This window comes from Daphnia magna, linkage group LG1 (assembly GCF_020631705.1).
Source record: "Daphnia magna isolate NIES linkage group LG1, ASM2063170v1.1, whole genome shotgun sequence".
NCBI classification, from domain to species: domain Eukaryota; kingdom Metazoa; phylum Arthropoda; class Branchiopoda; order Diplostraca; family Daphniidae; genus Daphnia; species Daphnia magna.
Window position 1 is genome coordinate 9,368,474 of NC_059182.1, and position 60,948 is coordinate 9,429,421.

General features: G+C 31.6%; 3 protein-coding genes and 1 long non-coding RNA gene across 5 annotated transcripts; 2 read left to right on the forward strand and 2 right to left on the reverse strand.

Annotated features, from left to right (window-relative positions):
- Window positions 1-29,558: 29,558 nt before the first annotated feature.
- On the reverse strand, window positions 29,559-30,169 carry LOC123471485. Of its 2 annotated transcripts, none has more exons than XM_045172870.1 (3): window positions 29,926-30,169; window positions 29,765-29,806; window positions 29,559-29,704 (listed from the first exon to the last, which is right to left on the reverse strand). In XM_045172870.1, the coding sequence occupies exons 1-3, from the start codon at window positions 30,146-30,148 to the stop codon at window positions 29,559-29,561; spliced, it is 411 nt and encodes a 136-aa protein (XP_045028805.1). In that variant the 5' UTR covers window positions 30,149-30,169. The 2 variants fall into 2 exon arrangements, with proteins under 2 accessions (XP_045028805.1, XP_045028802.1); XM_045172867.1 differs by having other exon boundaries at window positions 29,765-29,866.
- LOC123471489 lies at window positions 29,838-30,240 on the forward strand. Its single transcript, XR_006646006.1, has 2 exons — window positions 29,838-29,973; window positions 30,165-30,240. It is a non-coding gene; the product is annotated as an uncharacterized LOC123471489 (long non-coding RNA).
- A 16,943-nt stretch (window positions 30,241-47,183) lies between these two features.
- Window positions 47,184-48,996, reverse strand: LOC123472551. The gene has a single exon (XM_045174273.1). It carries the CDS (start codon window positions 48,854-48,856, stop codon window positions 47,561-47,563), a length of 1,296 nt encoding a protein of 431 aa, XP_045030208.1. The 5' UTR covers window positions 48,857-48,996; the 3' UTR covers window positions 47,184-47,560.
- A 988-nt stretch (window positions 48,997-49,984) lies between these two features.
- Window positions 49,985-50,880, forward strand: LOC123473644. The gene is made up of 2 exons (XM_045174703.1): window positions 49,985-50,132; window positions 50,348-50,880. The coding sequence occupies exons 1-2, from the start codon at window positions 50,018-50,020 to the stop codon at window positions 50,764-50,766; spliced, it is 534 nt and encodes a 177-aa protein (XP_045030638.1). The 5' UTR covers window positions 49,985-50,017; the 3' UTR covers window positions 50,767-50,880.
- Window positions 50,881-60,948: the final 10,068 nt, after the last annotated feature.

Genomic DNA, 60,948 nt, shown 5'->3' on the forward strand with positions numbered 1-60,948 from the left:
TGCATCAAATATACTTGTATTCAATGCGAATACACTGTTATACCATGAGTTTTTACTTCTATATGTAAACAGCATCAAATAAACTTGCATTCAATGTGAATACACTGTTATACCATGATTTTTTAATTCTATATGTAAACAGAACCAAATATAATGTATTCAATGTGAATACACTGTTATACCATGAGTTTTTACTTCTATATGTATACTGCATCAAATATACTTGTATTCAATGTGAATACACTGTTATACCATGAGTTTTAATTTCTTTATGTATTCTGCATCAAATATACTTTTATTCAATATGAATACACTGTTATACCATGAGTTTTTCCTTCTATATGTAAATAGCATCAAATATACTTGAATTCAATGTGAATACACTGTTATACCATGAGTTTTTACTTCTATATGTGATCAGCATCAAATACACTTGTATTCAATGTGAATACACTGTTATACCATGAGTTTTTACTTCTATATGTATACTGCATCAAATATACTTGTATTCAATGTGAATACACTGTTATACCATGAGTTTTTACTTCTATATGTAAACAGGATCAAATATACTTGTATTCAATGTGAATACACTGTTATACCATGAGTTTCTACTTCTATATGTAAACAGGATCAAATATAATGTATTCAATGTGAATACACTGTTATACCATGAGTTTTTACTTCTATATGTAAACAGCATCAAATATACTTGTATTCAATGTGAATACACAGTTATGTCATTGGTTTTTACTTCTATATACAAACAGGATCAAATATACTTGTATTCAATGTGAATACACTGTTATACCATGAGTTTTTACTTCTATATGTATACTGCATCAAATATACTTGTATTCAATGTGAATACACTGTTATACCATGAGTTTTTACTTCTATATGTATACTGCATCAAATATACTTGTATTCAATGTAAATACACTGTTGAACCATGAGTTTTTACTTCTATATGTAAACAGCATTAAATATACTTGTATTTAATGTGAATACACTGTTATACCATGAGTTTATACTTCAATATGTATACTGCATCAAATATACTTGTATTCAATATGAATACACTATTATACCATGAGTTTTTACTTCTATATGTAAACTGCATCAAATATACTTGTATTCAATGTGAATACACTGTTAAACCATGAGTTTTTACTTCTATATGTATTCTGCATCAAATATACTTGTATTCAATGTGAATACACTGTTATACCATGAGTTTTTACATCTATATGTATAGTGCATCAAATATACTTCTATTCAATGTGACTACAGTGTTACACCATGAGTTTTTACTTCTATATGTAAACAGGATCAAATATAATGTATTCAATGTGAATGAACTGTTATACCATTAGTTTTTACTTCTATATGTAAACAGCATCAAATATACTTGTATTCAATGTGAATACACAGTTATACCACGAGTTTTTACTTCTATATGTAAACTGCATGGAATATACTTGTATTCAATGTGAATACACTGTTATACAATGAGTTTTTATTTCTGTATGTATTCTGCATCAAATATACTTCTATTCAATGTGAATACAGTGTTATACCATGAGTTTTTACTTCTATATGTAAAAAGGATCAAATATAATCTATTCAATGTGAATGCACTGTTATACCATGACTTTTTTACTTCTATATGTAAACAGGTTCGAATATACTTGTATTCAATGTGAATACATTGTTATACCATGAGTTTTTACTTCTATATGTAAACAGCATCAAATATGCTTGTATTCAATGTGAATACACTGTTATACAATGAGTTTTTATTTCTGTATGTATTCTGCATCAAATATACTTGTATTTAATGTGAATACACTGTTATACCATGAGTTTTTACTTCTTTATGTATTCTGCATCAAATATACTTGTATTCAATATGAATACACTGTTATACCATGAGTTTTTCCTTCTATATGTAAACAGCATCAAATATACTTGAATTCAATGTGAATACACTGTTATACCATGAGTTTTTACTTCTATATGTGATCAGCATCAAATACACTTGTATTCAATGTGAATACACTGTTATACCATGAGTTTTTACTTCTATATGTATACTGCATCAAATATACTTGTATTCAATATGAATACATTATTATACCACGAGTTTTTACTTCTATATGTAAACAGCATAAAATATACTTGCATTCAATGTGAATGCACTGTTATACCATGAGTTTTTACATCTATATGTATTCTGCATCAAATATACTTATATTCAATGTGACTACAGTGTTACACCATGAGTTTTTACATCTATTTGTAAACAGGATCAAATATAATGTATTCAATGTGAATGCACTGTTATACCATGAGTTTTTACTTCTATATGTAAACAGCATCAAATATACTTGTATTCATTGTGAATACACAGTTATGTCATTTGTTTTTACTTCTATATACAAACAGGATCAAATATACTTGTATTCAATGTGAATACACTGTTATACCATGAGTTTTTACTTCTATATGTAAACAGCATCAAATATACTTGTATTCAATGTGAATACACTGTTATACCATGAGTTTTTACTTCTCTATGTAAACAGCATCAAATATACTTGTATTCAATGTGAATACTCTGTTATACCATGAGTTTTTACTTCTATATGTATTCTGCATCAAATATACTTGTATTCAATGTGAATACACTGTTATACCATGAGTTTTTACTTCTTTATGTAAACAACATCAAATATACTTGAATTCAATGTGAATACACTGTTATACCATGAGTTTTTACTTCTATATGTGATCAGCATCAAATATACTTGTATTCAATGTGAATACACTGTTATACCATGAGTTTTTACTTCTATATGTATACTTCATCAAATATACTTGTATTCAATGTGAATGCACTGTTATACCATGAGTTTTTACTTCTATATGTAAACAACATCAAATAAACTTGTATTCAATGTGAATACACTGTTATACCATGAGTTTTTACTTCTATATGTAAACAGGATCAAATATAATGTATTCAATGTGAATACACTGTTATACCATGAGTTTTTACTTCTATATGTAAACAGCATCAAATATACTTGAATTAAATGTGAATACACTGTTATACCATGAGTTTTTCCTGCTATATGTAAATAGCATCAAATATACTTGAATTCAATGTGAATACACTGTTATACCATGAGTTTTTACTTCTATATGTGATCAGCATCAAATACACTTGTATTCAATGTGAATACACTGTTATACCATGAGTTTTTACTTCTATATGTATTCTGCATCAAATATACTTGTATTCAATGTGAATACAGTGTTATACCATGAGTTTTTACTTCTATATGTATTCTGCATCAAATATACTTGTATTCAATGTGAATACACTGTTATACAATGAGTTTTTACTTCTATATGTAAAAAGCATCAAATATACTTGTATTCAATGTGAATACACTGTTATACCATGAGTTTTTACTTCTATATGTGAACAGCATCAAATATACTTGTATTCAATGTGAATACACTGTTATACCATGTGTTTCTACTTCTATATGTAAACAGGATCAAATATAATGTATTCAATGTGAATACACTGTTATACCATGACTTTTTACTTCTATATGTAAACAGCATCAAATATACTTGTATTCAATGTGAATACACAGTTATGTCATTGGTTTTTACTTCTATATACAAACAGGATCAAATATACTTGTATTCAATGTGAATACACTGTTATACCATGAGTTTTTACTTCTATATGTATACTGCATCAAATATACTTGTATTCAATGTAAATACACTGTTGTACCATGAGTTTTTACTTCTATATGTAAACAGCATTAAATATACTTGTATTTAATGTGAATACACTGTTATACCATGAGTTTATACTTCAATATGTATACTGCATCAAATATACTTCTATTCAATGTGACTACAGTGTTACACCATGAGTTTTTACTTCTATATGTAAACAGCATCAAATATACTTGTATTCAATGTGAATACACAGTTATACCACGAGTTTTTACTTCTATATGTAAACTGCATGGAATATACTTGTATTCAATGTGAATACACTGTTATACAATGAGTTTTTATTTCTGTATGTATTCTGCATCAAATATACTTCTATTCAATGTGAATACAGTGTTATACCATGAGTTTTTACTTCTATATGTAAACAGGATCAAATATAATCTATTCAATGTGAATGCACTGTTATACCATGAGTTTTTACTTCTATATGTAAACAGGTTCGAATATACTTGTATTCAATGTGAATACATTGTTATACCATGAGTTTTTACTTCTATATGTAAACAGCATCAAATATGCTTGTATTCAATGTGAATACACTGTTATACAATGAGTTTTTACTTCTGTATGTATTCTGCATCAAATATACTTGTATTTAATGTGAATACACTGTTATACCATGAGTTTTTACTTCTTTATGTATTCTGCATCAAATATACTTGTATTCAATATGAATACACTGTTATACCATGAGTTTTTTCTTCTATATGTAAACAGCATCAAATATACTTGAATTCAATGTGAATACACTGTTATACCATGAGTTTTTACTTCTATATGTGATCAGTATCAAATACACTTGTATTCAATGTGAATACACTGTTATACCATGAGTTTTTACTTCTATATGTATACTGCATCAAATATACTTGTATTCAATATGAATACATTATTATACCACGAGTTTTTACTTCTATATGTAAACAGCATAAAATATACTTGCATTCAATGTGAATGCACTGTTATACCATGAGTTTTTACATCTATATGTATTCTGCATCAAATATACTTATATTCAATGTGACTACAGTGTTACACCATGAGTTTTTACTTCTATTTGTAAACAGGATCAAATATAATGTATTCAATGTGAATGCACTGTTATACCATGAGTTTTTACTTCTATATGTAAACAGCATCAAATATACTTGTATTCATTGTGAATACACAGTTATGTCATTTGTTTTTACTTCTATATACAAACAGGATCAAATATACTTGTATTCAATGTGAATACACTGTTATACCATGAGTTTTTACTTCTATATGTAAACAGCATCAAATATACTTGTATTCAATGTGAATACTCTGTTATACCATGAGTTTTTACTTCTATATGTATTCTGCATCAAATATACTTGTATTCAATGTGAATACACTGTTATACCATGAGTTTTTACTTCTTTATGTGAACAACATCAAATATACTTGAATTCAATGTGAATACACTGTTATACCATGAGTTTTTACTTCTATATGTGATCAGCATCAAATATACTTGTATTCAATGTGAATACACTGTTATACCATGAGTTTTTACTTCTATATGTATACTTCATCAAATATACTTGTATTCAATGTGAATGCACTGTTATACCATGAGTTTTTACTTCTATATGTAAACAACATCAAATAAACTTGTATTCAATGTGAATACACTGTTATACCATGAGTTTTTACTTCTATATGTAAACAGGATCAAATATAATGTATTCAATGTGAATACACTGTTATACCATGAGTTTTTACTTCTATATGTAAACAGCATCAAATATACTTGTATTCAATGTGAATACACTGTTATACCATGAGTTTTTCCTGCTATATGTAAATAGCATCAAATATACTTGAATTCAATGTGAATACACTGTTATACCATGAGTTTTTACTTCTATATGTGATCAGCATCAAATACACTTGTATTCAATGTGAATACACTGTTATACCATGAGTTTTTACTTCTATATGTATTCTGCATCAAATATACTTGTATTCAATGTGAATACACTGTTATACCATGAGTTTTTACTTCTATGTGTAAACAGCATCAAATATACTTGTATTCAATGTGGATACACTGTTATACCATGAGTTTTTACTTCTATGTGTATACTGCATCCAATATACTTGTATTCAATGTAAATACACTGTTATACCATGAGTTTTTACTTCTATATGTAAACAGCATCAAATATACTTGTATTCAATGTGAATACAGTGTTATACCATGAGTTTTTACTTCTATATGTATTCTGCATCAAATATACTTGTATTCAATGTGAATACACTGTTATACAATGAGTTTTTACTTCTATATGTAAAAAGCATCAAATATACTTGTATTCAATGTGAATACACTGTTATACCATGAGTTTTTACTTCTATATGTATACTGCATCAAATATACTTGTATTCAATGTAAATACACTGTTGTACCATGAGTTTTTACTTCTATATGTAAACAGCATCAAATATACTTGTATTTAATGTGAATACACTGTTATACCATGAGTTTTTACTTCTATATGTAAACAGCATCAAATATGCTTGTATTCAATGTGAATACACTATTATACAATGAGTTTTTACTTCTGTATGTATTCTGCATCAAATATACTTGTATTTAATGTGAATACACTGTTATACCATGAGTTTTTACTTCTTTATGTATTCTGCATCAAATATACTTGTATTCAATATGAATACACTGTTATACCATGAGTTTTTCCTTCTATATGTAAACAGCATCAAATATACTTGAATTCAATGTGAATACACTGTTATACCATGAGTTTTTACTTCTAAATGTGATCAGCATCAAATACACTTGTATTCAATGTGAATACACTGTTATACCATGAGTTTTTACTTCTATATGTATACTGTATCAAATATACTTGTATTCAATATGAATACATTATTATACCACGAGTTTTTACTTCTATATGTAAACAGCATAAAATATACTTGCATTCAATGTGAATACACTGTTATACCATGAGTTTTTACATCTATATGTATTCTGCATCAAATATACTTATATTCAATGTGACTACAGTGTTACACCATGAGTTTTTGCTTCTATTTGTAAACAGGATCAAATATAATGTATTCAATGTGATTGCACTGTTATACCATGAGTTTTTACTTCTATATGTAAACAGCATCAAATATACTTGTATTCATTGTGAATACACAGTTATGTCATTTGTTTTTACTTCTATATACAAACAGGATCAAATATACTTGCATTCAATGTGAATACACTGTTATACCATGAGTTTTTACATCTATATGTATAGTGCATCAAATATACTTGTATTCAATGTGAACACACTGTTACACAATGAGTTTTTACTTCCCTATGTAAACTGCATCAAATATACTTGTATTCAATGTGAATACACTGTTATACCATGAGTTTTAACTTCTATATATAAACAGCATCAAATATACTTGTATTCAATGTGAATACACTATTATACCATGAGTTTTTACTTCTATATGTAAACAGCATCAAATATACTTGTATTCAATGTGAAAACACTGTTATACCACGAATTTTTACTTCGATATGTATACTGCATCAAATATACTTGTATTCAATGTGAATACACTGTTATACCATGAGTTTTTACTTCTATATGTATTCTGCATCAAATATACTTGTATTCAATGTGAATACACTGTTATACCATGAGTTTCTACTTCTATATGTAAACAGGATCAAATATAATGTATTCACTGTGAATACACTGTTATACCATGAGTTTTTACTTCTATATGTAAACAGCATCAAATATACTTGTATTCAATGTGAATACACTTTTATACCATGAGTTTTTACTTCTATATGTATACTGCATCAAATATAATTGTATTCAATGTGAATACACTGTTATACCATGAGTTTTTACTTCTATATGTATTCTTCATCAAATATACTTGTATTCAATGTGAATACACTGTTATACCATGAGTTTCTACTTCTATATGTAAACAGGATCAAATATAATGTATTCAATGTGAATACACTGTTATACCATGAGTTTTTACTTCTATATGTAAACAGCATCAAATATACTTGTATTCAATGTGAATACACTGTTATACAATGAGTTTTTACTTCTATATGTGATCAGCATCAAATATACTTGTATTTAATGTGAATACACTGTTATACCATGAGTTTTTACTTCTATATGTATTCTGCATCAAATATACTTGTATTTAATGTGAATACACTGTTATACCATGAGTTTTTACTTCTATATGTAAACAGCATCAAATATACTTGTATTCAATGTGGATACACTGTTATACCATGAGTTTTTACTTCTATGTGTATACTGCATCCAATATACTTGTATTCAATGTGAATACACTGTTATACCATGAGTTTTTACTTGTATATGTATTCTGCATCAAATATACTTGTATTCAATGTAAATACACTGTTATACCATGAGTTTTTACTTCTATATGTATTCTGCATCAAATATACTTGTATTCAATGTAAATACACTGTTATACCATGAGTTTTTACTTCTATATGTAAACAGCATCAAAAATACTTGTATTCAATGTGAATACAGTGTTATACCATGAGTTTTTACTTCTATATGTATTCTGCATCAAATATACTTGTATTCAATGTGAATACACTGTTATACAATGAGTTTTTACTTCTATATGTAAAAAGCATCAAATATACTTGTATTCAATGTGAATACACTGTTATACAATGAGTTTTTACTTCTATATGTATACTGCATCAAATATAATTGTATTTAATGTGAATACACTGTTATACCACGAGTTTTTACTTCTATATGTATTCTGCATAAATTTACTTGTATTCAATGTGAATACACTGTTATACCATGAGTTTTTACTTCTATATAAAAACAGCATCAAATATACTTGTATTCAATGTGAATACACTGTTATACCATGAGTTTTTACTTATATATGTAAAAATCATCAAATATACTTGTATTCAATGTGAATACACTGTCATACCATGAGTTTTTTTTCTATATGTATTCTTCATCAAATATACTTGTATTTAATGTGAATACACTGTTATACCATGAGTTTTTACTTCTATATGTATACTGCATCAAATATACTTGTATTCAATGTGAATACACTGTTATACCATGAGTTTTTACTTCTATATGTATTTTGCATCAAATATAATTGTATTCAATGTGAATACACTGTTATACCATGAGTTTTTAGTTCTATATGTAAACTGCATCAAATATACTTGTATTCAATGTGAATACACTGTTATACCATGAGTTTATACTTCTATATGTATACTGCATCAAATATACTTGTATTCAATGTGAATACACTGTTATACCAGGAGTTCTTACTTATATATGTATACTGCATCAAATTTACTAGTATTCAATGTGAATACACTGTTATACTATGAGTTTTTACTTCTATATGTAAACAGCATCAAATATACTTGTATTTAATGTAAATACACTGTTATACCATGAGTTTATACTTCAATATGTATACTGCATCAAATATACTTGTATTCAATATGAATACATTATTATACCATGAGTTTTAATTCTATATGTAAACTGCATCAAATATACTTGTATTCAATGAGAATACACTGTTATACCATGAGTTTTTACTTCTATATGTATTCTGCATCAAATATACTTGTATTCAATGTGAATACACTGTTATACCATGAGTTTTTGTTTCTATATGTATAGTGCATCAAATATACTTGTATTCAATATGAACACACTGTTATACAATGAGTTTTTACTTCTATATGTAAACTGCATCAAATATACTTGTATTCAAGGTGAATACATTATTATACCATGAGTTTTAATTCTATATGTAAACTGCATCAAATATACTTGTATTCAATGAGAATACACTGTTATACCATGAGGTTTTACTTCTATATGTATTCTGCATCAAATATACTTGTATTCAATGTGAATACACTGTTATACCATGAGTTTCTACTTCTATATGTAAACAGGATCAAATATAATGTATTCAATATGAATACACTGTTATACCATGAGTTTTTATTTCTATATGTAAACAGCATCAAATATACTTGTATTCAATGTGAATACACTGTTATACAATGAGTTTTTACTTCTGTATGTATTCTGCATCAAATATACTTGTATTCAATGTGAATACATGGTTATACCATGAGTTTTTACTTCTTTATGTATTCTGCTTCAAATATACTTGTATTTAATGTGAATACACTGTAATACCATGAGTTTTTACTTCTATATGTAAACAGCATCAAATATACTTGAATTCAATATGAATACACTGTTATACAATGAGTTTTTACTTCTATATGTGATCAGCATCAAATAACCTTGTACTCAATGTGAATACACTGTTATACCATGAGTTTTTACTTCTATGTGTATACTGCATCCAATATACTTGTATTCAATGTGAATACACTGTTATACCATGAGTTTTTACTTCTATATGTATTCTGCATCAAATATACTTGTATTCAATGTAAATACACTGTTATACCATGAGTTTTTACTTCTATATGTATTCTGCATCAAATATACTTGTATTCAATGTAAATACACTGTTATACCATGAGTTTTTACTTCTATATGTAAATAGCATCAAAAATACTTGTATTCAATGTGAATACAGTGTTATACCATGAGTTTTTACTTCTATATCTATTCTGCATCAAATATACTTGTATTCAATGTGAATACACTGTTATACAATGAGTTTTTACTTCTATATGTAAAAAGCATCAAATATACTTGTATTCAATGTGAATACACTGTTATACCATGAGTTTTTACTTCTATATGTATACTGCATCAAATATACTTGTATTCAATGTGAATACACTGTTATACCAGGAGTTTTTACTTCTATATGTATACTGCATCAAATATACTTGTATTCAATGTGAATACACTGTTATACTATGAGTTTTTACTTCTATATGTAAACAGCATCAAATATGCTTGTATTCAATGTGAATACACTGTTATACCATGAGTTTATACTTCTATATGTATACTGCATCAAATATACTTGTATTCAATGTGAATACACTGTTATACCATGAGTTTTTACTTCTATATGTATACTGCATCAAATATACTTGTATTCAATGTGAATACACTGTTATACCAGGAGTTTTTACTTCTATATGTATACTGCATCAAATATACTTGTATTCAATGTGAATACACTGTTATACTATGAGTTTTTACTTCTATATGTAAACAGCATCAAATATGCTTGTATTCAATGTGAATACACTTTTATACCATGAGTTTATACTTCTATATGTATACTGCATCAAATATACTTGTATTCAATGTAAATACACTGTTGTACCATGAGTTTTAACTTCTATATGTAAACAGCATCAAATATACTTGTATTTAATGTGAATACACTGTTATACCATGAGTTTATACTTCAATATGTATACTGCATCAAATATACTTGTATTCAATATGAATACATTATTATACCATGAGTTTTAATTCTATATGTAAACTGCATCAAATATACTTGTATTCAATGAGAATACACTGTTATACCATGAGTTTTTACTTCTATATGTATTCTGCATCAAATATACTTGTATTCAATGTGAATACACTGTTATACCATGAGTTTCTACTTCTATATGTAAACAGGATCAAATATAATGTATTCAATGTGAATACACTGTTATACCTTGAGTTTTTACTTCTATATGTAAACAGCATCAAATATACTTGTATTCAATGTGAATACACTGTTATACAATGAGTTTTTACTTCTGTATGTATTCTGCATCAAATATACTTGTATTCAATGTGAATACATGGTTATACCATGAGTTTTTACTTCTTTATGAATTCTGCATCAAATATACTTGTATTTAATGTGAATACACTGTAATACCATGAGTTTTTACTTCTATATGTAAACAGCATCAAATATACTTGAATTCAATATGAATACACTGTTATACAATGAGTTTTTACTTCTATATGTAAAAAGCATCAAATATACTTGTATTCAATGTGAATACACTGTTATACCATGAGTTTTGACTTCTATATGTATACTGCATCAAATATAATTGTATTCAATGTGAATACACTGTTATACCACGAGTTTTTACTTCTATATGTATTCTGCATCAAATTTACTTGTATTCAATGTGAATACACTGTTATACCATGAGTTTTTATTTCTATATAAAAACAGCATCAAATATACTTGTATTCAATGTGAATACACTGTTATACCATGAGTTTTTACTTCTATATGTAAAAATCATCAAATATACTTATATTCAATGTGAATACACTGTCATACCATGAGTTTTTTAACTATATGTATTCTTCATCAAATATACTTGTATTTAATGTGAATACACTGTTATACCATGAGTTTTTACTTCTATATGTATTTTTCATCAAATATAATTGTATTCAATGTGAATACACTGTTATACCATGAGTTTTAATTCTATATGTAAACTGCATCAAATATACTTGTATTCAATGAGAATACACTGTTATACCATGAGTTTTAATTCTATATGTATAGTGCATCAAATATACTTGTATTCAATGTGAACACACTGTTATACAATGAGTTTTTACTTCTATATGTAAACTGCATCAAATATACTTGTATTCAATGTGAATACACTGTTATACCATGAGTTTCTACTTCTATATGTAAACAGGTTCAAATATAATGTATTCAATGTGAATGCACTGTTATACCATGAGTTTTTACTTCCATATGTAAACAGCATCAAATATACTTGTATTCAATGTGAATACACTGTTATACCATGAGTTTTTACTTTTTTATGTATTCTGCATCAAATATACTTGTATTCAATGTGAAAACACTGTTATACCATGAGTTTTTACTTCTATATGTATTCTGCACCAAATATACTTGTATTCAATGTGAATACACTGTTATACCATGAGTTTCTACTTCTATATGTAAACAGGATCAAATATAATGTATTCAATGTGAATACACTGTTATACCATGAGTTTTTACTTCTATATGTAAACAGCATCAAATATACTTGTATTCAATGTGAATACACTGTTATACCATGAGTTTTTACTTCTATATGTATACTGCATCAAATATAATTGTATTCAATGTGAATACACTGTTATACCATGAGTTTTTACTTCTATATGTATTCTGCATCAAATTTACTTGTATTCAATGTGAATACACTGTTATACCATGAGTTTTTACTTCTATATGTAAACAGCATCAAATATACTTGTATTCAATGTGAATACACTGTTATACCATGAGTTTTTACTTCTATATGTAAAAATCATCAAATATACTTGTATCCAATGTGAATACACTGTCATACCATGAGTTTTTACTTCTATATGTATTCTTCATCAAATATACTTGTATTCAATGTGAATACACTGTTATACCAGGAGTTTTTACTTCTATATGTATACTGCATCAAATATACTTGTATTCAATGTGAATACACTGTTATACTATGAGTTTTTACTTCTATATGTAAACAGCATCAAATATGCTTGTATTCAATGTGAATACACTGTTATACCATGAGTTTATACTTCTATATGTATACTGCATCAAATATACTTGTATTCAATGTAAATACACTGTTGTACCATGAGTTTTAACTTCTATATGTAAACAGCATCAAATATACTTGTATTTAATGTGAATACACTGTTATACCATGAGTTTATACTTCAATATGTATACTGCATCAAATATACTTGTATTCAATATGAATACATTATTATACCATGAGTTTTAATTCTATATGTAAACTGCATCAAATATACTTGTATTCAATGAGAATACACTGTTATACCATGAGTTTTTACTTCTATATGTATTCTGCATCAAATATACTTGTATTCAATGTGAATACACTGTTATACCATGAGTTTCTACTTCTATATGTAAACAGGATCAAATATAATGTATTCAATGTGAATACACTGTTATACCTTGAGTTTTTACTTCTATATGTAAACAGCATCAAATATACTTGTATTCAATGTGAATACACTGTTATACAATGAGTTTTTACTTCTGTATGTATTCTGCATCAAATATACTTGTATTCAATGTGAATACATGGTTATACCATGAGTTTTTACTTCTTTATGAATTCTGCATCAAATATACTTGTATTTAATGTGAATACACTGTAATACCATGAGTTTTTACTTCTATATGTAAACAGCATCAAATATACTTGAATTCAATATGAATACACTGTTATACAATGAGTTTTTACTTCTATATGTAAAAAGCATCAAATATACTTGTATTCAATGTGAATACACTGTTATACCATGAGTTTTGACTTCTATATGTATACTGCATCAAATATAATTGTATTCAATGTGAATACACTGTTATACCACGAGTTTTTACTTCTATATGTATTCTGCATCAAATTTACTTGTATTCAATGTGAATACACTGTTATACCATGAGTTTTTATTTCTATATAAAAACAGCATCAAATATACTTGTATTCAATGTGAATACACTGTTATACCATGAGTTTTTACTTCTATATGTAAAAATCATCAAATATACTTATATTCAATGTGAATACACTGTCATACCATGAGTTTTTTAACTATATGTATTCTTCATCAAATATACTTGTATTTAATGTGAATACACTGTTATACCATGAGTTTTTACTTCTATATGTATTTTTCATCAAATATAATTGTATTCAATGTGAATACACTGTTATACCATGAGTTTTTAGTTCTATATGTAAACTGCATCAAATATACTTGTATTCAATGTGAATACACTGTTATACCAGGAGTTTTTACTTCTATATGTATACTGCATCAAATATACTTGTATTCAATGTGAATACACTGTTATACTATGAGTTTTTACTTCTATATGTAAACAGCATCAAATATGCTTGTATTCAATGTGAATACACTGTTATACCATGAGTTTATACTTCTATATGTATACTGCATCAAATATACTTGTATTCAATGTAAATACACTGTTGTACAATGAGTTTTCACTTCTTTATGTAAACAGCATCAAATATACTTGTATTTAATGTGAATACACTGTTATACCATGAGTTTATACTTCAATATGTATACTGCATCAAATATACTTGTATTCAATATGAATACATTATTATACCATGAGTTTTAATTCTATATGTAAACTGCATCAAATATACTTGTATTCAATGAGAATACACTGTTATACCATGAGTTTTAATTCTATATGTATAGTGCATCAAATATACTTGTATTCAATGTGAACACACTGTTATACAATGAGTTTTTACTTCTATATGTAAACTGCATCAAATATACTTGTATTCAATGTGAATACACTGTTATACCATGAGTTTCTACTTCTATATGTAAACAGGTTCAAATATAATGTATTCAATGTGAATACACTGTTATACCATGAGTTTTTACTTCCATATGTAAACAGCATCAAATATACTTGTATTCAATGTGAATACACTGTTATACCATGAGTTTTTACTTTTTTATGTATTCTGCATCAAATATACTTGTATTCAATGTGAAAACACTGTTATACCATGAGTTTTTACTTCTATATGTATTCTGCACCAAATATACTTGTATTCAATGTGAATACACTGTTATACCATGAGTTTCTACTTCTATATGTAAACAGGATCAAATATAATGTATTCAATGTGAATACACTGTTATACCATGAGTTTTTACTTCTATATGTAAACAGCATCAAATATACTTGTATTCAATGTGAATACACTGTTATACCATGAGTTTTTACTTCTATATGTATACTGCATCAAATATAATTGTATTCAATGTGAATACACTGTTATACCATGAGTTTTTACTTCTATATGTATTCTGCATCAAATTTACTTGTATTCAATGTGAATACACTGTTATACCATGAGTTTTTACTTCTATATGTAAACAGCATCAAATATACTTGTATTCAATGTGAATACACTGTTATACCATGAGTTTTTACTTCTATATGTAAAAATCATCAAATATACTTGTATCCAATGTGAATACACTGTCATACCATGAGTTTTTACTTCTATATGTATTCTTCATCAAATATACTTGTATTCAATGTGAATACACTGTTATACCATGAATTTTTACTTCTATATGTATTATTCATCAAATATACTTGTATTCAATGTGAATACACTGTTATACCATGAGTTTTTAGTTCTATATGTAAACTGCATCAAATATACTTGTATTCAATGTGAATACACTGATATACCATGATTTTTTACTTCTATATGTAAACAGCATCAAATATACTAGTATTCAATGTGAGTACACTCTTATACCATGAGTTTTTACTTCTATACATAAACAGGATCAAATATACTTTTATTCAATGTGAATACACTGTTATACCATGAGTTTTACTTCTATATGTATTCTGCATCAAATATACTTGTATTCAATGTGAATACACTGTTATACCATGAGTTTTTACTTCTATATGTATTTTGCATCAAATATACTTGTATTCCATGTGAATACACTGTTATTCCATGAGTTTTTACTTTAATATGTAAACTGCATCAAATATACTTGTATTCAATGTGAATACACTGTTATACCATGAGTTTTTTTTCCATATGTATTCTGCATCAAATATACTTGTATTCAATGTGAATACACTGTAATACCATGAGTTTTTACTTTTATATGTAAACAGCATCAAATATACTTGTATTCAATGTGAATACACTGTTATACCATGAGTTTTTTCTTCTATATGTAAACTAATTCAAATATACTTGTATTCAATGTGAATACACTGTTATACCATGAGTTTTTAGTTCTATATGTAAACTGCATCAAATATACTTGTATTCAATGTGAATACACTGTTATACCATGAGTTTTTACTTCTATATATAAACAGGATCAAATATACTGATATTCAATGTGAATACACAGTTATACCATGAGTTTTTACTTCTATATGTATTCTGCATCAAATATACTTGTATTCAATTTGGATACACTGTTATACCATGAGTTTTTACTTCTACATGTAAACTGCATCAAATATACGTGTATTGAAGGTGAATACACTGTTATACCATGAGTTTCTACTTCTCTATGTAAACAGGATCAAATATACTTGTATTCAATGTAAATACACTGTTATACAACGAGTTTTTACTTCTTTATAAAACAGGATCAAATATACTTGTATTCAATGTGAATACACTGTTATTCCATGAGTTTTTACTTCTATATGTAAACAGGATAGAATATACTTGTATTCAATGTGAATACACTGTTATACCATGAGTTTTTACTTCTATATGTAAACTGCATTAAATATACTTGTATTCAATGTGAATACACTGTTATACCATGAGTTTTTACTTCTATATGTGAACAGCATCAAATATACTTGTATTCAATGTGAATACACTGTTACACCATGATTTTTTACTTCTATATGTAAACTGCATGAAATATACTTGTATTCAATGTGAATACACTGTTATACCATGAGTTTTTACTTCTATATGAAAACAGCATCACATATACTTGTATTCAATGTGAATACACTGTTATACCATGAGTTTTTTCTAATATATGTATACTGCATCAAATATACTTGTATTCAATGTGAATACACTGTTATACCATGAATTTCTACTTCTATATGTAAACTGCATCAAATATACTTGTATTCAATGTGAATACACTTTTATACCATGAGTTTTTACTTCTATATGAAAACCGCATCAAATATACTTGTTGTCAAAGTGAATACACTGTTATACCATGAGTTTTTACTTCTATATGTGAACAGCATCAAATATACTTGTATTCAATGTGAATACACTGTTATACCATGAGTTTTCACTTCTATATGTATTCTGCATCAAATATACTTGTATTCAATGTGAATACACTGTTATACCATAAGTTTTTACTTCTATATGTAAACAGCATCTAATATACTTGTATTCAATGTGAATACACTGTTATACCATGAGTTTTTACTTATATATGTATACTGCATCAAATATACTTGTATTCAATGTGAATACACTGTTATACCATGAATTTTTAGTTCTATATGTATTCTGCATCAAATATACTTGTATTCAATGTGAATACACTGTTATACCATGAGTTTATACTTCTGTATGTATAGTGCATCAAATATACTTGTATTCAATGTGAATACACTGTTATACCATGAGTTTTTACTTCTATATAGAAACAGCATCAAATATACTTGTATTCAATGTGAATAAACTGTTATACCATGAGTTTTTAAATCTATATGTAAACAGCATCAAATATACTTGTATTCAATGTGAATACACTGTTATACTATGAGTTTTTACTTCTATATGTATACTGCATCAAATATACTTGTATTCAATGTGAATACACTGTTATACCTTGAGTTTTTACTTCTATATGTATTCTGCATCAAATATACTTGTATTCAAAGTGAAAACACTGTTATACCAAGAGTTTTTACTTCTATATGTAAACAGCATCAAATATACTTGTATTCAATGTGAATACACTGTTATACCATGAGTTTTTACTTCTATATGTATTCTGCATCAAATATACTTGTATTCAATGTGAATACACTGTTATACCATCAGTTTTAACTTCGCTATGTAAACAGGATCAAATATACTTGTATTCAATGTGAATACACTGTTATACCATCAGTTTTAACTTCTATATATTAACAGGATCAAATATACTTGTATTCAATGTGAATACACTGTTATACCATGACTTTTTACTTCTAAATGTAAACTACATCAAATATACTTGTATTCAATGTGAATACACTGTTATACCATGAGTTTTTTCTTCTATATGTATTCTGCATCAAATATACTTGTATTCAATGTGAATACACTCTTATACCATGAGTTTATACTTCTGTATGTATAATGCATCAAATATACTTGTATTCAATGTGAATACAATGTTATACCTATGAGTTTTTACTTCTATATGTATTCTGCATCAAATATACTTGTATTCAAAATGAATACACTGTTATACCATGAGTTTTTACTTCTATATGTAAACAGCATCAAATATATTTTTATTCAATGTGAATACACTGTTATACCATGAGTTTTTCCTTCTATATGTATTCTGCATCAAATATACTTGTATTCAATGTGAATACACTGTTATACTATGAGTTTTTACTTCTATATGTATACTGCATCAAATATACTTGTATTCAATGTGAATACACTGTTATACCTTGAGTTTTTACTTCTATATGTATTCTGCATCAAATATACTTGTATTCAAAGTGAAAACACTGTTATACCAAGAGTTTTTACTTCTATATGTAAACAGCATCAAATATACTTGTATTCAATGTGAATACACTGTTATACCATGAGTTTTTACTTCTATATGTATTCTGCATCAAATATACTTGTATTCAATGTGAATACACTGTTATACCATCAGTTTTAACTTCGCTATGTAAACAGGATCAAATATACTTGTATTCAATGTGAATACACTGTTATACCATCAGTTTTAACTTCTATATATTAACAGGATCAAATATACTTGTATTCAATGTGAATACACTGTTATACCATGACTTTTTACTTCTAAATGTAAACTACATCAAATATACTTGTATTCAATGTGAATACACTGTTATACCATGAGTTTTTTCTTCTATATGTATTCTGCATCAAATATACTTGTATTCAATGTGAATACACTCTTATACCATGAGTTTATACTTCTGTATGTATAATGCATCAAATATACTTGTATTCAATGTGAATACAATGTTATACCTTGAGTTTTTACTTCTATATGTATTCTGCATCAAATATACTTGTATTCAAAATGAATACACTGTTATACCATGAGTTTTTACTTCTATATGTAAACAGCATCAAATATATTTTTATTCAATGTGAATACACTGTTATACCATGAGTTTTTCCTTCTATATGTATTCTGCATCAAATATACTTGTATTCAATGTGAATACACTGTTATACCATGAGTTTTTACTTCTATATATAAACAGCATCAAATATACTTGTATTCAATGTGAATACACTGTAATACCATGAGTTTTTACTTCTATATGTAAACAGCATCAAATATACTTGTATTCAATGTGAATACACTGTTATACCAGGAGTTTTTACTTCTATATGTATTCTGCATCAAATATACTTGTATTCAATGTGAATACACTGTTATACCATGAGTTTTGACTTCTATATGTAAACAGCATCAAATATACTTGTATTCAATGTGAATACACTGTTATACCATGAGTTTTTACTTCTATATGTAAACAGCATCCAATATACTTGTATTCAATGTGAATACACTGTTATACCATGATTTTATACTTCTGTATTTATACTGCATCAAATATACTTGTATTCAATGTGAATACACTGTTATACCATGAGTTTTTACTTCTATATATAAACAGCATCAAATATACATGTATTCAATGTGAATACACTGTTATACCATGAGTTTTTTCTTCTATATGTAAACTAATTCAAATATACTTGTATTCAATGTGAATACACTGTTATACCATGAGTTTTTACTTCTATATGTAAACAGCATCAAATATATTTGTATTCAATGTGAATACACTGTTATACTATGAGTTTTTACTTCTTTATGTATTCTGCATCAAATATACTTGTATTTAATGTGAATAAACTGTAATACCATGAGTTTTTAGTTCTATATGTAAACTGCATCAAATATACTTGAATTCAATGTGAATACACTGTTATACCATGAGTTTTTACTTCTATATATAAACAGGATCAAATATACTGATATTCAATGTGAATACACAGTTATACCATGAGTTTTTACTTCTATATGTATTCTGCATCAAATATACTTGTATTCAATTTGGATACACTGTTATACCATGAGTTTTTACTTCTACATGTAAACTGCATCAAATATACGTGTATTGAAGGTGAATACACTGTTATACCATGAGTTTCTACTTCTCTATGTAAACAGGATCAAATATACTTGTATTCAATGTGAATACACTGTTATACAACAAGTTTTTACTTCTTTATAAAACAGGATCAAATATACTTGTATTCAATGTGAATACACTGTTATTCCATGAGTTTTTACTTCTATATGTAAACAGGATAGAATATACTTGTATTCAATGTGAATACACTGTTATACCATGAGTTTTTACTTCTATATGTAAACTGCATTAAATATACTTGTATTCAATGTGAATACACTGTTATACCATGAGTTTTTACTTCTATATGTGAACAGCATCAAATATACTTGTATTCAATGTGAATACACTGTTACACCATGATTTTTTACTTCTATATGTAAACTGCATGAAATATACTTGTATTCAATGTGAATACACTGTTATACCATGAGTTTTTACTTCTATATGAAAACAGCATCACATATACTTGTATTCAATGTGAATACACTGTTATACCATGAGTTTTTTCTAATATATGTATACTGCATCAAATATACTTGTATTCAATGTGAATACACTGTTATACCATGAATTTCTACTTCTATATGTAAACTGCATCAAATATACTTGTATTCAATGTGAATACATTTTTATACCATGAGTTTTTACTTCTATATGAAAACCGCATCAAATATACTTGTTGTCAAAGTGAATACACTGTTATACCATGAGTTTTTACTTCTATATGTAAACAGCATCAAATATACTTGTATTCAATGTGAATACACTGTTATACCATGAGTTTTCACTTCTATATGTATTCTGCATCAAATATACTTGTATTCAATGTGAATACACTGTTATACCATAAGTTTTTACTTCTATATGTAAACAGCATCTAATATACTTGTATTCAATGTGAATACACTGTTATACCATGAGTTTTTACTTATATATGTATACTGCATCAAATATACTTGTATTCAATGTGAATACACTGTTATACCATGAATTTTTAGTTCTATATGTAAACTGCATCAAATATACTTGTATTCAATGTGAATACACTGTTATACCATGAAATTTTACTTCTATATTAAAACCGCATCAAATATACTTGTATTCAATGTGAATACACTGTTATACCATGAGTTTTTACTTCTATATGTGAACAGCATCAAATATACTTGTATTCAATGTGAATACACTGTTATACCATGAGTTTTTACTTCTATATGTAAACTGCTTCAAATCTACTTTTATTCAATGTGAATACACTGTTATACCATGAGTTTTCACTTCTATATGTATTCTGCATCAAATATACTTGTATTCAATGTGAATACACTGTTATACCATAAGTTTTTACTTCTATATGTAAACAGCATCTAATATACTTGTATTCAATGTGAATACACTGTTATTCCATGAGTTTTTACTTCAATATGTAAACAGGATCAAATTTACTTGTATTCAACGTGAATATACTGTTATACCCAGAGATAAGGAGATGGCTCACTCCACGTAAAGCCCAGCAGTCGACATTTTCCCTCCTCCCCCTCTCTAGCAGACGAATTCGACTGCGCTGCTCCTTTCGGCCAGCTCCGGAATCATGGCTGTACTTGGCGGTAAGGATTTCCCAGTAGCACTCCCCCTTCACGTTTTAAACCATACCGTCCTTACCGCCGAGTACAGCCATGATTCCGGAGCTGGCCGAAAGGAGCAGCGCGGTCGAATTCGTCTGCTAGAGAGGGGGAGGAGGGAAAATGTCGACTGCTGGGCTTTACGTGGAGTGAGCCATCTCCTTATCTCTGGTTATACCATGAGTTTTTCCTTCTATATGTATTCTGCATCAAATATACTTGTATTCAATGTGAAAACACTGTTATACCATGAATTTTTAATTCTATATGTATTCTGCATCAAATATACTTGTATTCAATGTGAATACACTGTTATACCATGAGTTTATACTTCTGTATGTATAGTGCATCAAATATACTTGTATTCAATGTGAATACACTGTTATACCATGAGTTTTTACTTCTATATAGAAACAGCATCAAATATACTTGTATTCAATGTGAATAAACTGTTATACCATGAGTTTTTAAATCTATATGTAAACAGCATCAAATATACTTGTATTCAATGTGAATACACTGTTATACTATGAGTTTTTACTTCTATATGTATACTGCATCAAATATACTTGTATTCAATGTGAATACACTGTTATACCTTGAGTTTTTACTTCTATATGTATTCTGCATCAAATATACTTGTATTCAAAGTGAAAACACTGTTATACCAAGAGTTTTTACTTCTATATGTAAACAGCATCAAATATACTTGTATTCAATGTGAATACACTGTTATACCATGAGTTTTTACTTCTTTATGTATTCTGCATCAAATATACTTGTATTCAATGTGAATACACTGTTATACCATGAGTTTTTACTTCTATATGTAAACTGCATCAAATATACGTGCATTGAATGTGAATACAGTGTTATACCATGAGTTTCTACTTCGCTATGTAAACAGGATCAAATATACTTGTATTCAATGTGAATACACTGTTATACCATCAGTTTTAACTTCTATATATTAACAGGATCAAATATACTTGTATTCAATGTGAATACACTGTTATACCATGACTTTTTACTTCTAAATGTAAACTACATCAAATATACTTGTATTCAATGTGAATACACTGTTATACCATGAGTTTTTTCTTCTATATGTATTCTGCATCAAATATACTTGTATTCAATGTGAATACACTCTTATACCATGAGTTTATACTTCTGTATGTATACTGCATCAAATATACTTATATTCAATGTGAATACACTGTTATACCTTGAGTTTTTACTTCTATATGTATTCTGCATCAAATATACTTGTATTCAAAATGAATACACTGTTATACCATGAGTTTTTACTTCTATATGTAAACAGCATCAAATATATTTGTATTCAATGTGAATACACTGTTATACCATGAGTTTTTCCTTCTATATGTATTCTGCATCAAATATACTTGTATTCAATGTGAATACAATGTTATACCATGAGTTTTTACTTCTATATGTATTCTGCATCAAATATACTTGTATTCAATGTGAATACACTTTTATACCATGAGTTTTTACTTCTTTATGTAAACAGCATCAAATATACTTGTTTTCAATGTGAATACACTGTTATACCATGAGTTTCTACTTCTATATGTAAACAGCATGAAATATACTTGTATTCAATGTGAATACACAGTTTTACCATGAGTTTCTACTTCTATATGTATACTGCATCAAATATACTAGTATTCAATGTGAATAAACTGTTATACCATGAGTTTTTACTTCTTAAGTAAACAGCATCAAATATACTTGTATTCAATGTGAATACACTGTTATACCATGAGTTTTTATTTCTTTATGTAAACAGCATCAAATATACTTGCATTCAATGTGAATACACTGTTATACCATGAGTTTTTACTTCTATATGTATACTGCATCAAATATACTTGTATTCAATGTGAATACACTGTTATACCATGAGTTTTTACTTCTATATGTAAACAGCATCAAATATACTTGTATTCAATGTGAATACACTGTTACACCATGATTTTTTACTTCTATATGTAAACTGCATGAAATATACTTGTATTCAATGTGAATACACTGTTATACCATGAGTTTTTACTTCTATATGAAAACAGCATCACATATACTTGTATTCAATGTGAATACACTGTTATACCATGAGTTTTTTCTAATATATGTATACTGCATCAAATATACTTGTATTCAATGTGAATACACTGTTATACCATGAATTTCTACTTCTATATGTAAACTGCATCAAATATACTTGTATTCAATGTGAATACATTTTTATACCATGAGGTTTTACTTCTATATGTAAACCGCATCAAATATACTTGTTGTCAAAGTGAATACACTGTTATACCATGAGTTTTTACTTCTATATGTAAACAGCATCAAATATACTTGTATTCAATGTGAATACACTGTTATACCATGAGTTTTTACTTCTATATGTAAACTGCATCAAATATACTTGTATTCAATGTGAATACACTGTTATACCATAAGTTTTTACTTCTATATGTAAACAGCATCTAATATACTTGTATTCAATGTGAATACACTGTTATACCATGAGTTTTTACTTATATATGTATACTGCATCAAATATACTTGTATTCAATGTGAATACACTGTTATACCATGAGATTTTTACTTCTATATGTAAACTGCATCAAATATACTTGTATTCAATGTGAATACACTGTTATACCATGAAATTTTACTTCTATATTAAAACTGCATCAAATATACTTGTATTCAATGTGAATACACTGTTATACCATGAGTTTTTACTTCTATATGTGAACAGCATCAAATATACTTGTATTCAATGTGAATACACTGTTATACCATGAGTTTTTACTTCTATATGTAAACTGCTTCAAATCTACTTTTATTCAATGTGAATACACTGTTATACCACGAGTTTTCACTTCTATATGTATTCTGCATCAAATATACTTGTATTCAATGTGAATACACTGTTATACCATAAGTTTTTACTTCTATATGTAAACAGCATCTAATATACTTGTATTCAATGTGAATACACTGTTATTCCATGAGTTTTTACTTCAATATGTAAACAGGATCAAATTTACTTGTATTCAACGTGAATATACTGTTATACCATGAGTTTTTCCTTCTATATGTATTCTGCATCAAATATACTTGTATTCAATGTGAAAACACTGTTATACCATGAATTTTTAATTCTATATGTATTCTGCATCAAATATACTTGTATTCAATGTGAATACACTGTTATACCATGAGTTTATACTTCTGTATGTATACTGCATCAAATATACTTGTATTCAATGTGAATACACTGTTATACCATGAGTTTTTACTTCTATATAGAAACAGCATCAAATATACTTGTATTCAATGTGAATAAACTGTTATACCATGAGTTTTTAAATCTATATGTAAACAGCATCAAATATACTTGTATTCAATGTGAATACACTGTTATACTATGAGTTTTTACTTCTATATGTAAACTGCATCAAATATACTTGTATTCAATGTGAATACACTGTTATACCATGAGTTTTTACTTCTATATGTAAACTGCATCAAATATACTTGTATTCAAAGTGAAAACACTGTTATACCAAGAGTTTTTACTTCTATATGTAAACAGCATCAAATATACTTGTATTCAATGTGAATACACTGTTATACCATGAGTTTTTACTTCTTTATGTAATCTGCATCAAATATACTTGTATTCAATGTGAATACACTGTTATACCATGAGTTTTTACTTCTATATGTAAACTGCATCAAATATACTTGCATTCAATGTGAATACACTGTTATACCATGAGTTTTTACTTCTCTATGTAAACAGCATCAAATATACTTGTATTCAATGTGAATACACTGTTATACCATCAGTTTTTACTTCTATATATTAACAGCATCAAATATACTTGTATTCAATGTGAATACACTGTTATACCATGACTTTTTACTTCTAAATGTAAACTACATCAAATATACTTGTATTCAATGTGAATACACTGTTATACCATGAGTTTTTTCTTCTATATGTAAACTGCATCAAATATACTTGTATTCAATGTGAATACACTGTTATACCATGAGTTTATACTTCTATATGTAAACTGCATCAAATATACTTATATTCAATGTGAATACACTGTTATACCATGAGTTTTTACTTCTATATGTATACTGCATCAAATATACTTGTATTCAAAATGAATACACTGTTATACCATGAGTTTTTACTTCTATATGTAAACAGCATCAAATATATTTGTATTCAATGTGAATACACTGTTATACCATGAGTTTTTCCTTCTATATGTAAACTGCATCAAATATACTTGTATTCAATGTGAATACAATGTTATACCATGAGTTTTTACTTCTATATGTATACTGCATCAAATATACTTGTATTCAATGTGAATACACTTTTATACCATGAGTTTTTACTTCTTTATGTAAACAGCATCAAATATACTTGTTTTCAATGTGAATACACTGTTATACCATGAGTTTCTACTTCTATATGTAAACAGCATGAAATATACTTGTATTCAATGTGAATACACTGTTTTACCATGAGTTTCTACTTCTATATGTAAACTGCATCAAATATACTAGTATTCAATGTGAATACACTGTTATACCATGAGTTTTTACTTCTATAAGTAAACAGCATCAAATATACTTGTATTCAATGTGAATACACTGTTATACCATGAGTTTTTATTTCTTATATGTAAACAGCATCAAATATACTTGTATTCAATGTGAATACACTGTTATACCATGAGTTTTTACTTCTATATGTAAACTGCATCAAATATACTTGTATTCAATGTGAATACACTGTTATACCAAGAGTTTTTACTTCTATATGTAAACAGCATGAAATATACTTGTATTCAATGTGAATACACTGTTATACCATGAGTTTCTACTTCTATATGTAAACAGCATCAAATATACTTGTATTCAATAGGAATACACTGTTATACCATGAGTTTTTACTTCTATATGTAAACTGCATCAAATATACTTGTATTCAATGTGAATACACTGTTATACCATGAGTTTTTACTTCTATATATAAACAGCATCAAATATACTTGTATTAAATGTGAATACACTGTTATACCATGAGTTTTTACTTCTATATGTAATCTGCATCAAATATACTTGTATTCAATGTGAATACACTGTCATACCATGAGTTTTACTTCTATATATAAACAACATCAAATATACTTGTATTCAATGTGAATACACTGTTATACCATGAGTTTTTACTTCTATATATAAACAGCATCAAATATACTTGTATTCAATGTGAATACACTGTTATACCATGAGTTTTTACTTCTATATGTATTCTGCATAAAATATACTTGTATTCAATATGAATACACTGTTATACCATGAGATTTTTTACTTCTATATGTAAACAGCATCAAATATACTTTTATTCAATGTAAATACACTGTTATACCATGAGTTTTTACTTCTATATGTATTCTGCATCAAATATACTTGTATTCAATGTGAATACACTGTTATACCATGAGTTTTTACTTCTATATGTAAACAGCATCAAATATACTTGTATTCAATGTTAATACATTGTTATACCATGAGTTTTTACTTCTATATGCAAACATCATCAACTATACTTGTATTCAATGTGAATACACTGTTATAACATGAGTTTTTACTTCTATATATAAACAGCATCAAATATACTTGTATTCAATGTGAATACACTGTTATACCATGAGTTTTTACTTCTATATGTAAACTGCATCAAATATACTTGTATTCAATGTGAATACACTGTTATACCATGAGTTTTTACTTCTATATATAAACAGAATCAAATATACTTGTATTGAATGTGAATACACTGTTATACCATGAGTTTTTACTTCTATATATAAACAGCATCAAATATACTTTTATTCAATGTGAATACACTACTATACCATGAGTTTTACTTCTATACGTAATCTGCATCAAATATACTTGTATTCAATGTGAATACACTGTTATACCATGAATTTTTTACTTCTATATGTAAACAGCATCAAATATACTTGTATTCAATGTGAATACACTGTTATACCATTAGTTTTTACTTCTATATGTATACTGCATCAAATATACTTGTATTCAATGTGAATACACTGTTATACCATGAGTTTTTACTTCTATATGTAAACTGCATCAAATATACTTGTATTCAATGTGAATACACTGTTATACCATGAGTTTATACTTCTGTATGTAAACTGCATCAAATATACTTTTATTCAATGTGAATACACTGTTATACCATGAGTTTTCCTTCTATATATAAACAGCATCAAATATACTTGTATTCAATGTCAATACACTGTTACACCATGATTTTTTACTTCTATATGTAAACAGCATCGAATATACTTGTATTCAATGTGAATACACTGTTATACCATGAGTTTTTACTTCTATATGTATTCTGCATCAAATATACTTGTATTCAATGTGAATACACTATTATAACAAGAGTTTATACTTCTATATGTAAACAGCATCAAATATACTTGTATTCAATGTGAATACACTGTTCTATCATGAGTTTATACTTCTATATGTAAACAGCATCAAATATACTTGTATTCAATGTGAATACACTGTTATACCATGAGTTTTAACTTGTATATGTAAACAGGATCAAATATACTTGTATTCAATGTGAATACACTGTGATACCACGTGTTTTTACTTCTATATGTAAACAGCATCAAATATACTTGTATTCAATGTGAATAGACCTTTTTAAGATTCCTCGGTGTAAGCAGAGCGAAAAGTCGTGCGGCTAGTCGACTAGTGCGCACCATGGCGGGGGATAGCCGTAACTAGCTGCAGACTTGGCTTGATTCTTCGAATCACCTTGTTGTTCGGCTCTATGTTACTGTAGTCTGCTAGTGTATTAAAAGATAAAAATGTCCGTTTTCAAGTTTCAGTTGTCTCAATTAGTGCTTTCTTTAGTTGAAGAGGACCGTGATTTGTATTATAAAACACTAGAGTTCCTGAAGTGTTTTCCTGTTGTGTTTCACATTCATGTTGCACTGATGCATTAGCATTTACCAAAGAATCATCTATTATAAATAAAATATTGTTACTGTAAAAAAAAATACATAGCAGTAAACGAATAATACCTGTAGGTAGGGACAACAACTGGGTATCTTGTCCAAGGGAGCCTAAATTGATCGTTGGAACCCAATCAATGTCATTCGTTGAATACAAATATGCAGGTTTACCTATTACAAACAATTCAGATGTAAGGGATGAAAACTATGAGAATTACAATAATAACTACCTGAGACAAAGTGATGTGAACACACAAAATAGTTGCAACTTCTTCCATGTAAGTTTTTTTCTACAAGTTGCATCCAAAGTCTTCTTCTTTTTTCAATGAGAACTTTGTCACCATCAGAAAACCTATCACATTTAGTGTACTCTGGTATTTTGTAGAACTTCCGTCCTTTTCCTAATTTAGATTGTTGAGTACAAAAACATATAAGACACTTGGCATTAACCATTTCCTAACTTTTCGAGAAATCAACGCAATAGGTTTGACATACAACACAGAGTGCCAGACTACAGTAACATAGAGCCGAACAACAAGGTGATTCGAAGAATCAAGCCAAGTCTGCAGCTAGTTACGGCTATCCCCCGCCATGGTGCGCACTAGTCGACTAGCCGCACGACTTTTCGCTCTGCTTACACCGAGGAATCTTAAAAAGGTCTATACACTGTTATTTTATGAGTTTATACTTCTACATGTAAACAGAATCAAATACACTTGTATACAATTTGAATACACTGTTGTTTTATAAGTTTCTACTTCTACATGTAAACAGCATGGAATATACTTGTATTCAATGTGAATACACTGTTATACCATGAGTTTTTACTTCTATATGTAAACAGCATCAAATATACTTGTATTCAATGTGAATACACTGTTATACAATGAGTTTTTACTTCTATATGTAAACAAAATCAAATATACTTGTATTCAATGTTAATACACTGTTATACCATGAGTTTTTACTTCTATGTGTAAACAGAATCAAATATACTTGTATTCAATGTAAATACACTGTTATACCATGAGTTTTTACTTCTACATGTAAACAGAATCAAATATACTTGTATTCAATGTGAATACACTGTTATACCATAAGTTTTTACTTCTATATGTTAACAGGATCAAATATACTTGTATTCAATGTGAATACACTGCTATTTCATGAGTTTATACTTCTATATGTAAACAGCATCAAATATACTTGTATTCAATGTAAATACACTGTTATACCATTAGCTTTTACTTCTACATGTAAACAGCATCAAATATTCTTGTATTCAATGTGAATACACTGTTATTTCATGAGTTTCTACTTCTATATGTAAACAGCATCAAATATACTTGAATCCAATGTGAATACACTGTTATACCATGAGTTTTTACTTCTATATGTATACTGCATCAAATATACTTGTATTCAATGTGAATACACTGTTATACCATGAGTTTTTACTTCTATATGTAAACAGCATCAAATATACTTGTATTCAATGTGAATACACTGTTATACCATGAGTTTCTACTTCTATATGTGAACAGCATCAAATATACTTGTATTCAATGTGAATACACTGTTATACCATGAGTTTTTACTTCTTTATGTAAACAGCATAAAATAGACTTGTATTCAATGTGAATACACTGTTATACCATGAGTTTTTACTTCTATATGTATTCTGCATCAAATATACTTGTATTCAATGTGAATACACTGTTATAACATGAGTTTTTACTTCTATATGTAAACAGAATCAAATATACTTGTATTCAATGTGAATAAACTGTTATACCATGAGTTTTTACTTCTTTAAGTAAACAGCATCAAATATACTTGTATTCAATGTGAATACACTGTTATACCATGAGTTTCTACTTCTATATGTAAACAGGATCAAATATACTTGTATTCAATGTGAATACACTGTTATACCATGAGTTTTTACTTCTATATGTAAACTGCATGAAATATACTAGTATTCAATGTGAATAAACTGTTATACCATGAGTTTTTACTTCTATAAGTAAACAGCATCAAATATACTCGGACTCAATGTGAATACACTGTTATACCATGAGTTTTTACTTCTATATGTAAACTGCATCAAATATACTTGTATTCAATGTGAATACACTGTTATACCATGAGTTTTTATTTCTTTATGTAAACAGCATCAAATATACTTGCATTCAATGTGAATACACTGTTATACCATGAGTTTTTACTTCTATATGTAAACTGCATCAAATATACTTGTATTCAATGTGAATACACTGTTATACCAAGAGTTTTTACTTCAATATGTAAACAGCATGAAATATACTTGTATTCAATGTGAATACACTGTTATACCATTAGTTTTTACTTCTATATATAAACAGCATCAAATATACTTGTATTCAATGTGAATACACTGTTATACCATGAGTTTTTACTTCTATATGTAAACTGCATCAAATATACTAGTATTCAATGTGAATAAACTGTTATACCATGAGTTTTTACTTCTATAAGTAAACAGCATCAAATATACTTGTATTCAATGTGAATACACTGTTATACCATGAGTTTTTATTTCTTTATGTAAACAGCATCAAATATACTTGTATTCAATGTGAATACACTGTTATACCATGAATTTTTACTTCTATATGTATACTGCATCAAATATACTTGTATTCAATGTGAATACACTGTTATACCAAGAGTTTTTACTTCTATATGTAAACAGCATGAAATATACTTGTATTAAATGTGAATCCACTGTTATACCATGAGTTTCTACTTCTATATGTAAACAGGATCAAATATACTTGTATTCAATAGGAATACACTGTTATACCATGAGTTTTTACTTCTATATGTATTCTGCATCAAAAATACTTGTATTCAATGTGAATACACTGTTATACCATGAGTTTTTACTTCTATATATAAACAGCATCAAATATACTTGAATTAAATGTGAATACACTGTTATACCATGAGTTTTTACTTCTATATGTATTCTGCATCAAATATACTTGTATTCAATGTGAATACACTGTTATACCATGAGTTATTCTATATATAAACAAAATCAAATATACTTGTATTAATGTGAATACACTGTTATACCATGAGTTTTTACTTCTTTATGTATTCTGCATCAAATATACTTGTATTCAATGTGAATAAACTGTTATACCATGAGTTTTTACTTCTTTATGTAAACAGCATCAAATATTCTTGTATTCAATGTGAATACACTGTTATACCATGAGTTTCTACTTTTATATGTAAACAGGATCAAATATACTTGTATTCAATGTGAATACACTGTTATACCACGAGTTTTTACTTCTATATGTAAACAGGATCAAATATACTTGTATTCAATGTTAATACATTGTTATACCATGAGTTTTTACTTCTATATGCAAACAGCATCAACTATACTTGTATTCAATGTGAATACACTGTTATAACATGAGTTTTTACTTCTATATATAAACAGCATCAAATATACTTGAATTAAATGTGAATACACTGTTATACCATGAGTTTTTACTTCTATATGTATTCTGCATCAAATATACTTGTATTCAATGTGAATACACTGTTATACCATGAGTTATTACTTCTATATATAAACAGAATCAAATATACTTGTATTCAATGTGAATACACTGTTATACCATGAGTTTTTACTTCTATATATAAACAGCATCAAATATACTTTTATTCAATGTGAATACACTACTATACCATGAGTTTTACTTCTATATGTATTCTGCATCAAATATACTTGTATTCAATGTGAATACACTGTTATACCATGAATTTTTACTTCTATATGTAAACAGCATCAAATATACTTGTATTCAATGTGAATACACTGTTATACCATTAGTTTTTACTTCTATATGTATTCTGCATCAAATATACTTGTATTCAATGTGAATACACTGTTATACCATGAGTTTTAATTCTATATGTATTCTGAATCAAATATACTTGTATTCAATGTAAATTCACTATTATACTATGAGTTTTTACTTCTACATGTAAACAGCATCAAATATACTTGTATTCAATGTGAATACACTGTTATACCATGAGTTTTTACTTCTATATGTATACTGCATCAAATATACTTGTATTCAATGTGAATACACTGTTATACCATGAGTTTTTACTTCTATATGTATACTGCATCAAATATACTTGAATTCAATGTGAATACACTGTTATACCATGAGTTTATACTTCTGTATGTATACTGCATCAAATATACTTTTATTCAATGTGAATACACTGTTATACCATGAGTTTTCCCTTCTATATATAAACAGCATCAAATATACTTGTATTCAATGTCAATAAACTGTTACACCATGATTTTTTACTTCTATATGTAAACAGGATCAAATATACTTGAATTCAATGTGAATACACTGTTACACCATGAGTTTTTACTTCTATATGTATTCTGCATCAAATATACTTGTATTCAATGTGAATACACTAGTATAAAAAGAGTTTATACTTCTACATGTAAACAGAATCAAATATACTTGTATTCAATGTGAATACACTGTTCTATTATGAGTTTATACTTCTACATAAAAACAGAATCAAATATACTTGTATTCAATGTGAATACACTGCGATACCATGAGTTTTTACTTCTATATGTAAACAGGATCCAATATACTTGTATTCAATGTGAATACAATGTTATATTATGAATTTATACTTCTACATGTAAACAGAATCAAATATACTTGTATTCAATGTGAATACACTGTGATACCATGAGTTTTAACATGTATATGTAAACAGGATCAAATATACTTGAATTCAATGTGAATAAACTGTGATACCACGTGTTTTTACTTCTATATGTAAACAGGATCAAATATACTTGTATTCAATGTGAATACACTGTTATTTTATGAGTTTATACTTCTACATGTAAACAGAATCAAATACACTTGTATACAATTTGAATACACTGTTGTTTTATAAGTTTCTACTTCTACATGTAAACAGAATCCAATATACTTGTATTCAATGTGAATACACTGTGATACCATGAGTTTTTACTTCTATATGTAAACAGGATCAAATATACTGGTATTCAATGTGAATACACTGTTATAAAATGAGTTTTTACTTCTATATGTAAACAAAATCAAATATACTTGTATTCAATGTTAATACACTGTTATACCGTGAGTTTTTACTTCTATGTGTAAACAGAATCAAATATACTTGTATTCAATGTAAATACACTGTGATACCATGAGTTTATACTTCTACATGTAAACAGAATCAAATATAATTGTATTCAATGTGAATACACTGTTATACCATAAGTTTTTACTTCTATATGTTAACAGGATCAAATATACTTGTATTCAATGTGAATACACTGTTATTTTATGAGTTTATACTTCTATATGTAAACAGGATCAAATATACTTGTATTCAATGTAAATACACTGTTATATGATTAGCTTATACTTCTACATGTAAACAGAATCAAATATTCTTGTATTCAATGTGAATACACTCTTATTTTATGAGTTTCTACTTCTATATGTAAACAGGATCAAATATACTTGAATCCAATGTGAATACACTGTTATACCATGAGTTTTTACTTCTATATGTATTCTGCATCAAATATACTTGTATTCAATGTGAATACACTGTTATACCATGAGTTTTTACTTCTATATGTAAACAGCATCAACTATACTTGTATTCAATGTGAATACACTGTTATACCATGAGTTTCTACTTCTATATGTGAACAGCATCAAATATACTTGTATTCAATGTGAATACACTGTTATACCGTGATTTTTTACTTCTGTATGTAAACAGCATAAAATAGACTTGTATTCAATGTGAATACACTGTTATACCATGAGTTTTTACTTCTATATGTATTCTGCATCAAATATACTTGTATTCAATGTGAATACACTGTTATAACATGAGTTTTTACTTCTATATGTAAACAGAATCAAATATACTTGAATTCAATGTGAATAAACTGTTATACCATGAGTTTTTACTTCTTTAAGTAAACAGCATCAAATATACTTGTATTCAATGTGAATACACTGTTATACCATGAGTTTCTACTTTTATATGTAAACAGGATCAAATATACTTGTATTCAATGTGAATACACTGTTATACCATGAGTTTTTACTTCTATATGTAAACTGCATCAAATATACTAGTATTCAATGTGAATAAACTGTTATACCATGAGTTTTTACTTCTTAAGTAAACAGCATCAAATATACTCGGACTCAATGTGAATACACTGTTATACCATGAGTTTTTACTTCTATATGTATACTGCATCAAATATACTTGTATTCAATGTGAATACACTGTTATACCATGAGTTTTTATTTCTTTATGTAAACAGCATCAAATATACTTGCATTCAATGTGAATACACTGTTATACCATGAGTTTTTACTTCTATATGTATACTGCATCAAATATACTTGTATTCAATGTGAATACACTGTTATACCAAGAGTTTTTACTTCAATATGTAAACAGCATGAAATATACTTGTATTCAATGTGAATACACTGTTATACCATGAGTTTTTACTTCTATATATAAACAGGATCAAATATACTTGTATTCAATGTGAATACACTGTTATACCATGAGTTTTTACTTCTATATGTAAACTGCATCAAATATACTAGTATTCAATGTGAATAAACTGTTATACCATGAGTTTTTACTTCTTAAGTAAACAGCATCAAATATACTTGTATTCAATGTGAATACACTGTTATACCAAGAGTTTTTACTTCTATATGTAAACAGCATGAAATATACTTGTATTAAATGTGAATCCACTGTTATACCATGAGTTTCTATTTCTATATGTAAACAGGATCAAATATACTTGTATTCAATAGGAATACACTGTTATACCATGAGTTTTTACTTCTATATGTATTCTGCATCAAAAATACTTGTATACAATGTGAATACACTGTTATACCATGAGTTTTTACTTCTATATATAAACAGCATCAAATATACTTGAATTAAATGTGAATACACTGTTATACCATGAGTTTTTACTTCTATATGTATTCTGCATCAAATATACTTGTATTCAATGTGAATACACTGTTATACCATGAGTTATTCTATATATAAACAAAATCAAATATACTTGTATTAATGTGAATACACTGTTATACCATGAGTTTTTACTTCTATATATAAACAGCATCAAATATACTTGTATTCAATGTGAATACACTGCTATACCATGAGTTTTTACTTCTATATGTATTCTGCATAAAATATACTTGTATTCAATATGAATACACTGTTATACCATGAATTTTTCACTTCTATATGTAAACAGCATCAAATATACTTTTATTCAATGTAAATACACTGTTATACCATGAGTTTTTACTTCTATATGTTTTCTGCATCAAATATACTTGTATTCAATGTGAATAAACTGTTATACCATGAGTTTTTACTTCTTTATGTAAACAGCATCAAATATTCTTGTATTCAATGTGAATACACTGTTATACCATGAGTTTCTACTTCTATATGTAAACAGGATCAAATATACTTGTATTCAATGTGAATACACTGTTATACCATGAGTTTTTACTTCTATATGTAAACAGGATCAAATATACTTGTATTCAATGTTAATACATTGTTATACCATGAGTTTTTACTTCTATATGCAAACAGCATCAACTATACTTGTATTCAATGTGAATACACTGTTATAACATGAGTTTTTACTTCTATATATAAACAGCATCAAATATACTTGAATTAAATGTGAATACACTGTTATACCATGAGTTTTTACTTCTATATGTATTCTGCATCAAATATACTTGTATTCAATGTGAATACACTGTTATACCATGAGTTATTACTTCTATATATAAACAGAATCAAATATACTTGTATTGAATGTGAATACACTGTTATACCATGAGTTTTTACTTCTATATATAAACAGCATCAAATATACTTTTATTCAATGTGAATACACTACTATACCATGAGTTTTACTTCTATATGTATTCTGCATCAAATATACTTGTATTCAATGTGAATACACTGTTATACCATGAATTTTTTACTTCTATATGTAAACAGCATCAAATATACTTGTATTCAATGTGAATACACTGTTATACCATTAGTTTTTACTTCTATATGTATTCTGCATCAAATATACTTGTATTCAATGTAAATTCACTATTATACTATGAGTTTTTACTTCTACATGTAAACAGCATCAAATATACTTGTATTCAATGTGAATACACTGTTATACCATGAGTTTTTACTTCTATATGTATACTGCATCAAATATACTTGTATTCAATGTGAATACACTGTTATACCATGAGTTTTTACTTTTATATGTATACTGCATCAAATATACTTGAATTCAATGTGAATACACTGTTATACCATGAGTTTATACTTCTGTATGTATACTGCATCAAATATACTTTTATTCAATGTGAATACACTGTTATACCATGAGTTTTCCCTTCTATATATAAACAGCATCAAATATACTTGTATTCAATGAGAATACACTGTTACACCATGATTTTTTACTTCTATATGTAAACAGGATCAAATATACTTGAATTCAATGTGAATACACTGTTACACCATGAGTTTTTACTTCTATATGTATTCTGCATCAAATATACTTGTATTCAATGTGAATACACTAGTATAAAAAGAGTTTATACTTCTACATGTAAACAGAATCAAATATACTTGTATTCAATGTGAATACACTGTTCTATTATGAGTTTATACTTCTACATAAAAACAGAATCAAATATACTTGTATTCAATGTGAATACACTGCGATACCATGAGTTTTTACTTCTATATGCAAACAGGATCCAATATACTTGTATTCAATGCGAATACAATGTTATATTATGAATTTATACTTCTACATGTAAACAGAATCAAATATACTTGTATTCAATGTGAATACACTGTGATACCATGAGTTTTAACATGTATATGTAAACAGGGTCAAATATACTTGTATTCAATGTGAATAAACTGTGATACCACGTGTTTTTACTTCTATATGTAAACAGGATCAAATATACTTGTATTCAATGTGAATACACTGTTATTTTATGAGTTTATACTTCTACATGTAAACAGAATCAAATACACTTGTATACAATTTGAATACACTGTTGTTTTATAAGTTTCTACTTCTACATGTAAACAGAATCCAATATACTTGTATTCAATGTGAATACACTGTGATACCATGAGTTTTTACTTCTATATGTAAACAGGATCAAATATACTGGTATTCAATGTGAATACACTGTTATAAAATTAGTTTTTACTTCTATATGTAAACAAAATCAAATATACTTGTATTCAATGTTAATACACTGTTATACCGTGAGTTTTTACTTCTATGTGTAAACAGAATCAAATATACTTGTATTCAATGTAAATACACTGTGATACCATGATTTTATACTTCTACATGTAAACAGAATCAAATATAATTGTATTCAATGTGAATACACTGTTATACCATAAGTTTTTACTTCTATATGTTAACAGGATCAAATATACTTGTATTCAATGTGAATACACTGTTATTTTATGAGTTTATACTTCTATATGTAAACAGGATCAAATATACTTGTATTCAATGTAAATACACTGTTATATGATTAGCTTATACTTCTACATGTAAACAGAATCAAATATTCTTGTATTCAATGTGAATACACTGTTATTTTATGAGTTTCTACTTCTATATGTAAACAGGATCAAATATACTTGAATCCAATGTGAATACACTGTTATACCATGAGTTTTTACTTCTATATGTATTCTGCATCAAATATACTTGTATTCAATGTGAATACACTGTTATACCATGAGTTTTTACTTCTATATGTAAACAGAATCAACTATACTTGTATTCAATGTGAATACACTGTTATACCATGAGTTTCTACTTCTATATGTGAACAGCATCAAATATACTTGTATTCAATGTGAATACACTGTTATACCGTGATTTTTTACTTCTGTATGTAAACAGCATAAAATAGACTTGTATTCAATGTGAATACACTGTTATACCATGAGTTTTTACTTCTATATGTATTCTGCATCAAATATACTTGTATTCAATGTGAATACACTGTTATACCATGAGTTTTTACTTCTATATATAAACAGCATCAAATATACTTGTATTCAATGTGAATACACTGCTATACCATGAGTTTTTACTTCTATGTGTATTCTGCATCAAATATACTTGTATTCAATGTGAATACACTGTTATACCATGAGTTTTTTCTTCTATATGTATACTGCATCAAATATACTTGTATTCAATGTGAATACACTGTTATACCATGAGTTTTTACTTCTATATGTATTCTGCATCAAATATACTTGTATTTAATGTGAATACACTGTTATACCATGAGTTTATACTTCTGTATGTATACTGCATCAAATATACTTGTATTCAATGTGAATACACTGTTATACCACGAGTTTTTACTTCTATATATAAAAAGATTCGAATATATTTGTATTCAATGTGAAGACACTGTTATACCATGAGTTTTTACTTCTATATGTATACTGCATCAAAAATACTTGAATTCAATGTGAATACACTGTTATACCATGAGTTTATTCTTCTGTATGTATACTGCATCAAATATACTTTTATTCAATGTGAATACACTGTTATACCATGAGTTTTCACTTCTATATATAAACAGTATCAAATATACTTGAATTCAATGTGAATACACTGTTATACCTTGAGTTTTTACTTCTATATGTATTCTGCATTAAATATACTTGTATTCAATGTGAATACACAAGTATAAAATGAGTTTATACTTCTACATGTAAACAGAATCAAATATACTTGTATTCAATGTGAATACACTGTAATACCATAAGTTTTAACTTCTATATGTAAACATGATCAAATATACTTGTATTCAATGTAAATACACTGTTATATTATTAGCTTATACTTCTACATGTAAACAGAATCAAATATTCTTGTATTCAATGTGAATACACTGTTATATTATTAGCTTATACTTCTACATGTAAACAGAATCAAATATTCTTGTATTCAATGTGAATACACTGTTATTTTATGAGTTTCTACTTCTACATGTAAATAGAATCAAATATACTTGTATTCAATGTGAATACACTGTGATACCATGAGTTTTTACTTCTATATGTAAACAGGATCAAATATACTTGTATTCAATGTGAATACACTGTTATAAAATGAGTTTTTACTTCTATATGTAAACCGAATCAAATATACTTGTATTCAATGTGAATACACTGTTATACCGTGAGTTTTTACTTCTATGTGTAAACAGAATCAAATATACTTGTATTCAATGTGAATACACTGTGATACCATAAGTTTTAACTTCTATATGTAAACATGATCAAATATACTTGTATTCAATGTGAATACACTGTGATACCATGAGTTATAACTTCTATATGTAAACAGGATCAAATATACTTGTATTCAATGGGAATACACTGTCATACCATGAGTTTATACTTCTACATGTAAACAGAATCAAATATACTTGTATTCAATGTGAATACACTGTTATTTTATGAGTTTCTACTTTATATGTAAACAGGATCAAATATTCTTGTATTCAATGTGAATACACTGTTATATTATTAGCTTATACTTCTACATGTAAACAGAATCAAATATTCTTGTATTCAATGTGAATACACTGTTATTTTATGAGTTTCTACTTTATATGTAAACAGGATCAAATATACATGTATTCAATGTGAATACACTGTTATAAAATGAGTTTATACTTCTATATGTAAACAGAATCAAATTTACTTGTATTCAATGTGAATACACTGTTATTTGATGAGTTTATACTTCTATATGTAAACAGGATCAAATATACTTGTATTCAATGTAAATACACTGTTATATTATTAGCTTATACTTCTACATGTAAACGGAATCAAATATTCTTGTATTCAATGTGAATACACTGTTATATTATTTGCTTATACTTTTACATGTAAACAGAATCAAATATTCTTGTATTCAATGTGAATACACTGTTATTTTATGAATTTCTACTTCTATATCTAAACAAGATCAAATATACATGTATTCAATGTGAATACACTGTTATAAAATGAGTTTATACTTCTATATGTAAACAGAATCAAATTTACTTGTATTCAATGTGAATACACTGTTATACCATGAGTTTTTACTTCTACATGTAAACAGAATCAAATATACTTGTATTCAATGGGAATACACTGTTATATTTTGAGTTTATACTTCTACATGTAAATAGAATCAAATATACTTGTATTCAATGTGAATACACTGTGATACCATGAGTTTTTACTTCTATATGTAAACAGGATCAAATATACTTGTATTCAATGTGAATTCACTGTTATAAAATGAGTTTTTACTTCTATATGTAAACAGAATCAAATATACTTGTATTCAATGTTAATACACTGTTATACCGTGAGTATTTACTTCTATGTGTAAACAGAATCAAATATACTTGTATTCAATGTGAATACACTGTGATACCATGAGTTTTAACTTCTATATGTAAACAGGATCAAATATACTTGTATTCAAGGTAAATACACTGTGATACCATGAGTTATAACTTCTATATGTAAACAGGATCAAATATACTTGTATTCAATGTAAATACACTGTGATACCATGAGTTTTTACTTCTATATGTAAACAGAATCAAATATACTTGTATTCAATGTGAATACACTGTGATACTATGAGTTTTAACCTCTATATGTAAACAGGATCAAATATACTTGTATTCAATGTGAATACACTGTTATACCATGAGTGTTTACTTCTATATGTATACTGCATCAAATATACTTGAATTCAATGTGAATACACTGTTATACCATGAGTTTATTCTTCTGTATGTATACTGCATCAAATATACTTGAATTCAATGTGAATACACTGTGATACTGTTGTGGACTCACCTATCCCGATCCCTCTTACACCTTTACCCCAGCAAGAAAGCGAGACAAGCAAGTCCAAATGGGATATACTCTTGTATTTTCCACGGACTAACGTCCAACCCTCCACTAGCCCAGTCGTTTGTCAAGTGTCCAAAGAGAGCTCTTCCTTGTCACCAACACACCCACGACCCCTCTGGCAAGTCACACACACACACACACACACACACACACACACAGGGAAACTGGGGGAGAGGCTAGGAGGTGGGCGGTGTACCTACCGTACACACACACGTATACACACCTAGGGAGACTCGGTACGATCGTACCGCAACACTCGGCCTTTCCTGACTCGATTTCGAACAAAAACATATAAACAAAAATAAACACACTTTTTCCATGGGAGATGAGCATTGTCTGATTTTACACCAACCCCTTTTTTTTTTTTGGGACAAAATTCTAACAACATATACGGGGAATAACTGATTGGGAATTTTGATGACTTCTTTTTCTTCTGTCGACGAAGCCGCTGACAATACGGTACTGGTTACTGAGAAGACGGATATAAAGATAAAGAAATCTACTAGGGCTTTAGTTTATGAGAAGGAGTTTGTATCCATTTAAACGGATGTAAACAAAAAAACAAAAAAAAAAAAAAGTAAATAAATTTTGACGTATACTCTTGATAATTGGAGGGTGGGAATAACTTGAAGGCGGATTATTTGAAAAAGAAAAAGTCAGATCACACTCACACCAAACCGATTTACCACTTACTGAGGACGAAATCTGCGAGATGCGTTGGAAGACGACGACGACGACCACTAGATGATGGGGCTAATGAAAGCTTCTCTACTTCCGGTACTACCATATCTTCCGATTCCTTATTCGATTTCTTTTCCGACGATCCTACAGGTTGAGGGACTGGTACGGGTGTCTGTTCTTCCTCCTCGTCTTCAAAAATAACTTCTCGTGGACGAAACTTTCTGATTTGCGCCACATGCGCATTAAAACGGCGGTGCTTCTTTTTAGTTCTTCTCTCTGGTGGGTCTTCGACGAGATAAGTCGTAGGACATAATTTGTCCCCTGATCCGACTTGTTTAACTACTTGGAACGGGCCGGTAAACTTTGGCAGGAACTTTTTAGTCTTTCCTTTCTTCTTTGGCTTACGCCGCACTAACACCATTTCACCTGGTTTTAACGGTTCCATGACTCGACGACGTAAATCCGCCAATGCTTTCACTTTGGACTGTTTCTCAATGACACGAATCTTTACTTCCCTTCTTAAGTCATCAACACGCGACCGAAATTCTTCAAATGACTGTGGCCGATCCGCTGGCCAGCAAAGAGCATTATCCAATGGCGTTCTTGGTTTACGGCCGAACACAACTTCAAATGGCATTTTCTCCGTCGTACTCTGCACTGATGTGTTGATGGCAAATGCTACTTCTTTCAGGTGCATGTCCCAGTCGTTGTGGTCAGTATTTACATACGCTGCAATGGCCAATGCTAGAGTTCGGTTGACTCGCTCGACCAAACCTGACGTTTGTGGATGCTCACCGGTTGCGAAAACGTGTTTGATGCCCAATCTTTCCATTGCGTCCGCTGTAATCTTGGCGGTAAAAGCTGTAACTTGATCTGAGATGATTCGAGACGGGCAACTGTGTGTGTACACCACATTATTCGTGAGGAATTCAACCGATTTCTCTGCTGTTGTGTCTGGAACGGCGGCTATTTCAACATACTTAGACAGGGCGTCTATGGCAACAATGATGTGTTGATTCCCTCGTACCGTCTGCTTAAAGGGGCCCAGATGATCGACGACGACTGATTCAAAACAACTTGATGGAGGTGGAATCGGTTGCAACAAGCCAAATGGCTTACCGGTTTGGTGTTTATGTAACTGACAATAAAGACATGATAGAACATATTTACGGACATCGACTGAAATTCGGGGCCACCAGTACCGCTGTCGGACTCTCGCCAAAGTTTTCTCCACACCCATATGACCCGCTGCTGGAACATCGTGACAAAAGTAAAGAACAGTATTACGTAAGGTGTTAGGGATACACATAGCAAAGTTATTTTTAGTTTTATGATATAAGACACCATTTTGAGTACAAAAATGTTTCGAAAATTTAGCTTTATTTTTACATTGTAAAGAAAATATAGGACCAAGTTGAGGATCCACTCTCTGTTGGAATCTCAACTCGCTTTGCTCTAGCCCTGCTGGCAAATTGAATTTACTGACAAATGAACAAACCACTTCGGTTGAAGAAAAGCCGTCTGTTGCATCAACAAGAGGGCTTCTCGATAAACCGTCCGCCACACAATTCGTTACCCCTCGGATGTGATTAATTTCAAAATCATATCCTTGCAACGCAAGTATCCATCGACCAAACTTGCCCATCTGATTTTTGTTCAGCAGCCACTTGACAGCCGAGCTGTCCATCTCTACCTTGAACTTTTTCCCATACAGATAGGGCCTAAATTTCTCTAGTGCCCACACCAAAGCCAAACACTCTAATTCGTTGCAATGCTGCTTTTTTTCTGCATCGCTCAAACTACGACTGATATATGAAATCGGTCGCAACCCCTCTCCGTCATTCTGAAGCAACACTGCACCGAGTCCTTCTTGGCTTGCATCCGTTTGAACGGTCACTTCCAATTCGTCGTTGAAATGCGCCAGAACCGGAGCATTTGTCAGCAACTGAACCAGCTGGTTCTTTGCTCCCTCCTCCTCTTTCCCCCATGTCCACTTAACATTTTTCTTAAGAAGGCGAAACAGTGGCTGGCCGATGGTCGCGAAGCCGGATACAAACTTGCGGAAGAATGATGCAACGCCAATAAAACTCCGTAGTGTCTTGACGTTTTTGACCGGCATCTCTGCCAGCGCTCGCACTTTCTCTGGGTTAGGTCGTAGTCCCTGTTGGTCAATGATGTGACCAAGGTGAAAAACGCGATCTGTTGCAAACACGCACTTTCGGGGATTAATTGTCAATCCGGCGTCCTCAATTGCCGTGAGAACAAGGTCCAGCCTCTCCAGAAATTCCTCCCACCGACTTCCAAACACCAGACAATCATCCAAGTAGACCAGGCACATTGACCATTTTAAATGACGCAGAACCCGATCCATCAAACGCTGAAAACATCCTGGTCCGTTGTGAACCCCTTGAGGCATCCGTGTGAACTCGAATAATCCATCAGGAGTGATAAATGCCGTTTTCTCAATGTCCTTTTCTGCTACAGGAACTTGGTAGTACCCGGACAGAAGGTCGATTGAGGCGAACCACTTGGCACCGGCCAGCCGGTCGAAAATGTCGTCAGCTCTCGGTAGGGGGTACGTGTCCCGCTTGGTGACGGCGTTCAAGCGGCGGTAGTCAGCGCAGAAACGATAATCTTGGTCTTTCTTTCTTACGAGGACCACTGATGCCGCCCATGGACTGGTGGAGGGACGTACTAGTCCTTGGCGGAGAAACTTGTCAACTTTTTGGGCTATTATTTTCCTTTCTGTTGAGGAAACTCGGATCGGGTTGGATCGAACTGGTTTAGCCTCGCCTGTGTCGATGGTGAACTCAACTAGAGAAGTGGAACCGAGCTTCTCGCTGCTAGGAAAACATTTTTGATGTTTAGACAAGACGAAAAGCACTTCTTGGCGCATTTCTTCTGTCAGTCCAGAGCCCAACTGAATTTCCTCTTCGGGTGTTGTGAACGGTTCTGGTTCGTAGTGAACCGCAGAACACACATGTTCTTCTCCTTTTTCCTCTTTTACTTTACCTTCTTTCTGCCACCAATCAGCGTTTTCAATAAGTTGTACCTTTGCGTCATAAGAAAACTCGATAACTGTCAAGCGATCTCTTGGTTTAAACTCCAATGTCGCCCCACTCAAATTCAAAACCGGCACATACACGACCCCTTTTTCAATACACACGAGGCACGACGGAATACACCATTCCTTTCCAGGAAATGAGTTTCGATTAGGCCGTACGAGAACGGTCCCGCTTTTTTTTTCTTTTAATTTACACCGCACAAATTTTAACGATTCACTCGGTACATTTGTTCTCCACTGTACTTCCACTTGTTGACCACACATTCTGTTTTTTACTTTCCGGTCTTCTTGAAATGAACAAATCAAATCGTCAGACACACAGAAGTTTTCATCTTCCACTCCCTTACATTCAAAGACGAGGTCGTTCTGAAAATCGTCGATGATTGGCTTGAATGTGTCCGAATAAAATTCTCGAACGCGCACGAGTCCAAAACTCACTGTCTTCTTTTCCTTTTTTGACTCTAAAATAGAGATATCAGCCGATTTTTCTTCACTTCCTCCGACGCTTTTCCCTTCACTTCCATCCTCTATTTGTTGCGCTAACGGGACAATTTTTCCTTCTCTCACAATCAAGTCTGTCTTGCTACCAACTATCCAGTCGACTCCAAGAATGAGAGGGAAAGGTGGATGTTTAACTGACGCAACTCGTTTCACTTCCGTTTTTCTACCTTTCCACGTAACTTCCATGTTTACAAACGAGTCAATTGCCACTGTTTTACTATCCCACCCTCGAAATCGCACACTGGGACCTACACATTCGTTCAGTTTTTTGGCGAGGCTACGACGAATGGCACTCGAGCTCGCGCCTGAATCCACCAATGCCACAACCGCACCAATTCCATCAATGTTTACCGTGATGATGGGGAGAGGAGCACTGCAGGGGGACTTTCTGTAACCCGTCAAAATCGGCCCTGCTCCGAACGGGAAAGCTACTTTTTTGCAGGACAATCTTTGGCGATGTGACCAATTTTGCCGCATCCAAAGCATTGTCGATCGCTGACTGGTACGAAGCCACGACCGACACCTCCACTCGTTCGCCCTCTTCCATCCGGATCCGAACCTCTCCCTCGTCCAGCCGGGGAAACAGCTGCTGCTCCACCTCCACTACGTCCGACTGGCCCCAACCTTCCGATGACCATCCGTTCGATTCTGGCCGCCAAATCATCCACTGAGAAGCCAGGAGAAAGAGGCCCTGTTGCTGGGGTCGCCGTTGTTGCAGACCAACTGACTGGTAAAGCGGCACATGCCGTGTAAAAGGCGGCTATGTTTGCTGGCGCAGCTTGGAGAATCGATGCCTGGTTCTTCCAGTCACTCAGGCCATCAGTCATGGCCTGTACCTTCTGTTGATCGGTGAGTGTGACTGGTGACATCAACAGCAGTTTCTCCTTTGCCACTGCGTACTGCATGATGGCCTCGCCGGGCTGCTGCACACGTGCCGTCATCCTGGTCGTCCACTCACTCAACGGGAGCGTTGATGGGAACGCCGCCCTGAACGCTGCTGACCAGGCTGGCCAATCCAAATTGATCCTTCCAACTCTCGCATGCCATTCCACCGCTGATCCTCCTAGACGTCGAACAGCAACCAAAACTTGTTGCTGGGCAGTCCATCCCTCCGTTACAGCCAATGCCTCGATTCGATCGATGAACTCGGTCGCCAACTCTTCTGCGTTACCTAAAAACTTGGGAATAGACTCAACCAAAGAATTATCAATTCTAACGGGCCCCCCGCCACCAACGCCACCACCGCCGGCTACCGGTACTGCCTGGGCTTGCAGTGCTGCAATTAAGTTATTATTGACCTGCACGGCCTGTTGTAATTGATTCTGTATACCTGCAGTTGCTGTGGCTGACGCTTGTTGCTGTGCTGCGAATGCAGCTGTCATGTCCTGAACAGCATCGACTAATGGTTGAATATTCGCCATATTGTCTGTGACACTACCGTCACTATCCGAATCAGTCCAGAATAACACTGATGGTAACGTATACTCAAGACGCCCACCTTGAGACCGATGAGGGGCTACTCGTACAGGAATTCTCGAACTTGGTAACGAATCTGGCGTGCGTGACACCTGTCGTCTACTCGTCGTTGTAAAAGGTGTCAAACCAGTCGATGGGACAACTGCCCCTCTATTGTAAACTGTACTACGAGTATTTATTTGAAAAGGAACTGCAGATGGTTTTGAATTTTTAGGTTGTTGATGACCACTAGAAAGTTTAGGTGGCATTAACTTGAATTATTACTCAGGATGGCTGAGATACATACCGATACATAATGTGACAGAACTCATTGACCGACAGGGTTCAATATCAACATACACTTACATATATGAAATATAAATTCAGAGAGAAAAAAAAAATAATTGTACTCACACGAACATCAGGACTACCACTTGACTGCTGGGTGTCTGTGGGGAGAAAAAACATCCCTCTTCTAGACACCAATTGTTGTGGACTCACCTATCCCGATCCCTCTTACACCTTTACCCCAGCAAGAAAGCGAGACAAGCAAGTCCAAATGGGATATATTCTTGTATTTTCCACGGACTAACGTCCAACCCTCCACTAGCCCAGTCGTTTGTCAAGTGTCCAAAGAGAGCTCTTCCTTGTCACCAACACACCCACGACCCCTCTGGCAAGTCACACACACACACACACACACACACACACACACACACAGGGAAACTGGGGGAGAGGCTAGGAGGTGGGCGGTGTACCTACCGTACACACACACGTATACACACCTAGGGAGACTCGGTACGATCGTACCGCAACAATACCATGAGTTATAACTTCTATATCATCAAAGAAAAACTCTTCAAATTCTTCTCTAATGACCACCCACCCACCACCCAAAAAAAGCAGAAAGGCTTGTGAGTCCTTTAATAACGAAAATACGTTGGCAAAAATTGTTCAACAAAAGCTAGCAAACAGACATCCTAATTAATATGTTTTTTAAAATTTAAAGTGTGAGATATATTTCTTTAGAGTCTATTATGTAACAACACTCAACGGGATAAGCCTGGTAGCCCGCCACCCACTGTTACTGTTGCTGAGATTCATGCTGAGCCAATTTCGTTATCGGGAAAGTCAAGGAAAAGAAGCCATTCGGTGTATTCCGACAGAGAAGAACGCAATGATGATGTAAACATGTGCAGATTTATCAATTATTGTATCATAACTGAACTTGTTTTTAGGGTTCCACCTCTGAAAGCAATTCAGGCTGCTTCACGTTACAAAAACTAACGCCAGCAAAGAAAAAACCCGTATTTCCCGAAACAACTGATGAGCTGGTAGATGAGGAAGAATGTGAAGATGTCGTTTCTACTTCGACCCGTACTGATAATTTGCAATCAGAGGTGAAGGTGCTATCATCTTTAAAGGCGAGTATGCTAATGGGCCAGGCCCCTGTTTCAACTGAAGACGTCCAGCACTTAAAAAGCAAGATACGCGCCCTAGTAGAAGAAAATGATCGCTTGAAGAAAGATCTTAAGTTTTTTCAAGGTAAATTGTAATCTTTATTATACCGTTTAGTGCACCATAGTATGATAAATGCATTTCAACGCAAAAATAATTACCTAATTACACAATTTATTGCGCACTTGCCCAATTTATTGCCCCGGAATTTTTGGTTGGGTTTTTATATCACTATTATGTATGTAGAATATATATAGAATGTATGTATGTAATATGTGAAATGTATATATTATGTATTACAGAATTCAGCAGCGTCAAAGCTTGGGTTGACCAATTGATCTTTAAACAGCAGTACATCCAACAGTTGCAGAAGAATGGGGAATGTGCCTCAGCTGCCCCACTTGCTTCTGCTACTTCAAGTGTGAAGATGAATTTACCGAAACTTGCGTATGAAGAGATTCAGCCACATTTTCAAGCAAATTGGAGTTCCTCACCTCCACCACCTGTTTTGAATGCACCAGAGACACCGATGGAGGAGACTAGCAAACCACAAAAATATCCGTCGGATTTGTATAACAATCCATTTCCCATTACGCAAGACATTCTCGACCAGATTCCGCCTGGCTCAAAGAAATCTGAAACTCGCTTTGTTCTGAAACTCTTCTTCGCCTCACGTACACTGATAATTACCTGGGTACGCATACGATGTCAGCAAATTTGACAGGAAAGAAGTATATGGACGAGAATAAATTGCTCAGCATAATATGTAAGTTATATATATATATTGGAATCAATTCAATATTTCATTATTACTAATCACAACTGTTTTTGCAAACATTTCTAGAAGCGACATTGGATTTTTTCCAATTCAAGGATCACGAGAAGGTGAAAAAAGAAGGAGAAGTCCGAAAGGGTATTTCCACTTTTCTAAACAATACCAAACAGAAGTTGTAGAAGCTCCAAATAACAGCAGCAAGTAATAAAGTAACGGTCTCGTCAGCACAATAATTGTCATTATTGAACGATGAAATACAATTACTTGATTAATTCAAATTCCTCTAAATTAAATTTTTATTTAATGTGTGATAAAATACGTGATTCTAATAACAGGTATCATGCAATAATAAATAAATATTATTTTGAAGTAAAAACAAGCGTAGTGTCCAATACTTCAGTATGCAATAAATCGTGTGATTTTCGTGAGATAAAATACGTGATTCTAATAACAGGTATCATGCAATAATAAATAAATATTATTTTGAAGTAAAAACAAGCGTAGTGTCCAATACTTCAGTATGCAATAAATCGTGTGATTTTAAATTAATTTCAGTTAGTGTCGTATACAATAAATCATACCAGAAACATAAAATTACCACTCACTTTGTTACTAAATAAAATTCGTACACTATAAATTGGACATAAGTACGTAATTTAACGTCATTGCCTGAAAAATTTGTTTCTATACTTCATTATGTTACCACCCAATTGAGTACGTTACAACCCAATAAATTGTCTTAGAAAATTGTTTCAAAATAACTGCGTGTTAAAACATACAATTATATTGCCTCGGATTTTTGGTTGGGTACGCTGTGATACCATGAGTTTTTACTTCTATATGTAAACAGGATCAAATATACTTGTATTCAATGTGAATACACTGTTATATTATGAGTTTATACTTCTACATGTAAAAAGAATCAAATATAATTGTATTCAATGTGAATACACTGTTAAACCATAAGATTTTACTTCTATATGTAAACAGGATCAAATATACTTGTATTCAATGTGAATACACTGTGATACCATGAGTTTTTACTTCTATATGTAAACAGGATCAAATATTCTTGTATTCAATGAGAATACACTGTTATATTATGAGTTTATACTTCTACATGTAAACAGAATCAAATATACTTGTATTCAATGTAAAGACACTGTGATACCATGAGTTTTTACTTCTATATGTAAACAGGATCAAATATACTTGTATTCAATGTGAATACACTGTTATATTATGAGTTTATACTTCTACATGTAAACAGAATCAAATATACTTGTATTCAATGTGAATACACTGTGATACCATGAGTTTTTACTTCTATATGTAAACAGGATCAAATATACTTGTATTCAATTTGAATACACTGTTATACAATGAGTTTTTACTTCTACATGTAAATTGAATCAAATATACTTGTATTCAATGTGAATACACTGTTATATTATGAGTTTATACTTCTACATGTAAACAGAATCAAATATACTTGTATTCAATGTGATTACACTGTGATACCATGAGTTTTTACTTCTATATGTAAACAGGATCAAATATACTTGTATTTAATGTGAATACACTGTTATTTTATGAGTTTATACTTCTACATGTAAACAGAATCAAATATACTTGTATTCAATGTGAATACAATGTTATATTATGAGTTTATAATTCTACATGTAAACAGAATCAAATATAGTTGTATTCAATGTGAATACACTGTTATATTATGAGTTTATACTTCTACATGTAAACAGAGTCAAATATACTTGTATTCAATGTATATACACTGTTATATTATGAGTTTATACTTCTACATGTAAACAGAATCAAATATACTTGTATTCAATGTGAATACACTGCGATACCATGAGTTTTAACTTCTATATGTTAACAGAGTCAAATATACTTGTATTCAATGTGAATACACTGTTATATTATAAGTTTATACTTCTACATGTAAACAGAATCAAATATACTCGTATTCAATGTGAATACACTGCTATACCATGAGTTTTAACTTCTATATGTAAACAGGATCAAATATACTTGTATTCAATGTGAATACACTGTGATACCATGAGTTTTTATTTTAATATGTAAACAGGATCAAATATACTTGTATTCAATGTGAATTCACTGTGATACCATAAGTTTTTACTTCTATATTGTCACACTTGACTTGAAAACGTTTGTATTATTCTTAACACAGAAAAAGGGAATACAATGATTACATGAATAATGAATTGAAACCTTACTTTTACTAAGCGTCTAGTTTAGTGGAAGAGAGAGCGACTAATAGTGGAAAAACAGTGGGTTTTATACTAGCTTTGAAATTACGCCCTCTCCCTAAGGTTAATAGATTTTACTGCACATTCTAAAGCTATTCTGGAACTTCTACTTATTTAGGAAGAAATGTTTGATAACATAACAGATAGTAGAACATTCGTAACTATAGCGTTTGAGTTTGACGCTTCTAGGAACAGATAGGGACATCTGCTGTTGTTCCCCGCGACAGGTCCCCCTTCTTTAAGACAGGCGACCCGACTGTACTACAAAATAGTATGGAAAGTGGGACAACATGATAAAAGGTGGGAAACTGGAAACATCATAAGAACTTTAAGATTTTTCTAGAGTAATTAAAAGATAGCTGAAGAGAGGTGATAGCGCGAAATGAAACAAAGCTACGATGAAGGTCGTAAGTAAACATTGATAAGAGATTATCAGAAAGGATGAATCACAGTAAGAATAAAAGTAAGATGACTATTTCAGATTGCATGTTCAGTGTTTTTTCAGCCTCCACAGTAAAATGTTCACTTACTCTGATGTTTTAGAGAATCTCTGTGTGTTTGAGTGCGCCCTTGTGCGTTTTGTTGACGCAACGTTTGATAATCATCGGAGTCGCTACAACCGGTTACATTCAAGTGACCGTGTGTTTTTCTTTACGGTGCTTGCGGAAGTTCAACGAACTGGTGCTCGCTTGAATTTTTCGCCATCTGTAAGCACTGTTTGGTTTGGCGATTACTACTTCAGGTAAGGAAACATTTTCTTTTTTCAATCTTCTTGCTCTTTTTTAATAGAAGTTTTTCTTTTTTCCTTATTGTTTTAGCAAGTATTCTGGATACGCCAAGTATCGCGAGTTGTTTTCTTTAACGCATGCGCGTCTTCTCTGGTGGTTTGAATCGGATGAAGACTTTTACCACCCAGCTCCGCATCAAACCGATTTTTACACTGAAATAACACAAGCTGAAATGGACAACCGTCTCGCCGCATGTTCGACTTGGAACGATGTTTTGACTTCGTTCGACATGGAACACCCAGGGCCAGAAGATTTTCACTTGTTGCGGGAATTTTCCCATAGCTTAGTTTCCCTCCTCGACTATGTCGAGGATCAACTAAACGAAGAGTGATGTAAATTCTTCTTGAGTGAACTTGTTGAAAAAATACACTTTTTTATATTCCAATCTGAATAGTCTTTTTCTTTCTTCAGTTATGACAAAATGGTTACGCCTCTTGCATCTCTAGTTCCTCCTTCCCGCGGTCTCCGGGGGAGGGTTGTCGTATCGCTCATGTACGGCCAAGCGTACACTGAGTGTATACAATTTGTATGCTAGGGCAATTAACCCTAAGGCAATAAGTGAGATTGCAGATACCAATTCGTAAGGGTAGCGTAAAGAAGATGTTTCTTTCTGTTTTTTCGTTTCAGTGATGAGATTGTGAATTTGCTCTCCGGTCATTTCCGTTGAAAGGCTGGCTTGAGCATTACGATGAAGCAGTTGACTAATGATGTCTATTGAGGAGGTGTTTCTCGCGGAAGTTCCACGAAGGTATGTTTCTTGTTTGTAGTAATGTTGACATCTTGAGAAAAAATTTCAACTGTTGGTAGGACAACTGCTTGCAATTTTAGTGCCATTATGTTGCCTTCCATACTAGCTGGGAATACCCACTCTTCTGTACGAGTAGTGCATCCCAAAGGTATTTCAAACATTCCTACAGGCGGTAATGTTGTTGTTCTTAGTGTTGGCTGCTCACCACCAGATGGACACGAAAATACAATTTCGTGTGGCTTTGTTGCAGAATAAACCTATTGGTTGGATCCCATGTAAACGACTTCAGGACCGCACCATTCTGTAAATTTCTTTCTGCATTGTGTGTTAATTCTTGGTGTATCATTCATGAACACAGCTGTTGCACAGGATTTTCGAGCAGTTCTTTTGCTGACACCGGTATGGAATTTGCATAGCGGGCGTCCTATCTTGCTACAGTCTTTAATGTCGTCTTTTGAAAGTTGCATAAATGTTTCGAGATCTCCTGACACAGCAAGGTAATCTGGTAAATTTCCAAACAAGACGCCATGTGTTCCATTATCTGTTGATCCTGGTAGGTTGATAATCTGGAAGAGCTTGTACTGCTGAGCGTGGTCAAAAATAGGAACACGTATGAAGAGGCGAAAGGAATTTTCCATGGCTGCAACCGAGACAGTAGACTCCTGGTAAGCGACCCAAAGTTCGTTGCTAGAAATAGACCATCCTCTTGGTAATTGACCATTGATGGTTTTGATGACTTTGTTGAATTTAGCTGGAGAGATGATTTGAGGGGCCAAATGCCCGTTGGCTAGAAGACTAAAGCCGACGTCGAGACTATCAGCAAGTTGTTGTAGCCACAGCAAGATTTGATTCATTGCTTCAAACGTTTCATCCAGTTGGAAAAAATATTCGAAGTGACTCAGTTCTAAGTCTTCCATGTCAGCTATTTTTTCCATTATGTTTGTGGTCACATTTTTCAGCATTTAGTATTGGCCTCGTAGTTCTCTAATTAATTTTGCGTTAGTTCTGGTTTCCCATAGTGATTCATTCAAGACTGTGGCTTGTTTGTCTATAATGTGGATCACTTCTCGTTGATTTCGGGAGAGAAGTTGAATTTGATTATTCAGTTCTTCTAAATCTTTTTGTGTCGATACTCCAAAAAGCCATTTAAGGATTGTTCCTCCCCCGTCGACGAGACTTCGACGATTTCTTTGGTTTGTATTCAAGACTTTTTTGATATTCGATAATCGATCTGCTGCGTTCTCCATTCCTTTCAGGAAAGACTGCATTCTGCTGGTAATTCTTTTGGCTGCTATTTTTTGAGGTCTGGTACCTTGATTCTTCCATCTTTCTGCTATTTCTTGCTGTTGCAGAATTTTCTCTTTAAGGTACGCCGTGGCCGTATCAGGTAATCCGAAATCAAGATCAGTCACTATTGTCCAAGATGATTCACTAAACGCAACACTAAACGCAGTGGAGGGGGCCAGCAAGAAAATGAAGAACGGCACTAAAAAGGTGAGATACCTAGCCGGAGGTCTTCTATTTCGTATTGGTCTTCGTGATGCATGGGAAGGGACTTTGTCTGGAGAAGAGGTGATCACTTCACTACCACTTATGTCGGGTGACACGTTAATTTCTTCAGGTACTGTTACTTCCTCTTCGGACAGAGTTTGTGAGTGAACTGCATCAGGTAGGTCTTGTGCTTCTTCTTGTTGTTCTCCATCGTTCTGTTTGTCTTTTTCTGCGGCTCTCTCAGTGTTATCTGGGATGGACGTCTGCGGTGACTCCCATTCCAAAGTGGCTTCGTGAAATGACTTCATCCGAGCGACGTGAACAATATCTGATTTTCCCCGTCCGGTTGCGGAGATTACTTCGTAGTTTACGGGTGTAGTTTTTCTCAACACCCTGAATGGTCCTAACCAGCGGTGAAGAAGTTTTTCTGCTTTTCCTACTTTGCGAAATGGTTTGTAGATCAGGACTAGATCTCCTGTTTGAAACGATAGTTCTCTATGGCGAGCATCGTAGGTTTCTTTTTGTTTTTCTTTAACTCTCTGCATTCTAGTTTTTACAATTTCTTTTGCTTCAGTCAGATCAGCTTGTAGTCGATCTGCATAACTCATTGCAGCGTCTTCTTCTGTCAACAATGGGTTGGGATCAGCGTCCGATTCCAAATCAATGGGAAGTCTGGGTTCACGTCCATAGAGCAGAAAAAATGGTGAATACCTCGTCGACTCTTGTCTTGCTGTGTTGTATGCAAAGCATACGTATTGTAGAGTACGATCCCAATCACGTTGGTCACTGCTGACGTACATTGAGAGCATAGCTGCCAATGTATGATTCATCCTTTCCACCGCTCCATTTGCCTGAGGGTGGTAACTTGAAGTTGTCTTGTGGTTTGTGTGCAATTTCTTGACAACAGCTTGCGTTAGATCTGAGGTAAAGCATTTTCCTCGATCCGTAATGATTTGTTCTGGAGCTCCGTGACGAAGAAGAATTTGATTAACAAAAAATTCTGCGACGTCATCTGCTTTTCCAGTCGGCATGGCTTTCAGTTCAACCCATTTGGTTAGATAGTCCACTGCCACGATAATCATCTTGTTTCCTCTGGTAGATAGTGGGAATGGACCTAGTAGATCAATGCCTACTTTTTGAAATGATCTCTCGACTTTGATGCATTGTAAGAGTCCTGCACGTTTGTCTGGGACTCCTTTTCTGCTTTGACAATGTACGCAGCTCTGTACGTGACGAGTTATGTCGAGTGCCATCTTCGGCCAGAAGAAACGATCACAAATCTTGTGTGGAGTACGCTTGATGCCAAGGTGACCTGACACAACGTCGTCATGGTATGCCTGTAGAATTCTTTCACGGTAATTTAACAGTCTTCTGTAGTTCTTTCCATTTTTAAAAGTTTCCTTGTACAGCTTTTCGTTGTGAATTACAAAATTTTTGACTCTTGATTTTCCGTTCTGGAGTTTCACAATTAGCTGATTCCAATTGCGACAAGCTTTCTGCTTTTCGGCCAATGACTCGTCTTCGACTTCGGAAAGGCCAGAGAATGTGATTGCTCCCACGATGAAACAGCGATCATCTTCTAGCTCTTCTGCAACTGGTAGCGGATTTCTTGAAAGACGCATTGTCATGCGTTTTCCCACTAAGGAACACAATAGTTATGTCGTATTCTTGAAGCGACAAGCTCCATCGGGCCAAACGGCCTGCAAGGTCTCTTTTGCTCATTAACCAGCAAAGAGCCTGATGATCGGTCACCACTTTCACTTTGCAACCCCACACAAAACATCGAAACTTGGAAAGACACCACACTAGTGCAAGACACTCTTTTTCGGTGATTGAGTAGTTCACTTCTGATTTTGTTAGAAGGCGGCTGGCGTATGCTATAGGACGTTCTGCTTCTTCAATGTGTTGAGCAAGAACGCCTCCTATGCCATAACCACAGGCATCGGGAAATATTTCCATTGGTAGATCATAGTTGGGATGCGCCAATACTGGTGCCGAAGTAAGTGGTAGTTTCAAAGCATTGAAGCTGCTACTTTTATCTTCTCCCCACGTGAAGGGAATTTCTTTCTTCGTCAGTGTAGTAAGCGGGCGTGCAATTGATGCAAAACCTTGGATGTGACGTCGATAATACGAGCACAGACCAAGAAAGCTTTGCACTCGTTTCACCTTGTTTGCTGTTGAATGGCCTTCATTGGGTGATAGGAAACTTTGAACTGCCTCCAGTTTTTCAGGATCTGGTGCCACACCTTCTTTTGAGATGAGGTGTCCCAACACTTTCAGTGCGTGCTCCATGAATGAGCATTTTGACCATTTCAACTTCAACCCAGCTTGAGAAAAGCAACTCAGCACTAGACGTAGTCTTTGCAAATGCTGTTCGAAGGTTGCTGAGTAGATTATGACGTCATCCAAGTATATCAGGCACGTCGTCCAACGAAGTCCAGCTAAGATGATGTCCATGGCCCTCTGAAAAGTACCAGGGGCGTTTGTTAAACCGAACGGAAGAGTACGGAACTGGTACAATCCGTCTGCAGTGATGAAGGCTGTTTTTGGTCTGTCACTGTCGATAACTGGAACTTGATGGTATCCTGATTGAAGATCCATGCTTGAGAAAAATATTGCGCCTTCCAGCCGACTCAAAGTGTCGGCAATACGTGGTAAGGGGTATGAATCTTTTACCGTTACTGCGTTAAGTTTGCGATAGTCCACGCAGAAGCGCCAAGTACCATCTTTTTTCTTGACTAAAACCACTGGGGAAGACCAAGGGCTGTCAGAAGGTTCTATGACCCTTCTACGCAGCATTCCTTCTACTTGATCTTGAATAACAGCTCGTTCTTTCCAGGCACTCTTGTAAGGAAGCTGATGGATTGGGCGCGCATTAGCGGTATTGATGTCATGTTTGACGACTGAACAGTATCCCAAATCATCCTCGTTTAGTGCAAAGCAATGAGCAAATTGCTTGAGGATTTTTACTGTCTCTTCTTTCTCTTCTTTTGTTAGATTTTCCCCAATTCTTCCTTCGAGATGTTTCAACAATTCTTCTTTCTCTGCATCTGCATCTTGGTTCTCCACCGAAGCATCTAGTGTTAGAATTTCTTGAATTTCTTCCATTTCTTCAGCTTCGGGGTGTTTCTCTAGGGTTCGCAGTGTCACTCCTTTTTCTAGCCACACTGTTTTCGGAGACAGGTTGGCGACTGGAATATCTTTCAAATCCGTTTGTACGAGCGCGTGACCGGTAGACAGACTTGATGTTGCTAACAGTGAAGCTGATGGTGTCACGATGCACGAACCTTCCATTCTGTGAGAGATAGATGTTGGAATTTGCTTTACCGTGTATGCTGGTATTTCTTGACTATCTTTTGAAATCAACCGGCTTTCTTGTGACTGTTCTACTTGGAGAGCAGTGATTTCTGGAAGCGGTGATTTCCCTGTCGTGAATGATGACTCTTCTGACTCGTAGTCAATGTGGATAGCTCGAAATTGTTGTAGGAAATCATTTCCTAACAGTAGTTCAAAACCCGACATTGGCATAACTATTGCGTTACCTTTTATAGTTTTGCCTCTGTGGGTTACTACTATGTCTGCCATACTCTGTGGTGACAGGGTTTGACCATTTACTAGACGGATCTTTGGTCCGACTAGAGGTTTTTTGACAAATTTCGTTTTCTCTAGTAATTCGGGTGAGATTACTTTGACTGCAGCTCCTGTATCAATCAGTGCTGTTGCAGTTATTTCTCCACACCTTACTGCTTCCTTTATTAGTCTTGCAGGATTCAAGTTGAACACGATCATTTCTGGGTCAGCCATTTTTTCTTCCAACGTATCTGGAACGGTTAGGTTGATGGAAAGATTTCCCTTTGCAGTCGCCCCTGCGGCTGCATCTTTAGGCGGACCTCTGTATTGTTCTGATTCAGGGTTCTTGAAGCAGTTGCGAGCAATGTGTCCTGACCTCTTACAAAAAAAACATTGCTGCCTTCCTGTTACAGTGCGACCTTTTGGTTTAAAAGGTCCTCTTGAATTTACTTGCTCGTTTTTCTCTTTTGAAATTAATTTTTCGCAAGTCTCTTGAATTAATTCTCTCATCGTCTTCATCAAATCTGCTTGCTGGTCTGGGTAGACCACTGACAGGTTTGGTAACTGCTCCTGAGGCTTCTGCGGCTCAGCTGTCGTATCCTTCCATCCTCGTGTGTCTGACATGAGTGATGCTTCTGTATAGGATTTTGCTAGTGCCAAAAATTCTTCGCATGTCTTGGGCTTCAGCGGATAAATTTTTCTGAAAAGTGTTGGGCGAAGTCCTCTAAAAAGATGCTCCAATCGGTGCGTTTCTGACATATTCGGGTCAACCAGTCTGCAAAGATTGAGAATTTCGTAGTAGTACCTAATGGTTGGCTCGTCCACTCCTTGGGTCCTACTTCTGAGTCTGGTCTCTTGGAAAAGACCTTAATTATCTGGTTAAAATTCTTTCAAAAACACCGAACGTAGACCGGGTACTGCGGCCACAGCCGCATTTCCTGCAGCAGCTGCCTGTGCTGCTGTGTCTTCCCAGTCATTCGGGAGTCTTGCGCACAGGAACCAATTTCTTGCAGTATCATCCAAGTACATACAGAAATTATTTCTTTTGTCCGCATCTCTCCAACCGTTGTGGGTAGAGATTGTTTCGTAGCGCTCTAACCATTGACGAGCGTCTTCCGTTGGACTCCCCCGAAAAACAGGTGGGCTTATAAATTTTCTAACAGCTGCCATAGCTGTACCTTGAAATTGCTGCTGATGTCTTGGAGGTACCAAAGGGTGTTGTCCTATCACAGGAACA

Bases quoted from the DNA above. Each gene is read 5' to 3' on its own strand.
- LOC123472551 (XM_045174273.1), bottom strand. From the start codon at position 48,856: ATGCCACCTAAACTTTCTAGTGGTCATCAACAACCTAAAAATTCAAAA.
- LOC123471485 (XM_045172867.1), bottom strand. From the start codon at position 30,148: ATGGTTAATGCCAAGTGTCTTATATGTTTTTGTACTCAACAATCTAAA. The intron at 29,867-29,925 runs GTAGTTATTATT...TGTTTGTAATAG, and splicing joins TTCACATCACTTTGTCTCAG to GTAAACCTGCATATTTGTAT. The intron at 29,705-29,764 runs GTATTATTCGTT...TATTTATAATAG, and splicing joins GTTGTTGTCCCTACCTACAG to ATGATTCTTTGGTAAATGCT.
- LOC123473644 (XM_045174703.1), top strand. From the start codon at position 50,018: ATGCTAATGGGCCAGGCCCCTGTTTCAACTGAAGACGTCCAGCACTTA. The intron at 50,133-50,347 runs GTAAATTGTAAT...TATGTATTACAG, and splicing joins AGATCTTAAGTTTTTTCAAG to AATTCAGCAGCGTCAAAGCT.